Here is a 72089-nt window from a genome sequence, read left to right as displayed (position 1 = left end):
CTAGTCGTACCACTTTTAATACAGAGGTAATTCATTTTATAAAAGTTATATTTCCTAACGTTGTTTTATAAATGAGATTATTATTTGAGAGGATATCCTAAAAATATATGATTATTCTCCATTGACTACTCAAAAAAGATGACTTTTATCTTTTTTTCTGACCAGAAGAGGGCACTAGTGGATCTTCAGTTAGAAGCTCCTGGGTTGAAAGATGAGGGGAATTTAGAGAGGTTTTTTTTTTCTTTTTTTTTTTCTTTTTCATTTCTAGCAGTCTGGCTACTTTTATGTGAAACTTACTTGTATTACACATATAAATATCTTAACAAGAGAACTTGGCAGGAACTGGGAATCCATTAACAAGTACTTTTGTGTGACAATTATAAGGAAAACCTTTGCCTAACTTATTAAGAGCTCAGTCATCCACACATTTGGTAGAGTGGACTCAGGTTAGATCTCAGAGATGCCTTGAGGTTGGTCCTTGTTTTGGAGGGATTGAGAAAAGTGGCTGGGAAACCTTTCCTTAGCTGTTTTTTTTTAAAAAAATATATTTTATTGATTTTGTACAGAGAGGAAGGGAGAGAGATAGAGAGTTAGAAACATCCATGAGAGAGAGTCATCGATCAGCTGTCTCTTGCACACCCCCCACTGGGGATAAGCCCGCAACCAAGGTACATGCCCTTGACCAGAATTGAACCCGGGACCTTTCAGTCCCCAAGCCGACGCTCTATCCATTGAACCAAACCGGTTTCAGACCTTTCCTTAGCTGGACAAAATTACATAAAGCATCAGAATACTTTAGAATGAAAATAAATTGTAATTGCCTTAAGTATTATACAGGCTGAGTATTTACTAGTAACTATGGTAATTTTAAAAAACAATCTGTGTTTTTTTGAAATTATTGGTCTGGGTTCAGATAACCACTTCTTAGATGCTGCAGCAAACTTACTGGGTAAGAAGGAGCTGGAACTTAAAAAAAAAATCTTAAAATTTTTTGAGGTGACATTGGCTAATAAAATGATATAGTTTTCAGGTGTATAATTCTATCATACATCATCTCTATATTGTATCGTGTGTTCATCACCCAAAATCAGTCTTCTTCCATCACCAGTTATATCCTTTTCTTTTAAAATGCAACCCTTCGGTGTTTTAGATATTCCATTTATTGTTCAGCATCAGATTTCTAAATGGATGCCAAAATTAGAGTGTGCTTTATTTGACTACCATTATACACCAAGTGGGAAAACTTCCATCTCAGCCAATATGGAATTATTAGGGTCAACACAGAGCTTAGACACAGCAGGCAAATAGCCACATGGTGGAATTCATGAGGCTAAAATTACCCCAAAGTATTTCAAACAATAAGAAAAAAAATCTGAATTTCTCTCTCTTGTTAGAATTACCTCTTTGGGAAACTTTATCCAAAATAACTATTAAACTTTATCCAACATAACTATGTGAAAATGCAAATATTTGATTCAGGAGAAATGTATTAACAGTCTATTTAACCACAGAGCCTGACAAGTTTCAGAAGTAGTGATCTGTAACAGCTAATTTTTTTTTAATGTGGGGAAGGCATAAAGGAATGAGTTTAAAGCACAGAACACTTGGTGAACTCATAAGGTCTTGAAGGCTGAGTGGACTCATGGCTGTCTGATGTAATGGGAACACATTTGGTGTCTAGTAATAGATTTTGTCAGTGGTTGGGGAAGAAACTAAGATAATTTTTTTTAACCTCATAGTTGTCTTGGCCTTTATCCCAACAATTATCTGTAGAGGACCACCTCTTTGCTAGTATATAATGCCATTTTCATCTATCACATTTACTGCCTTTTCATTGTGATATGTTTGCAATTGGATTTAATTTTGCTATTTGTACCACATTTTAAATTTTGTTGCCTAAGTGGCATTTGTCTCAACTATCCTATCAATAGAACTTTCCATTGATGTTAGTTCTTTCCATTGATGTTAATTTGTGATGAGAAGAGGAAGTGGAGCTTCCGGGGGGGGGGGTGGGGGAGGTGAATGGGGGAAAAGGAGACATATGTTCTACTATTTCTAATACTTTAAACAATAAAAAGAATGATAACACCCATTAAAAAGTTTCCATATATTCTGCTTATTCTAACTTATTTAAATTTATGTATCCTAAAATACTTTACAAGTATTTGATGGGATAGATCCCTTGACAGATGTTTAGATGAAAGTAAAAATACTAAACTCAAACTTAGGTGATTATTTTTAACATTTAAACATTTAAATTATGCTGAGCCTTTTAGAATAAACAATTTGAGCATCTTCAGAGGCCAAGTCTAGATAAAATAAGGTACACTGATTAGCCAAAGAGCATGTACTACTCATAGCCTGTGGACACAGACAACAGTGTGATGAAAAGCCAGGGGAAAGGTAGGTGGGGGCAGGTTGGAGGTGGGCAAAGAGTGGGAAAAGGAAAACACCTGTAATAGTGTCAACAATAAAAATGTAAAATCTACAAATATGAATTTAAAAATTATTAAGGAAGCTTATTGACTCCCAAATCTTAAGACTATTTTCAGTCTCTCTCTTACATATCTCTAACCTGTAGATTTCATAGAAATTGCTTGATCAGCACAAATTACTATTATGACACTTTTCTCTGGAAATGATTTTAAGCTCAACTGGTCAATTCTAATTTTAACAGCACATTTTAATTTATTGAAATGTGAATAAATACCGAGCAAACTGTATTATCTAGACAGTAAGTGATCATTATAATCAGAACACTAAGTGCCTTGCTATATTATAAACTGTGCTATTATCATTTGTCATAAATGACAATGCCTGCCCTGCCTACTAAGATGTATCCATGAGGCCACATGAAAGAATGGGTATGAATGCACTGGCAAATAAAAAGCATGATATCATTAAAAGGACTGTTGTTTCTCTTCAGGCTTGAAATAGTCTGTCCATGAGTCAAAGACACAAATCGAAACCAAACTTAAGGGGGAAATATGACATACAAAGAATTTACTTTTGGATCCACAATTGTGTGATAGACACCTTTGAGACTATAGTTAGTAAGAACATAGCTTTGGATACCATTCTTACTGGATTTGGTTCTACAATATAGAAAACTATATCTATAACAACAAAATAATTTAGGAGGATATATATAACAAAGAAAGGATCACAGATATGGGAAAGGAAGGAGCTTTATACATTTAACTCTTTGTGAGAATTAACAAAGAACAGGTATATATGCATTGTAAGATTCTGTTTCCAAATTAGTTTCGACACTACCGTGTTTCCCTGAAAATAAGACCTACTTAGAGGTTTCCTTCTGAGTGAAATATAAGGCATCCCCCAAAAATAAGCCCCCCCCCCAGGCTAAACATGAGAGATTTGGTCCACTGATTCTGAAAGAAGTGGAGTCACAAGAAATTCACCAGGAAATTCAGGAATTGGATTGTTATGATGATGTTCCAGAAGATGATGACATGATTGTCATTGAATAAATGAGTAAATTCTTGATACTGTAGGATTCACAGTTTGTCTGGTTTGTGTTGACAACTACTGTACTACCGTACCATATACAGGTAATAAATTTCCTTTATTTTCATTTAACAATAAATGTGTACCGTATTCTTCTTCATGGAAAAATAAGATATCCCCTGAAAATAAGACCTAGCGCATCTTTGGGAGCAAACATTAATATAAGACACTGTCTTATTTTCGGGGAAACAGGGTAGTCTTTGGAAGTTTTCAGTCAGTGAGAAATATTATACACATCCTGGTGCAATAGAAGAGGGGCTATAATTACCCAATTCCAATACAGACTTCCTGATAACCTGAGGTTGCAGGAGTTTGTATGGACAATTTACAAATAATTATGTTAATACCTGTGTGCAATAGCCGTCTATGTACAGCCATTAATCACATCCATCAGCAGACCTCCTAGAGTGGTTTATAGCAGATTTTAATGTATATTTTGTTAATTGGAAGTTACAGTGTTTTTGTGAATTCCCAGATGAACAACTACTTTGGTTCTGAATGCCTGAGGACAAGTCCTCTAAAAAGTCCTATAGAAAGTCAGTTAAATTATGAAAAGTATATTATTATTTGCTTCTAAACCCTCCAAATTAAAGAATTAAATCTTCCATATTTTAATGCAAAGTAAGATGACCCAGAATGGTGTAAAATTATATTTTTATTTCTCTATACTCATATTAAAAATAGTGTGTGTCCTCCACTGAGAGCTGTTTTTTAATGCATTTCTGTGTATAGTTCCTTGACAGAAACCATTTTTCTTGTCTCTCAGGTGGCTCATGTAGAGAGATTTATGTCCATTATGCAAAATTACAAAATCTTTTGTAGTATAACAGAGGCATAATCAACAGAAAGTCTGAGAACTCACCAACCATAACACAAGAATCAAATCTGGACTTGGGCCATTTTTGTTACATTTCAAAAATCTTGCTTTCATTGAAATGCCTTTTTTGGCCCTGATTCACAAATCTACAAGGACAAATTATATTTTTAGAATGATGTCATTAAGGAATAGCACCTAGTATAAAGGAAATATTCTCAGACTATTAATGCCAGAATATTCATTATATTAATTCAGACCTTGTGAATAATGCATAAAGAATCACTCATGTTAAAATCAGAAGTTGGCAGTAACTTGAATAAAGAAACAACAACCTCTATTTTCTACATAGTAAATGGCGCTCTTACTATGGGGATTTGGACAATTCAGCCATCATTTAAGGGGAGATTTATCCAATAGCATTAATATTTACCCATCCCAAAGTGTTTGTGTTTCAGATTGCTATAAATTACTACCACCTTAGTAGACTTAATGTACCAAATAATTAACATGTAAAGATACAATTTATAATATTCATACTAACATATTGCAATGTGTTAATTTCAAAGATATCATTAATGAAATGTTTGGATTATTACACACATGATAATTTTAGATATATTTTAACACACTAACTTATTTTGCAGAGATTTAATCATTTACCAGAAACCAATATCTTTCTTAGCCCTTTATTTTCTATTTATTTTTCATTCTCTACTAGTGCATAAGATCACATACTTACATGCCAATTTGCTTAGGATCTTAATTAAAAATACTTGCTAAAGTTATGATTTAATTATCTCCCTAAAAATGATTGTGGATTGATATTGTAAGTTTTTTTTGCAATATTAAAATATGCATCCCCTATATGTGTCTTACTGGTTTAGCTGATATTCAAGATGGTTCAAGTGATGTTCAGTGATTTGTGAGTGAAGGTAATATCTACTTATCCTACTAACTTCAAATCTTAGGAAAAAGAGGCAGGTGATGTCATATCCTGTTTCCCCGAAAATAAGACAGTGTCTTATATTAATTTTTTCTCCCAAAGTTGCGCTAGGTCTTATTTTCAGGGGATGTCTTATCTTTCCATGTGCTAGGTCTTATTTTCGGGGAAACACGGTAATAATAAAATAATATAGATAATACAACTTGGTATCAAAATGGTAATAGTGTGTGATTAGTGTTTATAAGCTTTGAACTACTAATTCCTTTTGTAGGACTCTATTTAAAAACATTATCAGAAATATACTCATAACCCATTATTTTTAGAATAGAAAAGATCATAAACAACCAAAATATTAAGCAATAGGAAAATAAATAATTAAAACACATCAATATAACAAAACTATATATATATATATATATATATAGAGAGAGAGAGAGAGAGAGAGAGAGAGAGAGAGAGAGAAGAGAGAGAGTGAGTGACACATCAATATAACAAAACTATATATATATATATATATATATATATATATATATATAGAGAGAGAGAGAGAGAGAGAGAGAGAGAGAGAGAGAGAGAGAGAGAAGAGAGAGAGAGTGAGTGTCAGGGTAGTCAGGAACGGACGATCGAATAGGAGGCTTTGGGGGGCGACCAGGCTGACAGGGGTATCAGTGAGGGCGAACAAACAACTGGGCCCTAGGCCCTGGCTGGGGCTGGTGGTCAAAGGGAGCTCTGGGCCCTGGCTGGGATGTGGTGGAACTACAATGGGGGCATGCCCAGCCTTCAAACCCAGGGCCCAGAGTTCCCTGCAGAAAGTGCTTCTGTGTGTTTAGTTCATTGGTTTTAAATCAAATTACACTCCCACAAACGGGGTAAGAGAAAATTGTTCAACGCGCCTTCAGCAAATTGCAAACTCTTGCTGAACTTGAGTGAATCTTTCCTGGCTTAGCTGTCTTTATGCTTTTCAGAGTACTTTTGAAGGCAGGAAAGGGATCCAGTGTCCTTATGGCTCTCCCGCAGGAACAGAGCTGGGAAAGCAAAGTTTCCCAAGGACGTGGAAGCATAGTGGGGACCTTCCCAGGTGGGCGAGGGGGCACCCAGATGACCCCTGTGCTCCAGGGCTGGCGCAGAGCACACTGGGTGGGACATCAAGTGGTAAAGGTCCAGCAGATGCCCAGCCTACAGGCCTCCTGAAGAGGAGTGTCAGACATGTGAAGGAAAGGCTTAGCATCTCTGTCATCACTTTGGTTTTCAGAATTCCCTGCTCCCCATCTGTCAGCTCCCTCCCACTGAGGGGGACTGTCGTCATTGTCACATGGGTGCAACTGGAATATTTTATCTTGAGAGAATTGCCCCAATGTACGTATTCTTTTATCCGATGAAAAAAATCCCAAAGAACAAGAATGGAGACAGACTACTGTTCTTTAGGCTTAAAAAAACCCCAAAACCTTGGAAGTGCCCTGTGAAGAGCTGAGACTTGGTTCTGTCCACGCGCATCAGAGAGATTGGATGAGGAAATGGCCTGGTTTGGCCCTGACTTTACCCACTTATGTTACTCTTGAAGGTATCTTTGCCACAATGTGAATAAACTGCCACCTTTTGGAATCGGGGCTCATACGAAAATCTGCATTCCTAACTTTTCTTGATACAGATCTATGTTCTGCAGCTGTGGCCACAGTCCTGAGATCAGGTCCTGTTGACCAGATCCTGTCACTGGGAATCAGGGGGCACTGGAGTGGAGCCCCTTCCCCTTCCCCCTGTGCCCTTTTACATTGAGGGATTGAGCTGAACTCACTTTGTGTTGGGGGCTGACAAGGGTGACAGCTGTCACAGATGGAAGGATGGAGAATGGAGAGGCAGACACCATACTCGGTCCCTCCCTGGGTGGGGTCAGGCAGATGAAGGCCAGCCAGCCCTCGCCACAATTGGGTGAGATAGTGTCCTCTGTGTCCACCTCTCATCCCGTGGGCCCAACCACACCCCTAAGCTCCAGGCAGCCCTCTGTGTTCCATGACAGAGCACTCTGCCCTCACATGCTGCTCACCCTAAATGAGATGGAAAAGAGCAGTTGGCCCACAGACAACTACACAGAAAGATGGGGCTCACGGCTGGTGAGTGCAGTGGCGGTGGCAGGAGCCTCTCCTGCCTTCATAGCAGCACTAAGCAGCAGCAAGCCAAACTGTGAGGAACAGTGAGCAGGTGGGCAGTAAGGAGCAAGGGGTCCCGTACTGGGAGAGGGATTTCCAACTGCCCACTTAAGCCTGTGGGGAACAGGCCTAAGCTAGGAGGCAGACATCCCTGAGGGGTCCTGGACTGCAAGAGGGTGCAGACTAAGCTGAGGAACCTGCCCACCCCATCCCCAGTGCACGAATTTCATGCACCAGGCCTCTAGTTAAATTATAACATGATGATGTTACATATTTATAGATATAAAATATGCTCATAATCTTACTCTAAAAAGTTTATAAAACAGCCTATACAATATGATCTTACTTTTATAAAAATAGAAAAGACCATATATACATTTTTAATTAAACTCTCTCACATATACACTACTGGAAAGAAATCCTACAATGTTAATAACTTACATCTATGTATATGTGCTGGGATTACTGAGAATTTCAGGGAGGTTTTATCTATGCACCTTTCTTCATATTTTAAGTTCTCTATTCTAAACATATATTTTTACAATACTAGTAATCCAAAAAGGAATAACTTCAAAACAAATATATGAGATACAAAATTCACTTTATTCAGCACCAAGCTGTACTCACCAGAAGCTTCTACTATTATTTCTTTCTGTATTCAACTGCTACCAATTACAGTTGACCCTTGAACAACATGCGTTTGAACTGTGAAAAGTCTACTTATATGAGGTTTTTTTTTCAATACATGCGTGCAATAGTTACTATATTTGTCTTATGATTTTCTTAATATTTTTATTTTTCTAGTTTATTTTATTGTAAGAATATAGTATATAATACAAACAACATATAAAATAGGTGTTAATCAACTGTTTATGTTATCAATAAGAATGGCACTCAATAGTAGGCTTGGAGTAGATATGTTTTTGGGGAGTTAAAAGTTATACATAAAATTTTGACTGCATGTCAAGGCAGTGTCCTAACCTCTATGTTATTCAGGTCAACTGTATTTATCTTAATTGTAGGTTTTGAACTTAATCTTTTGGGAAAGGAGCCACATGCAGCCTACATATAGGAGTAGTTGTTAACTGCAGTATAACAATGAAGTTAGGCATTACGGCACAAAGTCAGATAATCTTTACTTTTAAGCCCCAATCTTCAGCAACTATTAGTAATATAGTCTAGAGAAAATTAATTTTCTTTTCTAAGCTTCAATTTTACCCATCTTTAGAATGTGGCTGTTATATCCATTAAGGTTGTTGTGAAATTAAATAGCATTATGTGGTAAAGCATTTAGCCTAGTGCTTAGGAAATAAGTTCTCAATCAATCAGCACTTATTATTAACTATATTTACTTGCTGGACTTTTTATTTTCCTATATCCCCACTGTAAACTAGCACAGTGTCTTTGAACATAGTAAATAAACATGGATCAATATTATATTTTAATCAACTATAAACAGGCAGTGCCAATGTTGAAATAACTAGCCTGAGAAACAAAATATGTGGATAGTCATCATCTTCATATTTTCAGTTTGGGATGTGATTCTAGACAAATTACTTCTCATCTGTGGACTTCAGTTTTATACTTTTCAGTTAGTGGTAAAGGTGGCAGATAACATCAACTGAGGTTTCCTTAGTTCCCTCCTTGCCAACCTTGACAGTTTATGACTCCTTGGCTTCTAACTTTCCCATCTGCTTTGACTGCTGAACTACTCTAGTCTTCACAGGCCTGATGCCTTCTGGCTATCTGTTGTTGACTCCTGACCTGCTCTCACACCAAGCATATATGTGTTACCTATTGCTTGTTTATCTACTTGGCTGCTGTCCTTGGGAATGTATTGATCATCCTAGGTGGACCCCTTTGCCTTTATTATTGACCTTCAATATGTCCATATCTGTTGCTAATAGATGAACAAAACATTGTGAAAGAAGCAATTTGTTCAGGGCACAGTCAGTGTTACATATTTCACAGAAAATTTCTTATGCTCAATTTATAAGTATTCAAGGAAGCTAGAATAATAAACAAAAATTTCTGCTCTTACCTTAGTTTTTAAAAAAATATATTTTTATTGATTTTAGAGATGAAGGGAGAGGAAGAGAGAGGCAAAACCACAATGATGAGAGAAATAATTGGTCAGCTGCCTTCTGCATGCCTCCAACTGGGGATTGAGCCCACAACCCAGGAATGTGCCCTTGATATCAAACCCCAGGGCCCTTCAGTCCACAAGTCAATGTTCTATCCACTTAGCCAAATTGGCAAGGGCTACCTTAGTTTTTATTAGACTAGTTTTCCTTGCTTCCCCAAAGTGTCCCATCATACTAATGGATTTCAACTACTAATGTTGCCAGAAAACTCTTTAGCATTATGGAAATAAAGCAAAATATCCATGGAAGCAGTCCCTTTTTCCTGAGCTGTGATCAACAGATACAAGCACTTTTATGAGTTACTTTCACTCCACTTCTAATGCGTCTAGTAAAGAACCCAAATCCCTTTTAATTCCCAAGTATTTCTTTTTTGTTATTGTTAATTCTCACTGGAGGATTATATATATTTTACAGAGTAGAAGGGATGGGGAGAGACACAGAGATAGAAATTTTTATGTGCTAGCAACACATCAATTTGTTGCCTTTCTCACACACCCCGACTGGGGCCAGGAATCAGCCTACAACTGAGGCACATGCCTTTGACTGGAATTGAACCCGGAACCCTTCAATCCATGGGCCGATGCTCTAACTAATGAGCAAAACCAATTAGGGACTGAGTATTTCTTTTTAAAAATATATTTTTATTGATTGTGTTTTTTTGTTTTGTTTTGTGTGTGTGTGTGTGTGTGTGTGTGTGTGTGTGTGTGTGTGTTTTAGAGAAAGAGGAAGGAAGAGGAAGAAGGAAGAGAAAGAAACATCTAGGTGATGTGAGAGCAGAACATTAATTGGCTGTTCCTGCATGCCCCCTGCTGGGGATTGAGCCTGCAAATGGGAATGTGCCCTGACTGGGAATCAAACCAGTGACCTCTTGTTTCATGGGTCAGTGCTCAACCACTGAGCAACACCGGCAGGGCCTGAGCATGTCTTTATAATTAGTTCCATAAGGAGGTTATTTACAATTGCCATTTTGTCTCTAAGTTGATTTATTTTTTTGTGAACTATTTTGAGAAAATCAACTTTCAAGTACAGGCCTCTATGTCTATCCTAATCCAATATTTTCTGTTGAGTTTTAGTTTAACCTCAAAGATTTATTTTGACAAGAGGCTTTTGTTTTGTTTCAGACTGGTGTTAATTATCTGAAGTAGAAAGAAATTGTATTGGTGAGGTAGGTATATGTTCCACAGCTTTACTTTTTAAAATCAATATTACCTTATGTAGAAAAAATGGGTTATGTCAGTTTTATAATGTCCTTTAGCAAACAATCAATTACATTTGGTACATGTTCAGCACAATTGTTTCTCATAAATTGGCAATGATCACTGGAATCAGATTTGCCATATGAAAATATAATTGGCATTTTAGTGAAAATCAACTAGAAGATAGTTGTTGCAGTTTAGCAGATAAAATTTGTGTTTGTGAAGCCAATAAGAAAATACGTCAGATTGCATGAAATCCTTTCTAATATCTAATCTGCCAGTTATAAATCAGCTTTTCTTTAATAAAATCTTACCAGATATCATGGAAGTTTTTGATAAAACACTTCTTTTATACATGTATTAAATTAAAACAAATTATATGCCTTTACTTGGACTTGTATGTATACAGTGGCAGAACTATTAAAAAGTTATACTGCAAGTTATTCAGAGGTGAGCCAACTATTCTCTCACATTTTTAAAAAAGTGTTCCATTTTTTATTCACTGATAAACTAAAAGTCCATTTCTAGATGTTTTTCATATGCTTTATTAGTAAGCAAAGCCCTATATAAGGCGCCTTCACCTAGTCCTCATATTCAGATCCATCTTCATATTGACTAATATGGAAGTAACAAAGTTTGTTTGTCTCCTTGTCAGATGCAACCACAGGAGACCAATCACAAAGACTATTCTTCTTAAGATATTTCTTAGTAAGGTATTTCAAATATCTTTTAAATATTTGTTTCTAAAAAACAACTGTGATTTTATTCTTGGAGTGTTTAATGTGAACAACATTCCCAAGATTTACGGTTTTCCCATAGACTTCAACCTTCTCCGATAGAAACTGTTCAAAATTTGCAGAATTAAAAATTCAATTTTCTACTGGATAAGTAAGGTCCAAATTAAACTCCCAGATGCTGATCAGAGCTATCTCATGTTTTTTTTTGCAATGTTTTTGCAATAGTCTCCAAAGCAAAACTTGGCTTGCTAGACTTGGCTTCTAATTTCTCTATCCCTACTGTAATCTAGCACAGTGTCTAGGTATCTATATCTATATCTATATCTATATCTATATCTATATCTATATCTATATCTATATCTATATCTATCTATAGATATGTAAATGTAAGAAAATATTGAAAAGTCAATGTTTCTTTAATAATTTATATTATTACACAGCTCATATGTATAAAGCATAGTGTATTTTAAAGTATGGAGTAACACAAAAAGAGCATACAACTGTCAATTTTATTGGAGGTTTTATGCTCTATAGTTATAGAAGAAGTTTTTCTAGAAGTTCTTGAATGATAGAATTTCAGCCATGAACAAGAAGCACAAAAAATTGGCCTTGAGTGATTTGAATTATTTTAGACCAGAGTGTTATAGTCAAAAAGTCCACAACAGTTGTTCTCAAACAATTTATTTTAAACAAATTACCACTGTTATTTCTAAAAAGTTTAGATTACCAGGCTTCAATGCCAGACAATCTGGCTGTTACTAAATCTTGAGTAAAAAAGACAAGATAAAAGTGGCCAAAAGAAAAAAAAAAAAGGTCATTATATGATTATTAAAAGGTCAATATATCAAGAGGATATACATTTTATAAATAATTTGCACTAAATATCAGAGTACCTGTATATACAAAACATGTATTAACAATAATAAAATAAATAGCAATTGGGGATTTTAATGCTTTTTTCTCAATAATCGAAAGAGCATCCTGGAAGATAATAAGGAGAGAGAAAATTTGAACAACACTATAATAAATGTAACTAAAATAAATTATAAATATTCCACCCAAGAATAGCACAGCACACCTTCTTCTGAAGGACACATGGGGTATTAATAGGATAGACTATATATTAGTCCACAAAAAAGTCTCAACAAATTCAGAAAGGTAGAAATTATAGCAAACATCTTTTCTGACCACAATGATATAAATCTAGAAATAAATAAAGGGGTAATATATTTTTTTAAAAAATATATATTTTATTGATTTTTTTACAGAGAGGAAGGTAGAGGGATAGAAGTTAGAAACATCGATGAGAGAGAGACATCGATCAGCTACCCCATGCACACCCCCACTGGGAATGTGGCTGCAACCAAGGTACATGCCCCTGACCGGAATCAAACCTGGGACCTTTCACTCCACAGGCCGACGCTCTATCCACTGAGCCAAACCAGTCTTGGCGAAAGGGGTAATATTTAAAAAAATTTTATACACATAGAAATTAAATAATAAATATGTAAGAAACAAATGAATCAAAGTAGAAATCAAAAGAGAAATACAAAATACAGTGACAATAAAAAAATAGAAAACAAACTTCTAAAATTATAAAAGGAAGTAAAATCAATGCTAAGAGAAAATACATATAGTGATAAATGTCTGCATTAAGAAAAAAAAAGAGTAACTCAGCATAAAAGAAATAGAAAAAAATCAAACAAAACCCAAGATGATCAGAAACAAGATAATAATAAAGATTGCATCAAAAGTAAAGAAAATGGAGAATAGGAAAATAATATAAAATATTAACAATATTAATAATTGAGTCTCTGAAAAGATAAAATTGACAAGAATTTGCCTCAACTAACTAAGCACAAATAGGGAAGACCCAAATAAGCAAAATTGTAACTGAAGCAGCATATAACACGTGCCACAGAAATACAAAGGATCACAAGAGAATAGTATGAATATCTATACTCCCCCAAATTGTACAAACTAAAAGAAGTGGGTAGATTCTTAGAAATATAATACCCACCCAGATGAAATAATAAAGAAATAGAAAATATAAACAAAGTTACTAGTATAAGTATGGATTCTGAATCAATAATGAAAAAAATCTTTTTATATTATACTATCAGAATAAAGGATAAAAATCATATCAATTGATGCAGAAAATCATTTGAGAAAATTTAGTATTCATTTATTATAAAAATTCTCAACAAGGTAGGTATAGAAGAAACATACCTTAACATTAGAAATGTACTATATCACAAGCACACAGCTAAGGTAATACTCAACAGTGAAAATAAACCACTTTTTCTTCAAATATCAGAAACAAGACAAGGATGCCCACTCTTCCTACTGTTATTCAACATAGTGCATAAAGTCCTAACCAGAGAAATTAGAAAAGTAAAATAAATATATAAATAAATAAATACATAAATACATAAATAATACATAAATAAATAAAGCCAGCCGGAAAGCTGCTCCTGTGGAGCCTGTGAGTGAGCCCCATCATCTCTCCCCTCCTGGGAGGGTGGATTGTCTTGAGAAGGCAAGATGGGAGGGGAACACTTGGCCTGTGGCAGGGGGCCAAAGATGCCAAACTTCTGTGCTGCCTCCAACTGCACATGGAAGAGTATGCTGTTGCACCTGCCTTCTTTAGGTTCCAATGGGGTCTGTCAGATGCCTGAAGTGAGTGGAAAATTGTAGGAAAGCAGACTTAGAAGATAAAACACCTTATCAACTAAATAAACATTATAGATTCTGTTCCAAACACTTTGAAACCTCTATGATCTGTAGAACTAGTGGTATAGAACAGTTCTTCAAGATAGTGCAATGCCAACAATATTTTATCTTATTAGTCATTAAAATAATCCACATAATAGACACAGAAAAATGAATAAAATAATTGCATGAAGATGAAACCAAAAAACTGAAATGAGAAATAATTTTGATGAATCTTCTGAACAGGAATAAAAACCTAAAGAAAAAATAGCAATGTTCTTTACCCCAGTGCAGGAGGGGGTGAAAAATAAAATGAAGACATTTACCTTTAACACTTGAAGAGAAGGAAACAAAAGAATACTTAAAGTCTGTATTTGATATTTTGATTCTTATGGGAAAATAAAGCTTACCTCTGGATGGACATGAAGCTGATGAAATCTCAGAAAACCTCTTTACTCCTGAAAACTTTCAAGCACTGCTGGAGTGCCAGATAAATTCTGGTGAAGAGGTTCTGAGAAAGCACTTTGAGACAACAGAAGGCAACACATTGTTCTATTAAAAAATGTAGCAGAAACAGATGCTAGAGATCTGTGAAAGCTGCATTCAGAAAGAAAGACTCAGGGAAGTGAAAGACTACCACTTCTTTTTCATTATCAGTGATGATGTATAGGACATAGCATGGAAAGAGCACGCAACCATGTTGGAGAAGTTTGTTCAAGAATCTCATAACCTGAGAGCGAAAATTGTGGACTTCCTGTCTCACGAAGTTGATGCTGAAATTTTGGCTATGAAATGTCACACTACAACAACTGAAATGTGAGGATTAAACATGTCATAGCCAGGCCTACATTTTGTCCAGAGAATTTTCTTCCAAAATGAAAGTTGCTGCTTCTAGACTTTTAGAGAAATATCACCAAGCTATATACATACTCTACTCTTCCTATGCCTTAAATATGTGGTTGGCAAAATTAATGCATGTTATTGGGGTGTCTGTTATATTAGGAACAATTGTGGAAGTTGGTTCTTTTTTCCATTAATCACCACAACTGCTTTTAGAGCTTGACAAAGTAATTTCTGTCTTCTTTCAGAACAATGAAGAAACGGGCAAAGAACTAAAGGGAATTTGCCATTCTCAGCGGACAGACAGGCATGATGCTTTTGAAATTTTAGTGGAACTCCTTTAAACAATTGTTTTATTATATGATATAGTGATACAAATATTAGGTAGAATAACTATATAGCTGGCTGAGCTTGTGTACTTTGTAGTGCAGTAACAGATTTTGATTTTATCATTACCATTGAAGTTCTTGAAAATGTTCTATCTTTTAGAAGACTTTTTGGGAAAAATCCCCAGAGGCAAATTTCTGATGTCTTCTTTGAAGCCAATAGCTTGACTGCAGTGATTCATTCACTAAGTGAAGTGATGGAAAATACTGGTTTATCATGAATTTTTATTTGAAGAAGCCACCAGTGACTACCAAACTTGAAGCTCCCTGGAAATTTCTACAGAGCTCAGCAAAGGAACCTGGCATCTCAGCTGACCTCTGAGAGATACTATAAAGAAGCTCTAAGTGTTCCAATAGTGGAACACAATATTCAGGAACTGAAAGATATGTTCTCAGATAAGCTCTTAAATGCTTATCTCTGGTACCCTCTGTAATGTGACAGCTCAAATTTAATGCATCACAGGAACATCATGCTAACATGTTTAGATGTGACTTAATCCTGACATGCACTCAGTTGAGCTTCATTATTGGAGAATCAAATGGAAATGCCAAGGGAAAGACATAGTGCTTCCACCCACCATTTATAAAGCCCTCCACCTGTCAGATATCAAGTTTTTTTCCTAATGTTTATGTATTATTGAAGGTTCTATGTATTCTTATTGAATGAAGATTGAGAATGAATGCTTTGAAAATGAGCAAAATCATCTGAGGAACACTTTGACATACCAAATTTCAACTTAGCTTTGCTTAACATAAATTTTGATATAAAATAGGATTTTAATTTATTGGTGTATACATATATTAAACTCTATACAACTAAGTAAGAGCTTCCTAAAGATAATTCTTTTTATTTGATACTAGAGGTACCTCAGCCTGACCTGTGCCCTCTCGCAGTCCGGGAGCCCTGGGGGGATGTCCAACTGATGGCTTAGGCCCACTAAGCCATCAGTTGGACATCCTTAGCATTGCCACTGAGGCAGGAGAGGCTCCCACCACTGCCGCTGTGCTCGCCAGCCATAAGCCAGGCTTCGGGCTGAGTGGTGCTCCTCCTATAGGAGCACACTGACCACCAGGGGGCAGCTCCTGCGTTGAGTGTCTGCCCCCTGGTGTTCAGCGTGCATCATAGTGACCCATCATTCCACCATTCGGTCATTTTCATATTAGCCTTTTATTATGTAGGATATGCTGTAGATGAGGCCCCCTAGGACCATAAGAAATGCAAAAAATTCACTGTTAACTCATTCTCCAATTGCCCCCACTTAAAATCAAATCCCTCTCCCCCCCTCGCAATATGGGGCATGTGCTGCACCTTGGGAACCACTGGACTTGACACTTTTCTTCTCTGAGCTTCATTTCTGAATACATACGCATATACCATGGTAATTGTAATCTCTTCTCCGCCTACCTCACTGGGTTGTCATGAGGAGGTTCTGATGGGGAGAGGCTGGGTATTCTCCTCATCTGGGCAAACCTAGAAATGTTTCATCAAGTAAGTGATGTCTAAACAGGAAGGGATTGTTATTTTTAAGCCCACGGGTACCCTCGCAGGTAGCAGGTGCTGATTAGGGGAGGAGGGCATGATTATTTCTTGGGACTGTAGTTATAGAAGCTTTGTGGAGGGTTCCACAGGCCTCGGAGAGGTGGGCTCTGGTCAGCAGCCCTGTAGTGGTGGTCATCTCTGCAGGCGCTGGCAGGGGGAGGGGCGTTAGGGGGCATTAGGGGAGTGCTAGGGGAACAGTGACACCAAATGGGGAGTAACTGTTAAACCTTCCCACTTGGTGCCTTTCTTTAAATTGCACATGGCTGTTCCTGCTCAGGGCAGGGCTCCAATCTCCTGGAGTCAGGTGGGGGCTGGGCCAGGGAAGAGCCAGGCGGGCTAGGAGGACGGGTTTAGCCGCGCCCCCAGCGAGGTTCAGCGAGCTTCAGCTGCAGAGACAGCACTGCTGCTATGTGTGGGGGGAAGGGTCTGACCCTGGGGGGTCACTCAGGTCTTTATCCACCCGGGTCTGGAGTTGTAAGGAGGAGAGGCTTGCCCAGCCCCAGTGGAGGGGGCCCAGAAGCGGCCAGCTGGCAGGCCGCAGGCTCGGGAGCCTCCGGGGCATTGACTGGTGGTCATTGGTGTGCTATTGTTGTGGGCACCCCTAGAGGTGGTGGCAGGAGAAGAAATGGGAGTCGGAGGGGCGGGCTGCAGCTACCCCCGAGGCTGGGTCTTCTCCCCATCTGGTCAGCCTCCCCATCCCCCTGGGGGTGCGGAGTCTGGGGTAGGGTGTCCATGCAGGGGGATTGGAAGAAATCCCCCTTTGCTGCTTCCTATTCCTTCTTTGCAGTCTGGGCTCATGTCAGGCACTCTCCTCAGACTCCCCTGGAACTCCCCTGGGAACTTGGCTCTGCCCCCCCCCCCCCTTGCTGTGCGTGCATCCTCCTGCTGGTCTATCAATATGCAAATTTGTCGTTACTGGGACACTGTAACGACAATTAGCATATTACCTCCTCATATATATAGATTTGAAAAAAATTGTAAGAAATTTGAAAACATCTTAGAGAAAAGCTGTAATGTGTATGCAGGCCACTTAATGGCTGAATATCTTGACACTTATTCCACCCATTGAGTACATTATCCATTGATAATCTGCCTGTTTAATTTACACTATTTGAACTCTTCTTTGTAGATCTAACTGTCCTTCCAGAAGATAGCATTGAAAATGCCATGTTACACTACTGCATAGTCTCTGATAATGACAGTTTGGATTTGTTTTAGTTGAATCGTTTTAAACATGACATCTATTAACACTGTATAGATCCTGGTGTTGGGTATTATGTTATCAGTTCTTTGAAATACATTTGTGGAGGTGTGGAAGGAAGGAATGAATGTATTTTATAAAATATTACAGTGAAGTTCACCACTAAACTCTGAATAGCAGGAGTTTTAATTATGCTGTTAAAAATCTGTTAAAAACAGTTTAGGGAATTACCAGACAGTAAAAGAAACATGTGAGCTTGTCAAATAAGGATTTCACTGTAGATTTTATTTTTTTCAGTGACATAAAAGCAGCAAGTCACAGTAAAACTGTGAGTGGAAGAACCTGTCATTATTTTTCCAAATCTGCTTGTTGCTGTTTGCATTCCTTTTTTTTGCAGCCTATATTTTACATGTATATATTGAACACTTCAGTTTCATGGTCAATACAGGATCAAAGGTCATGAATATGGACAGCTGATTTATGTTTTATTCCATTATTTTCTCCCCATGATTATATCTATTACATCATCTTGATTTATAAGCAAAAGCTGGAGAGCCTAAAAAAATGTGTTTTACAGTTTATCTGGGAATAATGAAGAAAATATTGCTGGTATTTCAGTAAGAAAAATAAATTATGTATGGTTTATTTCATCATAAATAAAAGGTGAATTTTTGTGTAAAGAAGAAAAGGAACCCAAAAATACCAACACCAAGACACATCATAATTAAATTGGCAAATGTCAACAACAAAGTAAGAATCTTAAAGGCTGCCAGAGAGAGACAGAAACCTACCTACAAGCGATCTCCCATTAGACTATCAACTGATTTCTCAATATAAACACATCAGGCCAGAAGGGAATGGAATGAAGTATACAAGGTGTTGCAAAGGAAGGAACTGAATCCAAAAATACGCTATCCAGCAAAGTTATCATTCAAAATTGAAGGTAAAATCAGGAGCTTCACAGACAAAAAAAAAAAAAAAAAAAAGGCTAAAGGAGTTTATTACCACCAAGCCAGCAATGAAAGAAATGCTGCAGGGACTGTCATAAAAAGAAGAAATAAAAAGGGAGGAAGGAACAGGCATAAAAAATAAAAATGGCAACAAACAAGTATGTATTTAAAATATATTTTATTGTTTTTTTTTACAGAGAGGAAGACAGAGAGATAGAGAGTTAGAAACATCAATGAGAGATAATCATTGATCAGCTGCCTCTTGCACACCCCCTACTGGGCATGTGCCCGCAACCAAGGTACATGCCCTTGACTGGAATCAAATCTGGGACCTTGCAGTCTGCAGGCTGACACTCTATCCACTGAGCCAAACTGGTTTCGGCACAAGTACATATTTAAACGTAAATGGAATAAATGTTCCAATCTATAAGATACTCACCTCAGAACAAAGGATTCACACAGACTGAAAGTGAAGGGATGAGAAAAATTTTTTTTCCGGGCAAGTGGAAATGAAAAAAAAAAAAAAAAAAAGGTGGGGGAGTAATAACTATATCTAAAAAAAATAGAACTCAAAGTGAAGGCCATACGAAGAGATAAGGAAGGACATTTTATAATACTAAAGGTATTGATACAACAAAAAGATATAACTCTGGCAAATATATATGCACCCAATATAAAAGCATTAAAATATATTACAAAAGACTTCTGGAAGATATAAAAGGAGAGATCCACAGCGATACAATCATTGTAGGGGACTTTAATACCTGAATGAATCACTGGATAAATCTTCTAGACAAAAAAAAAAAAATCAGCAATGAAATAGCAAGGGGCTTGTATGGACACATATGAGCCTCATCAATGGCCACAGATAACAGGGGGGTGGAGTATGAGTGGAAGGTAGGGGATAATGGGGGGATAAGAACACATATGTAAAATAATAATAATAATAATAATAATAATAATAATAATAATTTTTTAAAAGAAAGAGTGAGGTAACAAGAACACCTGAGAATGTCTTTACTGCCATGCTAGCAGTCATCAGCTGTATGGTAATATAACCTGGGGCTATTGAGTGAGTATTTCTGGACTTATGTTCCTGATTCTTCATGGGTGGAGCCCTTATGTGGGCTGATCTCCCGCCTAATGTAGTCACTGATGATACCAAACACCTTGGTCATTCAGGAGGACCATGGGTGGTATAAGGAAGTATAATTACATAGGGGTCACCACCCAGCTGCCCTTCTGTATGACACAAAATCAAACCACTGCTCCTTTGTGTGTAAAATTAAAGAGAGGTTTCTGGTTTGTGTGGACACCAAAGGAAGGGGCCATCGCTACTTCCTCCTGGGAGAGGTGCAGGAAATGTAACAAAGACCTTGTCTATACAAAAAGAAATTGACAGCCAGTTTGAAATGGAATTGCCATGGCCTAGACTTCAGTGTTTCCCAAACTTTTGACATATGTGTACCCCTTCTATAATTTTCGTAACGCTGAGTACCCCTCGTACTCATGAGAATGTAGAATTAGGTACAGCTAAGCACGGTGCAGTGCATATCCCCACCAAACTCTTCCTGTACCTCTGGGGGTACGAATACCACATTTTGGGAAACACTGGCCTAGAGCAAAGAACATCATTACATTATATTATTCTACAAGGTCATTATTTTTCCCAGATTTGGGTTATCCCCATTATCTATAATAGTACCTTGCCCCCTGGGTATCAATAAAAAATCATTTTTATTTATTTTTTGGTGCTTGCAGACAAAGGTAACACATCTCTAGATATTTTAGAATTACAACAGCATAATGTACAATTATCCCAAACAAACTTACAAACTAAATCTTTGAATGTCTGGTAGCAATTTAAAAATGACATGAAAGGATTTAATCCCTTCCACTGTGTAGAGGCCCCCCTGGAAGGCACCTGAGCATTCTATATTGGCCCGTCTTGTCCTTTTGGCCAAGAGTGACCATCTTCTCGTGATCCAGTTGCCCACAGCTGTTGCCTGAGCTTTCAGTTCATGCCGAGGTTGAAGCATCATGGTGGCTGGTACCATGGATCTGTTTCTCGCCCAGTGGGGTGAGCTGGGCCCTCCCTGGAGAAGAAACATGGGTCTCCCAAAATATGAGATCAGTGCCCGGGCCGCACCAGCTGGCGAGAGGATCCCAAGGGAGGTGCTGGGGTTGAAGGCCACGGGGGCATAGGCTACCAAGGAGACAGAACTGAACTTCACATCACCCTGCTTAGCCCCAGAGGATGGCTGGTTAGCTAGAGACGGGTAAGATTCCTCAGGGAAGGAACAACCTAAGACAGGCACAGTTGCAGAGGGGCCATCAGTCATAGGCATATATAGGAGAGTCTTTATTACAGACCAAGTAGTCATTGCTAACTAGGAGCCATCAGTCAACCCAATTAAGTCAATAAAAAATAATATGTCCCTTCCTGGACAGTGTGGCTCAGTTGTTAATTGGTTGGAGCATTGTCCCATACACTAAAAATTCAAGGGTTCAATATCCGGTTGGAGTACATACCTAGGTTATAGGTTTGGTGCTAGATTTTGGCACATATGAGAGGCGACTAGTCTCTCTCTCTCTCTCTCTCTCTCTCTAAAAAAAAAATACATCTCAATAATCTAATTTACACTAAGATGTTAACAGCTCAATGTATTTTTCCTTCCAGCCACGTTTTCATTTTTGATCTCTAACATCTTCATTGAATATACACTCTCCACATTCAACATGCTCTCCCCAGTGAAATTTCTCCCCAACTTGTCCTATCAGGTAGTGCCTGTTAATTCTTCAAGCAACCATATTTTTAGTTTTGAGAGTTTATCCTCTAATCTTCTCCCTCACTACTGATTTTAGAACATTACTTCTTCATTTTCTTTGCAATGCCTTAGCTTCATGGAGATTAATGAATTCAACTTCATGATACTTTAAAAAATGTTTTTTATTGTAGAGAAGAAGGGAGGGGGAGAGAAATATAGAAATATTAATTATGAGAGAGAATCATAGATTGGCTGCCTCAAGTATGCCCCAAACTGAGGATCAAGCCCGAAACTCTGGCATGTGCCCTGACCTGAATAAAACCATGACCTCTTGGTTTTTAAGTTGATACTCAACCACTGAGGCACACTGGCCAGGCGATTTTATCTTACTATTATCCATTCCTACTAGTTGTTGTTTTCCACTGATCTCTGGTCTCTTCCCCTTATTAACTGAAGACCTTAGTCACTTACTCACTGTCATACTTTTAGCCTTAAGTTCTGCAATTATTCTAGACTAGAGGCCCGGTGCACAAAATTTGTGGATAGGAGGCTGTGTGTCTCTCAGCCCAGCCTGCACCCTATTCAATCTGGGACTCCTTGAATGATATCTGACTTCCCAGTGGGATCAGGCCTAAACGGCCAGTTGGACATCCCTCTCACAATCCAGGACTGCTGGCTCCCAACTGCTTGCTCGCCTGCCTGCCTTCCTGATTATCACTAACTGCTTCTGCTGGCTAGCATGATCATCCCCTAACCAATCCCCTTCCAGCCTGATCAATGACTAACTGTTCCTCTGATGGCCCAATTGTCGCTAACTGCCCTCCACTGCTGGCCTGGTAACCTCTAACTACCCTCCCCTGCAGGCCTAGTCACTTTGAACCCTCCCCTGAAGGCCTGGTCAACCCTAACTGTCCTCCCCTGATGGCCCAGTAACCACTAACTGCCCTCCCTTATCAGCCTGGTTGTCCCCAACTGCCCTCCCCTGCTGGCCTGGTCACCCCTAACTTCCCTCCCTTGCCAGCCTGGTCACCCCTAACTGCCCTCCCCTGCCAGCCTGGTCACTTCTAACTGCCCTCTCTTGCTGGCCTGGTTGCCCCTAACTGCCCTCCCTTTTAGGCCTGGTCTCTCCTAACTGCCCTCCCCTACCATCCATCTTGTGTCAGCCATCTTGTGTGTCCACATGGGGTGACCATTTTTGACCACATGTGGATGGCCATCTTGTGTGTTGGAGTGATGGTCAATTTGCATATTACCTCTTTATTATATAGGATGATTTTAACAACCTTGAGAATAAAGTAGTCATTTTGGCCAAAAAATTTCATAATTTTCTCATTTTCATTCATCTCCACTATGACTCAAATATATTGTATTTGTATTTTCACATCCATATACCACACCTTGCTATTATCTGAAATTTAATTACAAATTTTCTTCAATGTCCCCTTTGTCATCATAACTTCCTATCTCTGAAACTCTCACATTATTTCCATATAATGAAAATCACTGAGAGTAATTACTGTGATTTTTTGTATCCTCTGATTCTCATGTTTTTTTTCAACAGGCTTGTCTTATCTTTATTTCATTCCACATCCAGTGTAATGGTTTCCTACTAGTGTTGTAATAAATTGACACAAACTTTGTAATTTAAAAAACACAAATTTAGTACCTTATATTTGTGAAAATTAGACATCCTAAGTTCAAGTTGTTAGCATTGCTAGCAGGGATGTTCCATCCAGTTACCCTGACAAATTATCTATTTGTCTTATTTGCTTTTAGAGACAGCTTACTTCCTTTGGCTTGTGTCAGCTTCTTCCATCTTCAAAATCTTGAAAGCTATATAACTTTTTAAAATCTCAATCTCTCTCTCAACTCTGCTTTCTTAATCAATCCTCTCTTCTAACCTGATAACAACCAGTCTATAACACACAGAATTTTTATATAGATTTTTCCCTAAATGTCAGTTAATTCCTGTACTGCTTTATGATTTCTTTGTGCCTAGGAACTATATGTTATTCAATTTATACTTCTCTAAACCCACTTTTAAACAACATTTAACATTCTAATTTTATTTCAAGCAATGATAAAATCACTAGTTTATATATTCATTATAGTTTGTCTTAGTAAATGAAATAGATAAGTTAATTCAACTAAAGAATTAAGTTATATACAAGCATAACTCATGTCACTTATCATGAATGATATGCAACTTCACTGTTTGGATATGACTTTTATGTACATTCTGTTTATTAATATCTCAACTATCTTGTCCCCTTTTCTTTCCAGCATTGTATCAATCTAATGACTTTTGTTTTTCTGGTAAGGATATTCTGGTTGCTAAGGATAATAGTATACATTAAAAAAAAAAACCTACACAGATGAATTCCTTAATAAAATTAGTTTTTAACTTCAAATTGATTCTTAGCAATATTAGACATTACGATTTCAAATTTACTGCCCTGTCTCATACTTTATTGAGAAAATTAAGCCAGTACACAAAAATTCCCTCAATTTAATTCTCTCTCTCTCTCTCTCTCTCTCTCTCTCTCTCTATCTCTCTCTCTCTCTCATTTCTTTTTGCCAACCCTCAGTGGAAGACATTTTTCCCATTGATTTTTAGAGAAAGGGAAGGGAGAGAGAGAGAGAGACAGAGAGAGAGACAGAGAGAGAGACAGAGAGACACACAGAGAGAAACATCCATCACCAATCAGCAATGTGAGAGAGACATATAGATTGGTTGCCTCTCGCATACACCTGGGGCACCTAGGATCAAACCTGCAACCTAGATTCATATCCTTAATGGGGAATCAAACTCACAATCCTTTTGTGTGTGAGCAAACACTCTAGCCACTAAGCCACAAGTGTGTGTGGTTCGATTCATCAATAGGGCTCCCTCAACTTTCCCTTTACACCCTGGGTTCTCTTTATCTATATCCACTGTTTTTCTTTTCTATTATCATAATGGAAGCAGTGTTGCTCTGCTTTATTAAGCTACCTGTGACATGGGTTTTTCTCTAAAAATTCCTTATATATCAGCACTCCCTAAGGTTTCATCATTGACCTCTCTTCTCTCCCCTTTCATCCCCACTGCTCCCCTTTTACCACATGTTCCCTTATCTCCTCAAATTAACTTTTCAAGCTTGACTTATCATTGTATGCTTTGTTAAATACTGTCAATCTGTATTCCTACCCCTACCTGTTAAGTCAGAATTTCTTGGACAGAACTTCACAAAATCTGCTTAGGTAAATTTAAATTGGAATCTTTTATCTCTTCTTTAAACTCACTATGAATGAACTCACTCACTATTATGGCTTTCCCCCCCCCACCAACATATTGGTTCTCTATATAGATCTGCATTTTCTGATCTTTATGTACTTATAGAAAATCATCACTAGATAGCTCCATTTGGAACTAAAACGTTCACGTTCAAAACTAAATTCCTCACCTTTTCTCAGTCCTCTAAAAATAAAAATAAAATCCTATATCTTTTCAAACTAAAGTATTCTTTTCTATCTTCATTCAAATTATTTTAGTTGAAGCATGATTACTTACCATCTTGTCTCCTCAGTGCTTTGCCTGCCGATATTCTTGCCCAGTTGGGTGTGGCTCAGTGGTTGAGCATCGACCTATGAACCAGAAGGTCACAGTTCAATTCCCGGCAAAAATAGAATATTTGAGATCAGCTATAATTGTAAGAAATGTTAATCATGGTCTGTTAATCATTATGGTTTTATTCTGATTAAAGAAAGCACATTCTAACCTGGCTGGGAATTGCATGCGGAATGTAGAAGCCTTCCTGGAAATGTGGCCTTCATCCAGGAGTTGCCTTTTATGGAAAAATGAAGAACCTTGTTGCAGAAACCAGAGGTGCAAGCCCTTTAGAAAAAACAAAAACCCAGCCCTTTGCATACCCAAAGGCTTTTTCAAACCCCCAATCTGCATTACCTGTAAACTTCCCATTTTGCATACCCATTCTTATCCCTTTTTTCCTACTTCCCCATATAATATTTGTCCTTCTACCCAATATATGGTGAGGGCAGAACAGATTTTTGTGGATGACCTGATACTCTCTCATATGGTGGCATTATTGCAACAAATGCTAATATATGTTTCAACCCTGTCTATGCTGAATTGGCTCAAGTAATGAGAGGCAGCCTGGGCTCCTTGATTGTCTAGTTACAAGGGCCCATGCCTGGGTTGCTGGCTCAATCCCCAGTAGGAGGCATACAGGAAGCAGTCGATCAATGATTCTCTCTCATCACTGATGTTTCTATCTCTCTCACACTCTCTCTTCTTCTCTGAAATTAATAAAATATATTTAAATATATATATAGCCACTCTTTAATTCACTCTTCACAATTCCGCTGGTATGCTCTTTCTCAAATGAAAATTTGCCCATGCCACTTACATGAATATAACCCATTGCCCTCAGAATAGCATGTTGTACCTGACCCTCAATAATCTAATCCTATCTCTTCTATCTTTGTCTCTTGTCATTCAAATCTCTTCTTTTATACTCTATTAGTTTTGAAATTCTTGATGGTTCATTCTTGCTTCTAGGCTTTTGCACTTGTTATTTCCAGTTCTTGAACTATGTCACCCCAATGCAATAATTTTTTTAATAAGTTTTTATTGTTCATATTATTACAAATGTTCCTTACCCCCCCCTCCAATGCTCTCCTCCACCAGGTTCCCACCCCACCCTCTGCCCTTTCCCCACCCCCATTGTCCTCATCCAAAGGTGCACAGTTTATGTTAAGTCTCTTCCCACGTCCCCCTCTCCCCTTTTTCCCAAGAATCGTCAGTTCACTCCCCTTCCGTACCTCTGATTCTATTATATTCAACAGTTAATATTGTTCATCAGATTTTTAAAAAAAATTCCTTGGTTTGTAGATTCACTTGTTGATAGTTATGTATTTGTTGTTCATAATTTTTATCTTTATTTACTTTCTCTTCTGAAAGAACCCCCTTCAGCAATTCATATAATTCTGGTTTGGTGGTGATGAACTCCTTTAGCTTTTTTTTTTATTTTTTATTAGTGAAGCTCTTTATCTGGCCTTCGATTCTGAGTGATAGCTTTGCTGGGTAGATTATCTTTGGCTGTAGGTTCTTACTATTCATCACCTTGAATATTTCTTGCCATTCCCATCTGGCCTGCATGGTTTCTGTTGAGAAATCAGCTGACAATCGTATAGGTGTTCCTTTATAGGTAACTACCTGGTTTGCTCTTGCTGCTTTTAATATCCTCTCTTTGTCTTTTGCTCTTGGAATTTTAATTATGATGTGTCTTGGTGTGGTCCTCTTTGGATTCCTTTTGTTTGGAGTTCTGTGCGCTTCCTGGACTTGTAAGTCTAATTCTCTCACCAGGTGGGGGAAGTTTTCTGTCACTATTTCTTTCAATATATGTTTTCGGTATCTTGCTCTCTCTCATCTTCTGGGACCCCCATAATTCTGATGTTGGTTTTCTTGAAGTTGTCCCAGAGGTTTCTTACATTATCTTCAATTTTCTGGATTCTCTTGCCTTCTAGCTTCTGTGGAGGAGTGTCTTCTGGCTCTTTATGTTCCAAATCTTTGACTTGATTCTTGCGATCTTCCATTTTGTTTTTAGGACTCTGTATAATATTTTTTATTTCAGACAATGTATTCTTTATTTCTTGTTGATCCCTTATCATTTCTTGTTGATTCCTTATTAATTCTAATTGATCCCTTTTCATATCCTCATAGGTCTTATCGACCTTTTCTAGGAAATTCTTGAAAAACCTTATAAGCGTAGATTTGAACTCTATATCCAGTTGCTTTTTGTCCTCCATTTCTTTCGTTTGTGATCTATTTTGTTGTCTCGGCATTTTCACGGCTTCCCTGATGGGGCGGGGTTTCAGGGTGGAGCCTACAGCCTTGGCTTCCGTCAGCCCCACTCTATGCAGTTCCTCAGTCTCAGTAATCCCCAGGGTCCTTCAGTACTTGTTGCAAGCACCTCTGAGAGAAAGGTGCCCTCGATTTTCGCCTGCTACCAAACAGTCTAGGCTCTCCCTCAATGAGCCCTGAACTGGGGTTCAGTTCAGTTGGAAGTGGAGTTGGAGGTGGCGTTCAGAGTAGTCCGGAGCTTTTGTCTCCTTCCCGCCAGGGCAATTCCGCAGCACAACCAACCGTCCCTTCTCTGCGTGCAATGTGCGTGCCTCTGGGACCTCCTTTCGCAGCTCCCCCGGGGTTCGCTTTACAGCCCAGCTCCCTATGGATGAGCCTAGGTCCCCGGGGTCTGGCTTAGAACTGGGGTTCAGAGCAGTCGGAACTGGGGCCCAGCACAGTCAGAGCTTTTATCTCCTTCCCGTTAGGGAACGCCAGCCAGGCACTCAGCTAACCCTCCTCTCCAGCTCTGTCCTCTCTGCGTGTGCTGCGTGTCTCCGTACCTCAGACTTTTACAGCTCCTCCACGCTTCCTTCTGGTTTTCTCCTTGCTTCTCATTGTAGAATTTCCAGTCAGTCGACTTTCCTGTAGTTCTGAGTAATGCCCATTTTATATTTTAGTTGTATTTTATTGAAATTGTTGTGTGCAGCTGTGGCTAGGTGTTTACCTGTGCAGCCATCTTGGATTCTCCAATAATTTTTTAATCTTAATCATGCCTCAGGACTTAATGGAAACTCCTTCAGATAGACGAGGTAAGCTTCCTCTTCCTTAGGGAAATAGTTCTTAGATAAGTCATTCTTAAAGTGTGTTAAAAAAAAGTAAATTTTTCTTGTTTCCAAGCTATTCAGTCTATGGCATTTTTTATATATAAGCTGAATGGACTAAGTCAGAGTTTTGATTTTAGGAAAATTATTCAAGCAACTAAGATTAGAAATTAGAGAAGTATGTTTAAACCAGATTCAATACTATGATATTTGATGTTCTAACAACTCTTTGAATATAAATGATCTATCTTAAGCTTTTACAAAGCTGGTAATTGAATTTGATGTTATATAATTCAAATATCTTGGGAAGATTGTAAGTAAAAATATTAGATATTATCGAAGTCTTTTTCTAGATAAGTATTTCTGTTTTATACTAGACATATTGGGAAATAGATTTTTATTCAATGTTCTTTAAAACAAGTAGAATGAGTCACACATATTCATTTTAATGACATCTGAAAGACCACCTTTTCTTTCCCTGTAAAATAATGCCAATTATGGACATACAAATGCGTTTTAATGACATAGATTATCCATAAAGATATTTTACTTATTGAAACCATCTGAAAAGTGGAATCCAAGATGTGGCAGAAAAATTACTCCTTAAAACATCATTGTAAACAGGAGATCTAAATTCATTGAATATTTATTATATGCATGAACAGTTCTTGGAACAATAGAAAACTATGCAGGCAAACACTGCTATGTAAAGCAGATGTTGGCCTTCTTACCACCCACTGTAAATGAAAAGCAAGTTTAGTTGCTTACATATGATAATTGCTTGTAGAATTAACCTGTCTAGAGGAAAAAAGGAGTAAAGAAATAACAATCATGCAGGTCCTGCAGTACTTTAGTTTCTGGTGTTATTTTTTATTGTAATCTGTAAACTAAGTATGAAAGAAATAATCGTTTGCAGTAATATTTTGTGGATGATAAGTTAAATTATAGCTTCAGAACAGTCTAAAAATAATCAAATAAATAAAATGTTAAACAAGGGAAATTGTGGATTGTTAAAATTTCCAGAGCTACATTCTAAGGGTAAATCCAGAAACCATGCCATTGTTAGAAACTAGATTACTTGATTCCCAGAAAATTAGCTCAGAATTCACTTCATTCTCCTCTTTTGTTTTCTTTCTAAATTGCCAGCAATGAATTTGGCCCACTAGGGCAAAAGGACTAAATCATATTCTGTGTCACTCTATGGCTGAGTTCCAAATCGCTTAGGCACATGGCAATAGGACTTGTGACAAGAAATCTTATTTTTGAGAAATTGAGTGTCACTCCCTTGCAGGAAAATTTAGTACACTACATGTGGAAATAATCAGTGGCAGACAAAGCAACCATAGACACCAAGGGAAAACAGCAGTAAGAATTAGGTCAAACTGGAAGTCTTTGCTAAAAACTTGGTATAAAAAAGTGGCGCTGTTGAAAATTATTCCTCTAAAACAATAAGGAGGGGCTTAGGGAAGTAGGTGGATGAGCTCCAGTTTCTGGTGCAAAAAAATTATGATGGAGTACCTGGAAATAGTTACAAGTACATTTCTTTTTGTTGCAGGGAAGTAAACTGAGGAAATTGTTTCAGTCTCTTTTCACATTGTATTAAGTATCTTGTAAACATGTTATTGCAGGCTCAGAGATTATAAGAGTAATTGATTAATTTACTTGTTCAACATTGTTAGTGGTTTTGCATGTCAATCAGCAATTAACAAAATATTAAGAGCCTACTTTGAGCATTGCATGCACCAAAGGATGAGGGAAATTTCAAGTGGTATATTATACTGTTTTTGCATTCAAGAACTGACCAAGTAATTAAAGACACAAAGGCAAATATAATATGTTTGCACAGAAAGGCTGCTGATTCTAAGTGGCACAAAAAATATAGATATTTGGTACAGAATTTCCATGTGGAAATAAAGTGGTCAGAAAAGTTTAAAAAAATGAAATTGGATGAAGATTATAACTGATAGGTGGTTTATATGTGAGAAGAAAAGATAAGTCAGATTAAGTGCAAAATGAAAAAGACACAGAAACTGATTATGGTGTTTAGACCACAAAAAGGAAATAATTCATTAATTCAGCAAATATGGAGTTATAACTTCTGGAAATTAAACTGAACAAAAGGGTAGGTTTAAAAATGTTGTCATGTAATTAAAATATTACTATATAAATATTATAATAATTTTTTATTATATAAATATTATTATATAAAATATGGCAAGGAGGAGACTGGTGGATATGGAGACAGACAGATGTATTGAAATTAGTACAATGGTCCAAGCATGTGATGGTATAAAGAATAATATAGGCCAGTGGAGTGGGAGGAAAGTTAGAAAAGGGACAAATAAAATAAATATTAGATAAGAAAGCACCTTATTTAATCAGAGAATACCGAATTTAGAGTCAATCAACCTGCGTTTTAATCCAAATTTATTGCAATTTATACAAACTTCATAACATATTTGAATTTCTGAGTCATTCTTTCTTCATTTAAAAAAATGAGGTTAATAGAATAATCTCTAAAATTTCTCTATAACTCTAGAATTCCATGATTCTAAGAGAATGTGGTAGTAGGATTGAGGAAGATGGTGGGAAAATATGATGTAACTTTAAACCAATTGTGAAATGTTGATGCTGAGAAATTTGTAAATTCGTTATACTATTAGGGAAATTCAGGATTCAGAGGTAGTTAATCTTTAGATGGCCCACACAAAATGCCATAAGACAGCCAGATTATTATATCCAGCAAGTAGTAGTAATTACAGGTTTCGAGTTTGAATAAGATGCCAGGAATAAAAATCCATAGATGCATTCTTTACTTTGCATGGCAGAGAGGACCATAAAAAGAACCATGCAATAGTAATAATAAATGAAGAAAATGCTCTTGTTCTATGACTTTTTTTTTTGTACTGAAATGGAATGATGTCAGCAAGATGATGAACAATGAAGCTTGGGAATTTTGTTGTTGTTGTTGTTTTTTTTTCAAGGTACTATTAAGTAAATAAGAAGAGATTGCATAAAAGGGTTTGTGGGAGCTTTAGAAATCAGTCAAGGGTCCTAACTGATTTGGCTCAGTGGATAGAGCATTGGACTGCAGACTGAAGGGTCTGGGGTTTGATTCTGGTCAAGAGCATGTACCTTGGTTGAGGGCACATCCCCAGTGGGGGGTGTGCAGGAGACAGCTGGTCGATGTTTCTCTCTCAGTGATGTTTCTAACGCTCTATTCCTCTCCCTTTCACTCTGTAAAAAAATCAACAAAATATTTTTTTTTAAAAAAGAAATCAGTCAAAGAACTGCAGAAAACAAAGCAAATCCTAAATCAATAAATGACAATGCTTAAAATAGTAGAAAAATTAGTAGAATTTCTTCTCTCTTTGGCTCACCCCTTCCTTGGCATGGTGAAGTAGGAGGAAGCTGCTCAATTCGTGATTTCTTCTTGGGGATGGAAGGAAACAAGTGGAACATTTTTTTTGGCAATATTTTGGACTATTTGGGAGCTTCTGTGGGACAGATTGAATCTCAAATGACACAGAGCTCAGATAAAAATAGCTTGACATAACTAAAATCTCAGGCTGGGAAAAGTCACTGAAAACTGTAGTGGGTACTGCAGCATGTGAAAGCTACAGGGGGAATACATATTATACAAGCAGAAGCTCGGGGATAATATATTACAAGCTGAGAAAGGAAAAAAAAATTTAAATCAAAAGAAAAAAGGCAGAAAAAAAGATCCTTAGTGAAATTATGACATTTAAAAGCAGTTCTGTATATGGGGATATTGGAGGAAACATATGCACACACAGGACCAGGAAGTGCATGTTTAGTAAAGACCTACAAAAGTTTGTATGCCACGCTAATTAGTGAAGCTCTTTTACTGCAAAATCAGTTAGCAAAGCCTGGAAGAGGTGGTTCTTTTTTCAAATTTACAGCTTTCAACAAATGACCATAAGGTAAACAAAGAAAAAAAATTAAAAAAAAAAAATCAAGGTCCAGAACATGACCCTAAATAAACACAGGCTTCTGAGTTACTAGACAAATACTTTAAAATAATGGATTCAACATGAAAAGCAAAAGGAAAATAGAGTCAGAGGACAAATAAAATCAGGGAAATGACATATGAACATAATGAGAATATTAACAAAGTCAGGATAGTTATTTAAACAATAAATTATGGAACTAAAAATACAGTAGCAAACAATTATTTGGAGGGATGTAAAAAGCAGACTAAAAGAGGAACAAAAATAAAAAGAAGAGTTAAAAGAATAAAAGAATGCAGAAAAATGAACAGAGTTAAAGAAACTTATGGAATACCATAAAGAGGAATGATACATCTATTTTGAGAGTCCAAGAAGAAGAAATAAAAAGAGAGCTTATTTGAAGAAAAAATAGCCCAAAATGTCCTAATTTTGGAAATGACATAGATCTACAAATAAAAGAAGGATGGATGATTCCAAAGAGATCCACATTCAGACAAGTTATAATCAAAACGGTATGAAGCCAAAGACAGAGAATGTTGAGAGGAGGAAAAAAAGCAACTAATTACATTCAAAGAATACTCAATACAATTAGCAGCAGATATCTCAGGAGAAACTTGATATGACAGAAGGCTGTGGGATAATATATTTAAAGTGAATAAAGGAAAAAAATGTCAACTGAGGATTATACAATATATGCGGCAAAATATCCTTTAAAACTAATTAAGAATTTAAGACTTCCCAGATAAAAATAAATTGAAAGAGTTCATTACAATTATACTTATCTACTATAGAAAAAAAGTTGTTAAAGACCCCGAATAGCCAAAGATATTCTGAGGGGAAAAAAAAGAATAAAGCTGGAGGTATCATACTACTTAACTTCAAATTATATTACAGAGCTAGGATAATCAAACAGCATGGTATTGGCAGAGAAATAGCATGATATAAGTAGACACACACACCAATGAAACAGAATAGAGAACCCAGCTACAAAATCACATGGATAAGTTCCTAGAATAATCTAATCTTCCTAGTCTAAATCATGAAGAATTAAAAAACCTAAATAGACAGATAATTTTCAACAAAGGAGCCAGAAACACACAATGGAGTAAAGATAATCTCTTCAATAAATGGTGCTGAGAAAACTGGAAATCCATATGCAAAAGAATAAAACTGGATTATAGTTTGTCCCTATGTACAAAATTTAATTTAAACTGGATAAAATATAATACCTGAATATAATATAATACCTGAATATAATACCTGAAACAAGAAGCTATATGAAAGAAAATATAGGTACCAAACTTATGGACCTTAGTCACAGAACATTTTATGAATTTGACCCCAAAAGCAAGGGAAATAAAGACAAAAAATTAAATGTTATTATATCAAACCAAAAAGCTCTGCACAGCAAAGGAAACTGACAATAAACCAAAAGGAACTGTTTGACATTGAAATTGGGACTCAGAAGAACTGTTGGCCCAAAAAGAAACTCACTATAAACTGATTCATTTGCCTCTCAGCATAACCATTATGGCTTGTCTCATTTTCAGTTCTTATAAGGGTATTACTAGTATCACATGATTTCACGCATCTAGGGGAAATAATGAACAACATAAATTGATTAATAAAAACAGAATATCCAGTCACTATAACATGCACTGCAGCGGCCAACTGGTCAGATCAGGGCCCCGGTTGTCCCCACTCACAACTTCCTGTGCCCCCTCCTCCCATCTTGCCCCACCCCTGCCCATGATTACCCACCCCAAATCCTGATCGGGGGCAGGGCCAGCCCGCCAACTTCCCACATCCCCTCCCCGCCAACACCTGTCCTGATTGGTTCCAATGGGGTGGGCTGGCCGGACCCCAACCATGTACAAATTCGAGCACTGAGTCTCTAGTTTTAAATATGAGTGGTGAGAATGGAATCCTTGTCTTGTTCCTGATCTTAGAGGAAAAACTTTCAGTTTTTCACCATTGAGTATATTAGTTGAGGGTTTGTCATACATGGCCTTTATTATGATGAGACACTTTCCTTCTATTACTATTTTTTTGAGTGTTTTAAACATAAATGTATGTTGTATCTTATCAAATGCTTTTTCTGCATTTACACATAATATTATATGATCTATAGCCTTTCTTTTGTTAATGTGGTGTATTATATCAATTGATTTGCATATTTTGAAATGTCCTTGTGCTACTGGAAAGAACCCACTTGATTGTGACATATTATCTTTTTTATGTACTCTTATATTCGATTTCCTAATATTTTATTTAGGATTTTTGCATTTGTATTACTCAGATACTGAGCTGTAATTTTCTTTCTTTGTGTTATCTTTGCCAGGTTTTGGTATGAGGGTTATATTTATTTTTTTGATCCATTTTACCTTTTGTTTTATGGTAGCTCTGTGTCTCCACTGGTTCTTTTTCTTTTTCTTTTTTTCTGTCTGTTGTTTTGATTTGGTGGTATTTCATATTTCTTTCTTCTCTTTTTTCCCCCTAAGCTATATGTCCTGGTTTGTGGATTTTGTGTGTAGTTACCATTAGATTTATGAAAAATAAAGTTGCATATATCTTTTAGCTTTTTAAAAATGCATCATACCTATATCTTCCTTTGCCAGTTCAGACCTTTACCTTCTCCCCTTTTATGTTTTTATTGTAATTAATTATAACTGCATATGCTGTAAGTTTTTAATATATATTTTATTGCTTTTTACAGAAAGGAAGAGAGAATGATAGTGAGTTAGAAATACCCATGAGAGAGAAACATTGATCAACTGCCTCCTGCACACCCCCTACTGGGAAGTGCCCACAACCAAGGTGCATGCCTTTGACCAGAATCAAACCTGGGACCCTTCAGTCTGCAGGATGATGCTCTATCCACTGAGCCAATCCAGTTAAGGCAATGCTGTAAGTTTTTTTGGTGATCTTAGTTGTAGTGTTGTGACCTTATGTTCTTTGCTTCAGGTAGAATAACTCCCAGGAGTATTCCTGCAATGGAGGTTTTTAGGTGATAAAAATCCCCTAGCTTCTATATGTGTGAGAATATCTTTATTTCTTCTTCATAATTAAAGAATAACTTTGTTAGATATATTATTTATGGCTGGTAGTTTATCTTATTTAGAGGTTTGAATATTTGGTTATACTCTCTTCTGGCTTGTAGAGTTTTTGCTGACATCTCAGATGAAATTCTGGTGGGTTTTCCTTTGTAAGTCACTTTTTTCTTTTCCCTGGGTGCTTTAAGAATTTTTTTCTTTGTCATTAATTTTTTAAACATTTTTATTGATTTCAGAGAGGATGGGAGGAGAGAGAGGTAGACACATCAATTATGAGAATCATTGATTGGCTGCCTCCCGCATTCTCCCTACTGAAGATCTAGTTGCAACCCAGGCATGTGCCCTGATCAAGAATCAAACCATGACCTTCTGGTTCTTAGGTTGACACTCAATCACCAATCTATGCTGGCTGGGCCTTGTAATTAGTTTTTGACAGCTTTAATACCTAGTGCCTTGGAGAGGGCCTCTTTGGATTGAGGTAACTCAATATTCTGTTTTCTTTTTGGATTCTTGCATATAACTATTTTCAGAGGTTTAAGAAATTCCCATCCACTATTTGTTTGGTTAGACTCTCCATTCTATGCTCCTTCTCCTCCTCCAGAATGCCTATAATTCTAATATTGATTTTTCTGATGGAGTCAGTTCTTGTAGAGCTCTTTTACTTTTTTAAAAAAATATATTTTATTGATATTTTACAGAGAGGAGGAAGGGAGAGAGATAGAGAGCTAGAAATGTCGATGAGAGAGAAACAGCGACCAGCTGCCTCTTGCACACCCCCTAACGGGGATGTGCCGCAACCAATGTACATGGCCCTGACCAGAATCGAACCTGGGACCTTTTATTAATTAATTAATTAATTAATTAATTAATTAATTAAATTTTTAATTCTTTTTTATTATTAAATTATTATCTGTGTACATATTTTAACATTGCTCCCCCTCCCATACATGCCCTCCCTCCCCAGAGTTTTGTGTCCATTGGTTGTACTTATATGCATGTATACAAGTCCTTTGGTTGATCTCTTATCTCCCCCAGATCTCCCTACCCTCCAGGCTGTAATTTGACAGTCTGCTTGTTGCTTTACTGTGTTTATATCTGACTTTTGGTTCATCAGTTTATAATGTTCTTTAATATCCATAAATGAGTGAGGTCACGAACCCGGGACCTTTTAGTCTGCAGACTGACGCTCTACCACTGAGCCAAACCGGTTTCGTCTTCACTTTTTTTTATGTTCAGATCTCTCTCTTCTTCCCTCTGCATCATTTCTAGATTCTAATCTTGATATCACTAATTTTTTCATCCATCTGGTTAGCTGATTTCTATGCTAAGTAGTTCACTCCTTTTTAAATATATATTTTTATTTATTTCAGAGAGGAAGAGAGAGAGAGATAGAAACATCAATGATAAGAAATAATCATTGATCAGCTTTCTACTGTATGCCCCACAGTAGGGATCAAGCTCTAAACTGGGCACATGCCTTGACTGAGAATTGAATCATTACTTCTTGGTCTTTAGGTCAATTTCAATTCCTGGGCAATGCCAGCTGGGCTGCAGTTCACTCTTAATCTTTTTAATTGCACGACTCATTTCCAGGTTTTCTGATTGTTTATTTTTTTAAAGTTTCAATCTCTTTGAGAAAGTACTCATTTTGTTCACTGATTTGTTTTATGAGTGAATTTTCTAACTGTATTTTCTCACAGCTAGTTGAGTATTTTCAGAACTGCAATCTTAAATCTGTCATTTATATCATATATTCCTGTGTGTTTCAGTTTGCTTTCTGGAAATTTTTATAAGAACAAGAATGAGACAAACAATAGTGGTTATGCTAAGAGTCAGATGTAAGCAGATCCAGTGAAAGGGATTAAATTATTGCATGTCCTTTTAAATTTGTTGCCAGGCATCTAAGGAACTAGTTTGTAAGTTTGCCTGGGATAACTAGACAATATGCTGTTGTAATTCTAAAATATCAAAGGTTGTGTTACCTTTACCCCAAACACCAAGAAGGTGATTTTTAAAAACTATATTTTATTGATTTTTTACAGAGAGGGAGAGAGAGGAATAGAGAGTTAGAAACATTGATGAGAGAGAATCATCAATCAGCTGCCTCTTGCACACCCCCGACTGGGGATGTGCCCTCAACCAAGGTACATGCCCTTGACCGGAATCGAACCCGGGACCCTTCAGTCCGCAGGCTGACGCTCTATCCACTGAGCCAAACCGGTTTTGGCGGTGATTTTTTTTATTTTATTGATTCCCAAAAGTATAAGGTACTCTTATAGGGAATGGGGTTAACACAAATCTGAGAAAAATTATATTGACACTGTAAGGACATTCTTTGCTCTAAACTATGAATTTTATAGCCCACCTATAGAACTGTAGATTTTAATGTCAATAATTTTATCTTATATTGGCTGTCAATTCTTTTTTGTATGGACAAGGTTGTAGTTACATTTTCCTTAACTTGCTGTACAAACTGAGAAGTTTGAACAGTTCTACTGTGGATGAAGCAGCAATTCCTACAGAAGTAAGTAACAGTACTAGAGCAAAGAGTCCTGCAATTAAAAGTCCAAAAAAATCTTTTTTTTGATTTAAGATTTTTACCAGTTCATGTAACAGTTAGTAGGTGTTATGAGATTCCCAAGGGTCAGTTAGGTTAGTAGAAACCCAAGCAAAAGCAGGTTGTTTTAAAATCATGAGGGAACTTTTTTAGAATGTAGAGTTAATACAATGGGAGAGTGTGCAGCCTGTGCATGACACCGCATACATATGGCTTTTTGCATTAAGGCACATCTGGATGGGGCCTGAAAGGAGTACAAAAAGATCAAATACACAAACGGTGGCAAATACTGTTTTGTTGGGCATTCCTCATAAGGTAATAATGGAGTTATTTAAGCTATAGTTAAAACTATACCATTTTATAGGTGCAAGTGCAGCAGCTAATTTCCATCATGTGTTTTGTAGGGACCAATTATCATGTAATTGGGATCCAACAAATCCTTCTCCATACCATGAGATGGAGTGATTAGCTTCAACATATAGTTAGAGTTAGGATGTGGTCCCCTTCCGCTTTAGAATGCAGTTACTACTATATGCAGACCCGTAGGTGCTCTAATCCACAAAGGAAAAACTGTCATTAAGTTTGCTGCTGGTGGGGTAGTCATTATAGCAGTCTTGCCAATTGATTTCTTCCTCTGAGGGTTGCCATTCATAAAACTTTTTACATAATGGCTTAGCGGGAGGATGACTTAGTAATGTTCCATTTTCTGTACCTTTCTTAGGAGCAATTATTGATAGTAGATGTATTTGGACTTTTGCTTCCCTCTCCTTTGGTGTCCTTGCTAACCAGAAACCTCTTTTTAATTCTACACACAAAGGAGCAGCAGTTAGATTCTGTGTCATACAAAAGGGAAGCTGGGTGGCAACACCCATGTAATTACATTTCACCCATATACTTCCTTGACCCACCTGTGGTGCCCTTGGATGACCAAGGTGCTTGGTATCATTGGTGACTATACTAGGCAGGGAATGAGCCTAAGCAAGGGTTCTCACTCATGGAGGGTCAGGAACATAATTCCAATATGCTTCCCCATTTGCCCCTAGAAGTATTACCGCATAACTGATGGTTGCTAGCATGGCAGGGAAAACATTTTTGGGTGTTCTTGGGGTTTTTGTCTCCTCACAAATTGGCTCAGATTTCTGGACTGACTTCTTCACCATCACCCAGGTCATCTCCAGACTGTTTGGCATCTGTCTCAGTCTCCTCCCATTCCATTTCTTCAGCGTGTTGCTTGGGGCTACTACTTTTTGGTGCTGGAGTAGCTGTCTGTCTGCAGGGTGAGGATCCAGCTGCAAGGCCCTCATTAGTCTGGTCAATTCCTCTTTCATATCCATGTTAAAGTTTAATGTTCCTTGCAGGAATCCACATGGACTTGGAGGAGTTTTCTGGAAACACACAAGCATATCCTCAACCAAATGTTAACAAACGGTCGGGAACTTGCCATAAACTAGACTCAGGATCTTTCCTTTAACCAAACCATTTTCCTTTGGTTTATTCCTACACCTTCTTCCATAGGTGTCTTGCCATCAGCTTTATAAGTGAAAAAATTTAAAGTAATTAAGGCTTCATGTAGTCTATCTACAGGAGATTTCTCTAACATCACTATTCCCCCTTTTTGTTTTTCAAGTTGGAATTTTAGCCACTGATGTTGGTGTTCTATAATAGCCTATCCTTGGGAATTGTATGGTATTCCTGTATGTGTTGAATTTTCCATTTTGTACAAAATTGCTGGAAATGACAGCTTCTATATGCAGGTCCATTATCAGTTTTAATAATTTTTGGAATTTCCATGATGGAAAAAGCAGCTAGGTAATGATTAATGACCTGTTTTTCAATTTCTCCTGTAGATTCTGTGGCTCATAGCACCCTTGAAAAGGTATCTACAGAGACATACAGTGCCTCAAGGCATCCAAAAGGAGTATAGTGTGTTACATTCGTTTGCCAGATATGGTCTTTTATCAACTTCAAGGGTTAATTCCTATATTAGGCCCTTGAGGCAGATGTAACAGGCAAGTGGGACATTCTTTGATAATCTATTTTTCCTGCTGTCCAGTGATTGCGAATTGTTTAGATAACATTTTGGCAGGCTGATGTAAAAGCTTATGAAATTCTGTGGCCTGTTTTAATAAAGCAGCCAATTGATCAGCATGTGCATTTCCTTTTGTTAAAGGACCAGGCAGGGTGGTATGAACCCTGATATGAGTAATATAAAAGGGATATTGTCTTTTCTGTACAATATACTGTACCTGTTTAAATAATATAGACTTTGTCACTGAGCCATTTTAATTGAGCAGTCTCAATTCTATTTACCAGGTCAGCAGCATAGAAAGAATCAGAAATAATATTAAGAGGCTCCTGAAAATCCTGTAGTGCAGCTTGAGAGCTTCTAATTCAATCCTTTGTATAGAAGTGTGACTAGTCTGGATGCCTAGGTCTGAATTTATTGTATGATAAGCAGCTTTGTTATTAGAGGAGCTATCAGTAAAAAACAAACAAACAAAAAACAGTTAAGGCTCCAAGAATAGGCTCCTGTGTAGTATTTTTTTTTTGGTATAAATAATAGGGGTGAAATATAAAAATTGTAGTGAATTGTTTTTTAGTAGGTGACAATAAAGTTTCTCAAAATATTCACTTCTTTCAATTTCCCAATTTAAATTGGTCTTGAAATAAGTTTTTTTAAAATCTATGTTTAAATTTTATTTCACATTATCTTGGACAAATCATTACTTTTATGAAAACATAACAGGTAGAGTGACTATCCAAGAATCAGTGTGTCTAGTGTCAATCACATTGCCTTCAGAGTTAAATTATATACTTACTAGTGTTTCCATTTTTCAAATGCCTTGCTGTGTTAGAAAGCATTCTTTTTTAATTTTACATATATATATATTATTAAATTATTATCTGTGTACATATTTTAACATTGCCCCCCCATATATACCCTCGCTCCCCAGAGTTTTGTGTCCATTGGTTGTACTTATATGCATGTATACAAGTCCTTCGGTTGACCTCTTATCTCCCCCAGATCTCCCTACCCTCCAGGCTGTAATTTGACACTCTGCTTGTTGCTTTACTGTCTCTAAATCTATCTTTTGGTTCATCAGTTTATAATGTTCTTTATTATCCATAAATGAGTGAGGTCATGTGGTATTTCTCTTTCATTGACTGGCTTATTTCACACAGCATGTTGTTCTCCAAATCTATCCAGGTTGCTGCAAATGATGAAAATTCCTTCTTTTTAATGGCAGCATAGTATTCCATTGTGTAGTGTAGATGTACCATAGTTTTTGGATCCAATCATCTGCTGACAGGCACCTAGGCTGTTTCCAAATTCTAGCTATTGTAGATTGTGCTGCTATGAACATAGGGGTGCATATATCCTTTCTGATTGGTGTTTTTATAGTTTCTTGGGACATATTCCTAGGAGTGGGATTACTGGCTCAAATGGGAGTTCCATTTTCAGTTTTTTGAGGAAACTCCATACTGTTCTCCACAGTCTGCATTCCCACCAGCAGTGCACAAGGGTTCCTTTTTCTCCACAACCTCACCAACACTTGTCGTTTGTTGATTTGTTGATGTTGGCTATTCTGACAAGTGTGTACCTCTTGGCCTTCCTTCTGTCTTCTATTACAAATATTCTATTTAGGTCCATTGCCCATTTTTTAACTGGATCATTCATTTTCCTTTTATTTAGTTGTATAAGCTGTCTATAGATGTTGGAGATTAAACTTTATCAGTGATAATAACATTTGCAAATATGTTCTCCCATACAGTGGGCTTTTTTATTGTTTTGTTGATGGTTTCTTTTGCTGTAAAAAAGCTTTTTATTTTGATATAGTCCCATTTGTTTATTTTCTCTTTGGCTTCCATTTCCCTAGGGGCAGTATCAGTGAAGAAGTTCTTTTGGCATATGTCTGAGATTTTGCTGCCTGTGGATGCCTCTAGTATTTTTATGGTTTCTCATCTTATGTTTAAGTCCTGAATCCATTTTAAGTTTATTTTTGTGTATGGTGTAAGTTGGTGATCTAGTTTCATTCTTTTGCATGTATCTGTCCAATTTCCCAACCCCATTTATTGAAGAGACTGTCTTGACTCCATTGTACATTTGTGCCTCCTCTGTGAAATATTAATTGAGCATAGTGATTTGGGTTGATATCTGGGTTCTCAATTCTATTCCATTGATCTATATGTCTGTTCTTGTGCCAATACCAGGCTGTTTTGAGAATAGTGGCTTTGTAATACAGCTTGAAGTCTGGTATTGAGATCCCTCCTACTTTACTCTTCTTTCTCAGGATTGCTGTGGCTATTTGAGGTCTTTTATTGTTCCAAATGAACTTTTGGAGAGTTCTTTCTAGGTCAGTGAAACATGCTGTTGGTATTTTAATGGGGAGTGCATTGAACCTATATATTGCTTTAGGAAGTATGGGCATTTTGATGATGTTGATTCTACCAATCCATGAACATGGTATGTTCTTCCATCTGTTTACATCTTCCTCTATCTCTTTTTTCAGTGTCGTGTAGTTTTCCGTGTACAGGTCCTTACTTCCTTAGTTAAGTTTATTCCTAGGTATCTTAATTTTTTTGGTGCAATGGTAAATGGAATTGCCTTTTTAGTCTCTGTTTCTGTAAGTTTACTGTTGGTGTATAGAAATGCCATAGATTTCTTGGCATTAATTTTGTATCCTGCTACATTGCCAAATTCATTTATTAAGTCAATTAGTTTTTTTAATGGAGTCTGTTGTTTTTTTAATGTACAATATCATATCATCTGCAAATAAGGATGATTTTACTTCTTTTCCAATTTGTATGCCTTTTATTTCCTCTTCTTGTCTAATTGCAATGGCTAGTATTTCCAGTACTATGTCAAACAGGAGTGGCGAGAGTAGGCATCCCTGTCTTGTTCCTGTTCTTAGAGGGAATGGTTTTAGTTTTTGCCCATTCAGTATGATGTTGGCTGTGGGTTTATCATATATAGCTTTTATTATGTTGAGGTATGACCCTTCTATTTCCACCTTGTTGAGAGTTTTTATCAGGAAAGGGTGTTGGATTTTATCAAATGCTTTTTCTACATCAATTGATATGATCATATGATTTTTATCTCTCAATTTGTTTATGTGATGTATCACATTTATTGATTTGCAGATATTGTACCATCCTTGCATTCCCAAAATAAATCCTACTTGATCAAGGTGTATGATCTTTCTGATGTTCTGCTGGAGCTGATTTGCTAGAATTTTGTTGAGGATTTTGGCATCTATGTTAATGAGGGATATTGGCCTGTAATTCTCTTTCATTGTGTTGTCTTTATCTGGTTTTAGTATTAGGGTGATGCTGGCTTCATAGAAGGAGTTTGGAAGTGTTCCTTCCTCTTGAATTTTTTGGAATAGTCTGAGGAGGATAGGTTTTAGTTCTTCCTTGAATGTTTGGTAAAATTCCTGCGAAACCATCTGGTCCTGGGCTTTTGTTTGCTGGAAGCTTTTTGATGACTGTTTCAATTTCTTCCCAAGACACTGGTCTATTGAGATTTTTAGATTCTTCCTGATTGAGTTTTGAAAGGTTGTATTTTTCTAGGAATATGTCCATTTCCTCCAGGTTGTTCCGTTTGTTGGAATAGAGTTGTTCATAGTATTTTGTTTGTTTATTTATTTATTTATTTATTAAATTTTCTAAATTAAATTATTATCTTTGTACATATACCATTGTGCCCCCCATACATGCCCTCCCTCCCCAGAGTTTTGTGTCCATTGTTGTATTTATATGCATATATACAAGTCCTTCGGTTGATCTCTTATCTACCCCAGATCTCCCTACCCTCCGCACTGACCTCAATCATTTTATGGATGATAAAGAACATTATAAACTGAAGAACCAAAAGGTACATATAGAGGCAATAAAGCAACAAGCAGAGTGTTCGTAGTATTTTGTAACAATCCTTTTTATTTTGGCGGGGTCTGTTGTTATTTCACCTCTTCCATTTCTGATTTTGTTTATTTGAGTCCTCTCTCTTTTTTTTCCTGGTTAGCCTGGCTAGAGGTTCATCTATCTTGTTTATCCTTTCAAAGAACCAGCTCTTGGTTTTGTTGATCTTATGTATTGTTTCTTTGGTCTCTATGTCATTTATCTGTGCTCTGATTTTTGTTATTTCCTTCCTTCTGCTTACACTGGGCTTTTCTTGTTGCTCTTTTTCTAACTCTTTGAGTTGTAGAGTTAGATAACTTGTTACCATTTTTTCTTGTTTTTTTGCAATAGGCTTGTAGGGATATGAACTTCCCTATCAAAACTGCTTTTGCTGTGTGACATAGATTTTGTATTGTTGTGTTTTCATTGTCATTTGTTTCCAGGATGTTTTTAATTTCCTCCTTGATTTCTCTGGTAACCCAGTCCTTGTTTAATAGCATGCTGTTTAGTCTCCATGTGTTTGATTTCTTTGGATTATTTTTATTGTAGTTAATTTCCAGTTTTATGCCACTATGATCTGAGAAGACCCTTGATATGATTTCTATCTTCTTGAATTTGAAGAGACTTTGCCTATGTCCCAAAATGTAGTCTATCTTTGAGAATGTCCCATGTGCACTTGAGAAGAATATATATTCTATGGCTTTGGTGTGGAATGTTTTGAATATGTCGATTAATTCCATCTGTTTTAGTGAGTCATTTAGGATTGATATTTCTTTGCTGATTTTTTGTTTAGATGATTTGTCCAAGGGTGACGGTTGGATATTAAAATCACCTACTATGGTTGTATTGCTATTAATCTCTCCCTTAATGTCCTCCAGCAGTTTTTATTTTATTTTATTTTATTTTTATTTTTATTTTTTTATGTATTTGGGGCTCCCGTATTGGGTGCATTTATATTTACCAGGGTTATTTCTTCTTGTTGGATTGCTCCCTTTAGTATTATGAAGTGGCCTTCATTATCTCTTGTTATGTCCTTCACTCTGAGATCTAATTTGTCAGATATAAGTATTGGTACCCCTGCTTTTTTTTTCATTTCCATTCTCCTGGAAAACCTTTTTCCATCCCTTCACCCTCAGTCTGTGTGCGTCTTTTTTTTCTGAAGTTGGTTTCTTGTAGACAACAGATGTATGGGTCTTGTTTTCTTATCCAATCTGTTACCCTATGTCTTTTGATTGGAGTATTTAATCCATTTACATTTAAAGTTATTATTGATAGGTAATCATTTGATGCCATTTTTATTCTATACCCCTTTGTTCCTTCTTCGCTTCCTATTTCTTTATTTTTACAGTAGACTCTTTAACATTCCTTGCATTGCTGGTTTGGTGGATATAAATTTCTTTAGTCTTTTTTTTGTCTGTGAAGCTCCTGATTTCCCCTTCAATTTTGATTGATAGCCTTGCTGGGTACAGTATTCTTGGATTCAGACCCTTCCTTTGCATGACTTTTATATTTCATCCCATTCCCTTATGGCCTGATGAGTTTCTGTTGAGAAATCAGTTGCTAGACTGATGGGGTTTTCTTTATATGTAACTTTCTGTTTCTCTCTGGCTGCTTTTAAGATTCTTACTTTGTCGTTGGTGTTTGCCAATTTAATTATAATGTGCCTTGGCATTGGTCTTCTGGGATTCATTTTGCTTGGGACTCTGCAGGCATCTTGTGTGGGTTTTTTTTCCCCTCTATCTCAGGAAAGTTTTCTGTCATTTTTTAAAATACGTTTTCCATGTCTTCCTCAGTTTCCTTTCTTTCTGGAACCCCTATTCTAATATTGTTTTGTTTTGTATTGTTCCAAAGTTCCCTTAGGCTCTTCTCCTGCTTTTTAATTTTTTCCCCCCAGAAGCTGCTCTAATTGGGTATTTTTTTCCATCTTGTCTTCTAGCTCACTGATGCGGTCCTCTGCTAGTTTACTCTTTTAAAAAAAATAAATATTTTATTGATTTTTTACAGAGAGGTAGGGAGAGAGATAGAGAGCTAGAAACGTCAATGAGAGAAAAACATCGACCAGCTGCCTTTTGCACGCCCCCTACTGGGGATGTGCCTGCAACCAATGTACATGCCCCAGACTGGAATCGAACCTGGGACCTTTCAGTCCACAGACCGACGCTCTACCACTGAGCCAAACCGGTTTCGGCTGCTAGTTTACTCTTGATGCTTTCTATTTAGTTCTTCATGTTAGCGATGCCATTTTTCATTTCTTCTTGTTTCATCTTCAGTTCCTCTTGGTTCTTCTTCATTTCTTCTTGGTTATTGTCAAATTTGTCTTCCATTCTTTTTAGCCATCTTATGATCATTACTCTGAATTCGTGCTCTGGTAGGTTGCTTGCCTCTAACTCGTTTACTTCCTTTTCTGGTGATGCCTGCTTTTCTTTCATGTGCGGACTATTTCTTTGTCTGCCCATGGTCTCTCTTTTCAGGATGTCTGGTTATGTGGTTTTCTTTCTCCTGTGTTGATTTAAAGGCACAAAACACAACACTACCAGGTACAACACCAAAAGCACTGAACAGGAATGTATTTATGATGTTAATTACCTCTAATAAAGGTGACCACTAGAGAAAGGCAAATTAGGGGGTAGGGGAAAAATAAGAAAGGTAAAAAAAAAGGAGAGATAAATAATGTGCTAGAAAGAAAAAAAGTATTGACAAAATGACATTGGGAAAGAGGATAAAGAGAGAGAGAGAGAGAGAGAGAGAGAGAGAGAGAGAGAGAGAGAGAGAGAAAGAGACTAGAAGCAGACTAAGAGAGAAAGGGGAAACAAACTATATATATACATATATATATACATATACATATATATATATATATATATATATATATATATATATATATATATGGAGAAAATTCCCATGGAACAACCACTAATTCACGCAAATGCCAGAAACAATTCTTGGAGATTAATACAAACTACAATATCCACTATTATTCAGCAAGGCTACGATAAACAGAAGTAAAAAATAAACAAAAACAAAGCAATTAAAAAATACTAAGCAACAATAACAACAAAAGAATAAGCATATCAATTTCACTAAAAAGCATATAAATTCAATATAATCAACATTCACACAAAGAATCAATAACAAAAGGATAGAGAGGAAAACAGTTTTTTTTTCTTTCTTTTTTTTAACTAGTTAATATAGTGAAGAGAGTCGTATTTATGCACTTGGAGCAGGGGGTTGAAAATTAGGTCTATAAGTATGGTGAGAATTTTAGCAGGGGGTATACAGAAAGAATAGGGAAAAATTAAAGCTGGAAAGGGATAAGATAAACAGGAGATAAAAAGGGTAAAGGTTAGTAAGAGAATGATGGGATAAAGGTCGAGTTGAGATAGGGTTGAATAATGCTATAATAAAATTAAAATAGAATGAAGACAATCCAAATGAAAAATAAAAAGAAATTAAAATGGTTCTAAAACAAAAGGGAAACAAAAAATGCAAAATAGCAGTAGTAATAATGATGATTGAAATTGAAAAATGTAATAATTGCAAAGGTAAAATCAACTGAGGAAAAAAGAAAAAAATTCGTTTCTTAAGTAAAAGATGTAAAAAATGAAAATAAACTAAAAGATGTAAAAGATGAAAATAAAATAAAACATAGAAAAATTAGCATAAAAATGTGCAGTAGTGGTCATTCACTTCCTCTGTTATTCTATTTGGCATACCTATTTCTGTGTCCAGACAGTATTGCAGTTCCCTGTGTTTCACTGCCCCTCAGTTTTGTAAGCTAGACCTTAATTTTAAGTAGGCTATTTCTTAGTTATTTGTGTTCATTTACTTTTGATTAATTAAAAGTAATAAAAAAAATAAATTAATTAAAATAACTTAAAAAAATTAAAAAAAGAAAGAAAGAAAAGTAAAAAAGGGAAAAGAATCAGTTTGTAATTCAGCCCCTAGGTGGCAGTGTTTCTGGTTTGAGTTCCCAGTCTTTTTGGCTGCTCTAGCCTTCTTTCTCCATGGCTCTATGTTTAGTCGAGGAAAGCTACCTGGGTGCCAGTTCCCAGATTGATTCGGTTCCCAAATTGTTTCTTCTCTCTCTGATCCCCTGTTTCCAGGAAGGCAATTTCCTCCTGCAGTCTCCCAGGATATGCCAAACTGGGCAGTCCTTCCCTAGTACTCAGAAGCAAGGGGGTGAAGAGGATCAGGTGCAGGATGGGTATGTGCCAAGGTGTCCAGATGTTCTGCTTTTGGTGGGACTGTCCCGATTCTTAAACAATTTGTCCTGCATCCCTTGGTGTTTTTAAAAAAGACCCGATTTTGGGGAAGATCACGCCAAACCCAGTGCGTGATTCCCTCTGCAGCTGCTATCTCTTTGGGTGTAGCTCTGGGCACGGGGTTGCCCAGGGGCTAGGGCTGCTCATGGCGCGGGGCTGCTGGGGCGTGGAGCCACTGGGGTGATCCACGGGTACAGTCGCTGCCTGCGCCGCGACCCAGAACCCTCATGTTTTCCCCGCAAACTCTGACCTTTCCATGGGTGATTGAAGAACTCCCTTGAATCCACGTGTTTGCGTTGATTGGGGCGTCACAGCTGCTCGATGGTCCCCTCTGTTGTGGGTTCTCCAGGCCTCAGAGAAGGTCCTCTTTTCTTGGTAAGATGGCACAGCCTTCCTTCTGAGCCCATAGCTCTGGGAGAGGTCTCCGCTGGCTGCTTGGTCAGGTAATCCTGTCCAGAGGATCCTTACCTTCTTTTAGAGTTCCGCCACCCCTTAGCTTGCCAATCTATACTCCCTGAGCGACTCTTAGAAGCTGATTCTATCTGTTCTGGGACCAGGCTCAGAACAAGTCCGTCTGATCAGTCGCCATCTTGTCTCCTTCCTGGTCTTGAAATAAGTTTTATTTTCTTAATTCATTTGTCCTTGGGTGTAGACAGTAAATGACATCAATTGGAGTTTCTGCTATCAGTCTTTTTGAGTATATTGACATAAGCTTTGTTTAAGGAGGCAAAATGAAAATTATTTACTCTTAAGTGTCCTTTGTTTAAGGAAGATAGGATTTACTAGATGGCTTCAAACCATTTGGCATTTTTTTTAGATGGCTACAAACTGCTGTTACTTACTGTATTTGCCATCTCATTGCTCGAGTGAGGCAAGCCACGAAATTAGAAAATGATTCTGTAGGTCCTTGCATATACTTAATAAAAACTTCCTTAGGATTCCCTAAGTATATTGAATACATTTTCATTTCTTCCATAGAGATTTTTAGATAATGTTTTAATCTTAATTAATGTTCTCTAATAACTTTTGAAAGTCATTTAAGGTTTTAAGGCAATCCTTTTGTATTTCTACATTTTAAGGCCTAATACATTGGTTTTTAATTACATTTCCTAGATATTTGAAGGACATTTCTTTCTGTACCTTATTCAGAGCAATCTTTAAGCCCCATTTAGGGATTTTATTTTCTAATTGGGTAAACATTTCTAAAGTTTGTTTTTACTGTGGGCATGCCATAAATTACTACAGTAAAGACTTTTGCTTTTTTTTAAAGCAGAACAACCAACTTGGTTGCCTTTCAGAAAAACAGGTAGGAGAGAAACATGCTGACAATACTCTAATTGCATACATATCAAGTAAATGTAACTTTCTTTTTACTTATGATGTCTCATTAATAGTGAAATTTTATGTTTGAATAATAACCTTTAGTTTAATTTATAAATAATAGTGGAAGATATTTTTAAATTTCTCCTTATTAAGCTTAATTTTACTTTTAAACAGTATTCCTTTGGCTAGTGCTCATTTGCATATGTATGATATTTTATTTTAGACTTTAGAACCAACTGCTCATAAAATATTGACTTCTCATATAAATGAGTTTATATGAGACCTTAATTATATCATGAAAAGCTTACTTATTAGGTAATTAAAGTATGCACCTTTATTGAAAAGGTAAAGTAAGCAGACATACATTTGATCCATGAAGTACAGAAGCCACCCCACCCCACAGCCAATCTGAAGATCAGGCTGGGTTTGAAGCATTATGTATGCTCCTGTCTTAAAATTCTGCTGCTGAATATTCTGGTGTAGCTTAAGAAGTATCCAGCAATCTTGTCCTGCCAGGATTGGACACTGAAACCTCATACTTTCTTGCTCAGAGTAAAATGGTCCTTTTACAATTCTTATAAATAGTTAATTTTACTTATTCATTTTATAATATATTTTTATTGATTTCAGAAAGGAAGGGAGAGAGATAGAAACATCAATGATGAGAGAGAATCATTGATTGGCTGCCTCTTGCATGACTGGTACTGGGAGAGGGGATCAAGCCTGCAACCCCCGCATGTGCCCTTGGCCAGAATCAAATCTGGGACCTTTTAGTCCATAGACTGATGCTGTATCCACTGAGCCAAACCAGCTAGGCTAAATAGTTCATTTGTAGCACTTCTTTCTTTCTTTCATTCAACATTTCTCTTTTCCTTCTTATCACATAGGCAACTTTCACAAATTTCACACTTTTAGATCAGCTTCAAACCTTCTTTCTATGTCCTTCAAAAATGCATAACCATGCCTTAGACCTTCTATTAAGTATTTCCATTCTAATATTCTTTCTTTCTGTCATCAAGTTGTATGTACCTTCAGCAACTTGCACAGACCTTTGATGTGCATGCCTTCTATTATTAAAAGCATACAGTATTTAAACCTTAATTTTCTAATGATAATTAAAGGTAAGCATCCAGCATTTCTTAGATTGACATTTATGAAAATTCTCAACTTTAAGAAATATATTTTTAGATTTTCTGTAATAAAAGGTGAAATTAAAACTTGTTGGAATATTTAGATGTTCATTATTTAATCCAGAAATATTCCAAAGCTTTTGAGTTGTCAAAACTTTGGAATATTATGTATAGGCATATATAATTACCACTGAAAAAGATTTATCAAATACTCTTCATTTTAGTTATATATATTTTGCCGTAATAACTTTGAGATGTTAAAGTCAATTATTATTACCCAAGGCATTTTCCTTGGTAAATTATGTAACAGAAATAATTTACTAACTTTCAGTGACTTTAATGTTGAAGTATTATTTCATTTTATTTTTCTTTGTAAAAACAAAACTGCCCTCAGGACCTGGGAGGCAACCTTGGAATGTGGTCTATTATTATTCAAGAACTTCCTTTTATCATGGAAACATTAATTTTGTTGCCCATACACAGCCTGTGTATTTTTCTTGTGTCATTTTCAACATCTTCCAAAGAAAAACAGTCTGGGGCCTATTCTATAGTATCTGTGAAGAGATGGGGTTTAGGCCAAGAGGTCACCCAAAATTGGGTGGGGTGCCTCCCCCTTGAACTAGCCTTTTTCTTTTCAAGGGTATAGAAGTCCCATAGAGGTCTCCAAACTGTGAGAAATGGATTATCTATTCAAATTCCAAGTAACTGAGAAACAAAAACATGGTGAAAATTAGACTTTTCATAACACTCCCGAGAGTGGGCATCCATTTTAAAGGATTACCATGAGACTTAGTAATTAATGAGCTGGGGCCTTTTTTAGTTACTTACCTTTGTCTAGGAAATTTTCCTAGGACCTGTGTTATTGGCCACGTGTACTGATCATATTCTTTCTCCCCCACCCCCACATTCTGTTTGCTCTGTGTAAATTTAATTTTGGACTTTAGTAGAACCAGTAATCTACTGATTAAAAATGTCCCCATACACTTATGGTCATGACTCCAAAGATGGCATGGGCTTTGTGTGCGGTGAACTTCCCACCTTTCCAGTGAATTTCCACTTTTCCTTTTTCACTTCATTTTCCACTCAAGCGAATCTTCTCCAATTCCTATTTAGGTGCCAGAATGCTATGACCATCACAGATGGGTTCAGGATCTGAAGGAGGGGCCAATGCACAAATGAAAACACTGGACAATATCAATTATTAAGAGGTAGGGGCCAGGTGGTATCTCTTTCCTAAAGAGCACACTGACCTCTGCCGGTTCACATGCATTTTATTCACTTGAATACACTTGAATACACATTTTCCCTTTAGCAATTCATACAGGCATATCAAAGGTAAAGTTTGGTAAAAGTGAAAGGATTATCAGGTTAGGGAATTTGCCTTGAGCCACCTCTATCTCAACAGATGAGGTGGATAGTGACAGCCTTGCTAAGGCCCAAGATCCACCAACCTTCCACATTCTTTGGTGAACTCTTATGATAGTATTGGCAGTGGGTGGCTTCTGCAGCCACTGTTCTCAAAACTGCCTGGTATTGGCACAAAAACAGACATATAGACCAATGGAATAGAATAGAGGACCCAGATATCAACCCAAACCACTATGCTCAATTAATATTTGACAAAGGAGGCAAGAGTAAACCATGGAGTCAAGAAAGTCTCTTCAATAAATGGTGTTGGGAAAATTGGACAGACACATGCAAATAAGTGAAACTAAACCATCAACTTACACCATACACAAAAATAAACTCAAAATGGATAAAGGACTTAAACATAAGAAGAGAAACCATAAAAATATTAGAGGAATTCACAGGCAGCAAAATCTCAAACATGTGCTGAAGCAATATCTTCACCAACACAGCTCTCAGGGCAATGGAAATTAAAGATAAAATAAACAAATGGAACTACATCAAATTAAAAAACTTCTGCAGCCAAGGCCGGTTTGGCTCAGTGGTAGAGCGTCAGTCTGCGGACTGAGGGGTCCCGGGTTCGATTCCGGTCAAGGGCATGTACCTTGGTTGCGGGCACATCCCCGGTGGGGGGTGTGCAAGAGGCAGCTGGTCGATGTTTCTCTCTCATCGACGTTTCTAGCTCTCTATCTCTCTCCCTTTCTCTCTGTTAAAAATCAATAAAATATATTAAAAAAAATAAAATAAAAAACTTCTGCACAGCAAAAGAAACCATCAACAAAACAATAAGAAAGCCCACTGCATGGGAGCATATACTTGCCAATATTATCTCTGATAAGGGTTTAATCTTCAACATTTATAGGGAACTCATGCAACTTAACAAAAGAAAGATAAACAACAATCAAAGAGTGGGCAATGGACCTAAATAGATACTTTTTGAAAGAGGACATAAGGAAGGCCAAGAGACTTTGAAAACATGCTCAAAGTCACTAATTATCAGAGAGATCCAAATCAAAACAATAATGAGATACCATCTCACACCTGACAGAATGGCTATCATACGCAAATCAACAAATGACTAGTGCTGGTGGGATGCAGAGAAAAAGGAACCCTCATGCAGACTGGTGCAGCCACTGTGAAGAACAGTATGGACTTTCCTCAAAAAACTAAAAATGGAACTCCCATTTGACTCAGTAATCCCACTTCTAGGAATATATTCCAAGAAATAGAAACACTGATAAGAAAGGACATATACACCCCTATGTTCATAGTAGTATAATTTACAATTCCTAAGATTTGTAAACAGCCTAAGTGCCCATCAGCAGATGAGTAGATTAAAAAATTGTGTTATACCTACACAATGAAATACTACACAGCTGTAAAAAGGAAGGATCTCCTACTATTTGCAACAGCATGGATGGAGTTGGAGAGCATTATGCTAAGCGAAATAAGTCAGTCATAAAAATCTAAATATCACATGTCTCACTCATTTGTGGATTGTAATGAACAACATAAGAATAAAACAGATCCAGAGACAGAAAAGCATCGATCAGATACTGAAACCTCCAGAGGGAAGTTAGGGGAGGGTGGCGGTTGGGGAGAGATCAACCAAAGGACTTGTATGCATGCATGTAAGCATAACCAATAGACACAGACACCAAGGAGTTGAGAGCATAAATGGGGGAGGGAGGAGAGGGGAGGCAAAGGGAGGACAAGAGCACATATGCAATACCTTAATCAATAAAGAAAGTGATATTAAAAACAACAACAGGAAAACCTTTTAATAGGTTATCTAAACCAAAACGCTAAAGAATTAGAGAGCAACAACAACAACAAAACCCCAGAGTAAATAGAAGGAAGCACATAATAAAGATCTGATTGGAAATAAATGACATAGAAACAACAACAAAAAAAACAAAAAGAAAAAAAGAAAACAATACAAAAATCAATAAAAGAGCTTGTGCTTTGAATGGATAAACAAGACCAAGAAATATAGAGAAAGAACCCAAATAAACAAAATCAGAAACAAAAGTGATGAAATAACAACTGACTGCACAGCGATACAAAGGATTATGAAAAAAACTATGAACAACTCTATACTAATAAACTGGAAACCTTTATCAAATGGACATATTCTTAGAAAAAATATAATCTTCCAAAAAATTAATCACCAAGAATTAGAAAACCTTAATAGACCAATATCTACTGATGAAATTGAAACAATAATAAAACAAGCAAACAAATGAGCAAACAAACAAAAACACCCAGCAAAAAAAGCCATGGTTTGAATGTCTTTCCAGGAGAGTTTTACCAAATATTCAAAGAAGAGCTAATACCTACCTTTTCACATTATTCCAAAAAAAGTTCAAGAGGAAGGAAAACTCCCAAGCTATTTCTATGAAACCAGCATTACCCTAAACCCCAAACCAAATAAAGACACTATAAAGAAAGAGAATTGCAGGCCAGTATCCCTGTGACCATAGATGCTAAAATCCTCAACAAATTTCTAGCAAACTGAATGTAGCAATATATTGAAAAGATCATACACTTTGACCAATTGGGATTTATTCCAGGGATAAAAGGGTAGAACAAAACCCCCGTATCAATAAATGTGATACATCACATAAACAAAGCGAAAAATAAAAGCCACATGATCATATCAATTGATGCAGAAAAAGCATTCAAGAAAATCCAACACCTTTTTCTGAAAAAAAAGTTAAGAAAAGTAGGATAGAGGGATCGTACCTCAACATAATGAAATCCTTATATGACAAATGACAGTTCAACATCATACTCAATGAGCAAAAATGCAAACCATTTCCCAGAAAAACAGAAACAAAAATGGGGTGCCCACTTTCACCACTCATTTTTGAAGGCATCTAAATTGAAAAGTTGGAAGTAAAACTGTCATCATCCACAGATTACATGATATTGTACATAGAAATCCCTAAAGATTCCATAAAAAAAACTATTATATTTAATAAATGAATTAGGCGATGTAGCAGGATATAAAATTAATACCCAGAAATCTGTGGCATTTTTATACACCAATAAGGAACTCTCAGAAAAGGAAACTAAACAAACTAATCCCATTTACCATTGCAACAAGAAAATTAAGATACTTAGGAATACTAGTAAACTTAAGCAAGGAGGTAAAAGACCTATACTCTGAAAACTACAAAATATTGATAAAAAGCAATAGAGGAAAATCTACATAAAGTGGAAGAATATATGGTGTTCAGGGATTGGTAGAATTAACATCATTAAAATGTCCTTACTACCCAAAACAATATATGGATTCAGTGTAATCCCTATTAAAATATCAATGGTATATTTCACAAACCTAGAGCAAATATTCCAAAAATATATATATGTAATAAAAAAGACCCTGAATAGCCACAGCAACCTTTAGAAAAAACAACAAACTTGGAGGAATCACAATATCAGATTTAAAGCTATAGTATAAAACCAATGTACTGAAACAGCCTGGTATTGGCACAAGATCAGGCATATAGATTGATGGAACAGAACAGAAAACCCAGACATTGATCCAAACCATTATGCTTAATTAACATTTGATAAATGAATCAAGAACATATAGTGGAGTATAGACAGTCTCTTCAATAAATGGTGTTGTTGGAAAATTGGACAGTTACATGTAAAAATGAAACTAGACCACCAACTTACACCACATAGAAGAATAAACTCAGAATGGATAAAATACTTAAATGTAAGCCATGACATAAAAATCCTGTGGAAAACTTAATTAGCAAATAATCAGACATTCCATATAGCAAAATTTTCACTGCTACAATGCCTATGGCAAGAGGAACTAAGGATAAAAAAATGGACTAGAAGAAAATAAACACTTCTGCACTCCAAAAGAAACCAGCCTCAAAATTAAAAGAGAATCCACTGTATGATATAACATATTTGCCAAGGATACATTTCATAAGATGTTTATTTCCAGATTATATAAAGTTTTCATACTACTCAAAAGGAAGACAAACATTCTAATAAAAACTGGGCATAGGACCTAACTAGATACTTTTCCACAGAAGACATACAAATGTTCAAGGGACATATGAAAAAAATGCTCAATGTCACTAATCATCAAAGAGATGCAAATTAAGCCATCATTGAGATTCCACCTCAGACCTGCCAGAATGGCTACCATTAAAAAATCAACAAACATATGCTGGAAAAAAGGGAGTCCAAGTACATTGTTGGTGGGTTTGCAGACTGGTACAACCACTATGGAAAACAGTGTGAAGTTTCCTCAAAGAATTAAAAATGGAACTGCTATTTGACCCAGTTTCAACTTGTGGGATTATATCCTAAAAAGGCTGAAACACCAATAAAAAAGAATGTATTCACCCCCTTATTCATAGCAGAATTATTTTCAGGTATTTGGATAAACGGAACAGAACAAAGATCTATTCCATTAAGATCTATTCCAATAGCTAAAATCTTGAAACAGCCCAACTGCCTGTGAGTAGGTGAATGGATAAAAATCTGTGTTACATTTACACTATGGAATATTATAATAGCAGAAGTAAAAAAGAAGGACCTCTTACCCTTTGAGACAGCATGGAGGGATCTGGAGAGTATTATTCTAAGTTACATAAGCTAGTCAGCGAAAGACTCAATCACTTATAAGTGAAATCGAAGCAAAAAATAATCTGACAAAATTGATCCAGATACTTGGTATCATGCCACAGATTGAGAATTCTCATCGTGAAGGGAGTGGGGATGGAAGAGATCAACCAAATAACTTATATTCATATATTTATAAGCGCGGTCACGTACAATAATGTGGTATAAGCCTAGGAAGAGTACAGGAGTGGAGAAGAGGAAGTCAATCGAAAAAAAGGGGGAACATCTGTAATACTTTAAAAAGTAAAGATAAGTTAAAAAATAATTTGAAAGATAACTGCTGAAATAGGGGATAATTGTTTTACCAGATAGAACTATTTGGGAATAATTATCTTCTGTTGATAACTTTGCGTAGTCAGCTTAACAAAGTATATTGTGGTGTTACTCCATTGCCTTTACCAAAGCTTTTTCTTGAGCAGATCACAGATTATATTTTTGCTTATACATAGCATTGCTTTCAAATTGCTTAAGGTCTAGCTAAATTAATGGCACTTGCACAGTTAAATAAAAAATGTTCAACATCGCCGAAACCGGTTTGGCTCAGTGGAGGGAGTGTCGGCCTGCGGACTGAAAGGTCTCGGGTTCGATTCCGGTCAGGGGCATGTACCTTGGTTGTGGGGGGATGTGCAAGAGGCAGCTGATCGATGATTCTCTCTCATCAATGTTTCTAACTCCCTGTCCCTCTCTCTTCCTCTCTGTAAAAAATCAATAAAATATATTTTAAAAAATGTTCAGCATCTAACAATGAAATATCCAGTTTTGAACGAATATTCCAAAAGATTTTGATACAGGTAATTAGCACCCACATTTGAAGAAAATCTACACTTGAAATATGGAATGTATCAATATTTAGTACTCACTAATTTTCACTCCCATCTTCCTTTTCTTGAATGATAATGTAGAAAACACAATAAAACTTTTAAAAATGCAGTCAATGTTTTTCTAATGTCTATTAATAAGGTTTCACTCTGTGTGGGCTTTCAGGGTTTCTATAAAAAGAACTATGCAGGTCTCTATGAACCTGACCTATCTACTGAATTATCCAACACTTCTTTGTCTCCAGTAATCCCAGGTTTTTGTTTTGTTTGTTTGTTTGTTTGTTTTGCAAAGGATGTGTCTACTTTATTTTTAATTCTTAACCATCATAAGGGTTGGATTCTTCAGGATAATAGTTAAAACTCTTTGGTGAGAGCTATCAATTTCACACATAGGGGCTATGTCAAAAATTCAAATTTTTAAATTTTGGCTCTCTGATAGTAATCCCAGTCATAAGGCCAATGTCTCAGACTATAAAATAATCCTTCTCACTGGGCTTTGGCACAATCAGCCTAACAAAAGGAGCAGAATAACCAAAGTGATTTGAGCACAGGATGATTTTAGGGGATTATTCATACTGTTAATATGTCACAACATTAAAGTACATGCTGTGCACTATCCATGGAACAAGAGGAAGCAGCCAAGAATAAATTTGATGCATTTCAATACAGAGCAGCAAAATTTTATAAAACACTTAACCCCTAACTGAACAACTAACTTATTTCCCAGATCCTCTGATTGCATTTAATTTCTTATTTATTTTCTTTATATGGGTCTACTTAAAATAATATTTGGATAGCATCGGCTCTCTAAGAGTATAAACAAGTAATTACATCAGATTTCAAATTCCTCTTAGAATTAATTCATTAAAACACACACACACACACACACACACACACACACACACACAAAATGCAGCTGTAAAAAAGAAGGAGCTCTTACCCTATACCCTTTGTGACTGCATAGATAAACTTGGAGACTATTAAACTAAGCGAAATATGCTAGTCAGAGAAAGTATCACATGGTCTTGTAACCAAGGGGTCCAGGATGTCTCACTACTTGAGTCAATTAAGCAGAGGCATGGTTGAATCATATATGCTGGCAGTATGGGAGAGCAGAAGGTCATCCACACAAATATGCTTTGCCTCTTCCCATAAGCCAGCTGCTTATATTGAGAAGAAGGGCAAAGATTCTGTAGGAAAGTAGGAATTACAGGCATGGGAAAGTAGGCACAGAATAATCATTACAGGTTACCAGTCATGAGGAATGCAGGGTGGTTGCAGAGGGTGGGTGCCTATGGGCACCCCAGGACTGGATTATAGGCAATAGGGGCTGGGAGCTGTAAAGGTTGGGTGCCTTGGGTACTAGAATGTTTCAGCCAAGAGGTTGTAAATCTTTCCATAATGATAGTCAGTTCTTGGGAAAGGAGGATGGTCTGCATTACGATGATAGCTCTCCTGTCTCAAGGCATACAACTCTCAGACAGATTAGAATATGCTTTCTCTAATCAGAACAGAACCAGTGTAGTTAATAGAGCATGATTAATATTTCTTACTAGAGGCCTAGTGCATGAAATTCATACACGGAGGGGGTGTTGTCCCTCAGCCCAGCCTGCACCCTCTTGGGGTATCCCTTGGGATGTGGGGCAACCTGGGCAAGGGGCCTGTGGTGGTTTGCAGGCTGGCCACACCCCCTGGTAACCCAAGCAGAGGCCCTGGTATCTGGGATTTATTTATCTTCTACAATTGAAACTTTGTAGCCTGGAGTGGAGCCAAGCCTCCTGCTTGCTCCATGGCGGCAGCCATTTCTGTTTTTGTTTACCTTCTATAATTTCATTTTTGTTTACCTTCTATAATTGAAAATTTACAGCCTGGAGTGGTAGCCAAGGCAGGCCAGGGCTTCAGAAGCTTGGCTTCCTCTATCACAGGGGCAACCCTAGCCTCCTTCTCTTTCCAGCTCTGTGGCTAACACCATTTCTGTTTGGATTTATTTATCTTCAATCATTAAAACTTTGTAGCCTTGAGTGGAGGCCTAGGCCAGTAAGGGCAGGTGGAAAACTTAGCTTCCTCCATTGCCGGGGAAACCCAAGCTTCCCTCCTGCTCTCTGTAGCTGTATCCATCTTGGTTAGGTTTATTTGCATATTTGCTCTTGATTGGCTGGTGGGCATGACTGGTGGGGCATGGCTTGTGGGTGTAGCAGAGGTACGGTCAATTTGCATATTACTCTTTTATTAGATAGTATAATTGTAGCTGGTCCCTAATGTTCTATTTCTGCCCCTAACAATCTCACTTTTATGTGAAATCTAATGAAGAAAATAAAGTGATGAACAATATGGGGTCAAAGGTATGGATACATGGAACAGAATAACAGATTCCAATGGGGTTGGGGTTTGGGAGAAGACAGAAAGTGATTAACCAAAGGACATATATGCATAACCCATGGGGGGAATACCTGTGGTGGAATGAAGGTTGGGTGGTGGAGAGGTGGCAGGGGTGAGGAGGGAGAAAATGGGCAACATCTGTAATACTGTCTACAATTTTAAAAAGGTAAAAATAAAAATAAATAAAAACACAAAAATGCACTAAGGAATAGGCACAACCATTTTTGTTTTATGTTTTGTATTAGAAGCTTATAAAAAATGAGTAATTGCAAGCTGAATTAGAAAAAAGAATCTGTTTTGCATAATTAATCCCAAATATTCCTCCTAAGCAGCACAAATGTGAAATGTTCTCATTGAGCATTTAAAATGAAAGTATATAATGGATGCTACTATTGTAAAAAGTAATCTATCAATAAATATTTTTGCTATCCTGGCAATGTTTGTTCAAAGAGTATATCTGTTCCTTAAGAAAATTTGGAACAAATTGATACATTCTGGACAAAGCAGAAGATACTGAGAAGGCCTACTTTCCTGGACAAGGTCAAAGTTTCCTTTACTTAATCAATGGTTTCTGTTCAGTGAGCATAGGTACACAGTAAGTTATATAGTATGTCATTAATACATATGACTATTTCTGAATCTCAAAGTATAGTTTCCTCTTGTTTGCACATATTTTTCTTTTTGTGTGTTTTTGGCACTGAACGCTATGTGCAATTTAGGATTAAAGAATTCCAGTTGGGTCAAAACATAACTGGCATCTTCTTAAAGTACATAAACACATTATTTACTCTCAGAGCACAAGCTCATATTCTTCAAGTGTAAAATGATAACATTTCACTATAGCTTTCAAAATGCTTTGTAATTTAGAAAGTAATTCAATATGCACTATCATTATTGATTCTTGCAACAAGTGTACAGAGTAGACAGCATAGATACCAGCATTCTATGTTACAAATTAAGATATCAAGTCTCATCAATTTATTTATTTTTATTTTAAATATATTTTATTGATTTTTTTATAGAGAGGAAGGGAGATGAATAGAGAGCTGGAAACATCTATGAGAAACATTGACCAGCTGCCTCCTGCACGCCCCCTACTGGGGATGTGCGCGCAACCAATGTACATGTCCTTGATCAGAATCGAACCTGGGAACTTCCAGTCCGCAGACTTACGCTCTATCCACTGAACCAAACAGGTTTCAGCAAGTCTCATCAATTTATGATATGCCTCAATTCATGCAATGATGATTACCACAGATGGGAATAAAGTTCAGTTTTTCTATTGCTTAATTCACAGTTGTCTCCTATCTATAATTCATGTTATGCCAAGAAGAAAGGAGTAATTATTGTCCCCATTATCATAAATAATTGATTAAAATTTAGTGAATCATAATTTCACTTTAAAACTTATTAAATTTTACTCTTCCCTAACCATTGTGGCTCATTAGTTAAGCATCAACCTATGAACCTGGAGGTCATGGTTCAATTCCTAGTCAGGGCAAATGCCTGGGCTGCAGGCTCTATACCTAGTGTGGGGTGTGCAAGAGGCAGCCAATCAATGATTCTCTCTCATAATTGATGTTTCTACCTCTCTCTCACTCTTCATTCTTCTCTGGAATCAATAAAAATATACAATTTTATTTATTTAATCTTTATTATTGTAAGTATTACATAAGTTCCCTTTCCCCACCATTGCCTTCTTCCAGCATTCTCTTACCCACCCCCAACCAGGCCCTCACCATCCCATTGTCTGTATCCATGGGATATGCATACATGCATACAAGTTCATTGGTTGATTTCTTCCCAACCACTCTCCCCTGCCTTCCCTCTGAGGTTCAACAGTCTGTTCCATGCTTCTATGGCTTTGGGTCTATTTTTGTTCACCAGTTTATTTTGTTCATTAGATTTCGCATATGAGTGAGACCATGTGATACTTACCTTTCTCTGACTGGCTTATTTTGCTAACCATAATACTACCCAATGTCCATCCATGCTGTTGCAAATGGTAAGAGTTCTTTCTTTTTACTCTTGTGTAGTATTCTATTGTGTAGATGGAACACATGTTTTATCCATTCATTGGCACTTCTGGTATATGAAACTATAGAATAGACTGTAGGGTCTACAAAGAATATGGAATTTGCATCCTTCACATTCAAAGAGATTTGTAAATTTATTTTTAATATGTTTTTATTAAGATTTGGAAATAGCTGAAATCAATAAAAATATATTGAATATTTTAAAAATTAAAAGAAATTTACAGACTATGAATATGAAAGATGTAGATTATATATTCTTTGTAGACCCTATAGTCTACTCTATAGTATCATATACCAGAGGTGTTCAATCACTTGAATTGAGTGTTGCTGATTAACTTATTAATATGTACTGGGCATAATGCAATGAGAACAGACCAGAGTCAATTCTAGAAGAAAGAAAAATAGTAACAGAGAACAGCTAAGTTAGCTTGTTTTTAATACTTTTCCCTGGAAAATGGAACCTAGTCTCAATCTCAGAGAGTAGATATTTTTATCCTGAATATTATTTTGTGCCCTGGGTATTGAGACAGACAGCCACATGATTGTTCCTAAATAAAATTTCGTGTTGTTTCAATTCTACAATTTTTAAAGATATATTTTCACCAATATAGACATGAGAGCTCAAATTGTAGTACAAGTCTCTTAGAATCTATTGAAAAAAATTCTATTTAATTCAACAAGCTAAAAAGTTAAATATTTTTATTAAAGTCCCTTAGATTTTATACCTGTAGAAGTATGCATTGCTAATTTGTCTTAAATTGTAGAAGTATGCATTGCTAATTTGTCTTAACTACAATTAGTTTATTTCATTTGAAGCAAAATGTCCTTAAAACCTTTACTTAGAAAATGTGTAAAACAGGCAAAAACATAACACTTAATCTCTATTAATCTAAAATATAGATATATTCCTATATATGGGGAGCCTGGGAAGTATCAAATAAAACATTTAGTTTCTATCTACGGTGAATAGTTCAATCTCTTCTGTGAAAGCTTAATTATATTAAAACTTTTTTTATTTTGTAAGAATTTATTTTTCTCCAGAGGAAAATAAATAATTTACATTGTCATATTTTAACATTCACTTAATAAAATAGGCTATCTCACAGCTCCACCAGGTTTTTTAAAAATATATTTTACTGATTTTTTTTTTTTTTTTTTTTTTTTAAAGAGAGGAAGGGAGAGGGATAAAGAGTTAGAAACATTGATGATAAAGAAACATCTATCAGCTGCCTCCTGCACACCCCCGACTGGGGATGTGCTCGCAACCAAGGTGCATGCCCTTGACTGGAATACAACCTGGGACCCTTCAGTCCGCAGGCCGACGCTCTATCCACTGAGCCAAACCGGTTTCGGCTCCACCAGATTTTGTTGTTATTACGTACTAGAGGCCTGATGCATGTTTGTTTTTTTTAAAATATATTTTATTGATTTTTTTACAGAGAGAAAGGAAGAGGGATATAGAGCTAGAAACATTGATGAGAGAGAAACATCGACCAGCTGCCTCCTGCACCCCCCCCACCAGGGATGTTCCCCCAAACCAAGGCACATGCCCCTTACCAGAATCGAACCCGGGACCTTTCAGGCCACAGACCGACTCTCTATCCACTGAGCCAAACCGGTTTCGGCCTGATGAATGGTTTTCATGCAAGAGGAGACCTTCCTTCCCCAGCTGCTGGCACTGGCTTCCCTCTGGCACCCTGATCTGGGCTTCTCTTGCAGCCCCAGCTTAGTAGGGAAGGATATCTGGTCTAATTAGCATATTATGCTTTTATTATTATAGATTGATGATAATAGAGAATCCCCTCTAAAGGAACTTATAGGTTGTCACTTCAATATATGGTTTGAAGCATCACCAAGAATACTGATAGTGAAGATGACTGCTAAATGTTGGAATTGAAAGAAGTACCCATAATTTGAATTAATTATGGATTTTCAAACCTTTTGAAAAATTGTAGAAGTATGCATTGCTAATTTGTCTTAACTACAATTAGTTTATTTCATTTGAAGTAAAATGTCCTTAAAACCTTTACTTAGAAAATGTGTAAAACAGGCAAAAACATAACACTTAATCTCTATTAATCTAAAATATAGATATATTCCTATATATGGGGAGCCTGGGAAGTATCAAATAAAACATTTAGTTTCTATCTACGGTGAATAGTTCAAACTCCATCATTGTGCCAGTTGTGATTAAGAGTGATATAGTACATCATCATTGTCAACACTTTTCAGCCAATGTAAACCTTAGTTAGAAATTTACTTGTCAGAGAAAAATACGCCTTTGATTTCTATCACACTTTCACAGTAATTGCTGTCATCAGTGGCAGGTTATTATTATAGTTGAATAGAGTTTCAGCAATTACTTTCGCACAGATTCTAACAGCTTTTAGATTGAAGGATATTCTGACAGTTTGAATACTCCTGACAACAATTACCTTTTTTTCTAGTCAACACTGATTCAGGAAAATTAAAAATTAAATCTGTTCAGAGGAAACACTTATCTATGTCACTAGTAAGTAGGTTGATACAAAAATGTATAAATTTCAGAATGACTTAAAGTTTTTTAGAGTTATTTTTTTACCTATGTGTTTTTGAAAGTCAGCATTAAAGGACATATAAACCATACTGGTTAGATTAATAGTAAATGATAAGGAATGATTGAGGCAGTTCTCATTCTAATTAGTAACAAACTATTGTACTGGTGTGATGTAAAAAAAATGTGTGCATGAGAAAAGTGTAGATGTGATAATTTATATGTGAATGCCTTTATTTATCTATGCATATGATTGTTAAGTATGTTAATTAAATGAAGACCAAAGTACATGGACATGCTTACATTTTTCACATTAAAACTGTCTGTTTATGCATAGTGAAAAGGAGAATTGAAGTAATTAATCAGAACATATAGGACCATTTATTTTGGCATGAGTTTTTGAAAAACCTAGATAACTGATACCGGAGAGTTTTTTTTTTAATGTAAGGCATTCAGGTAATCACTTAAATACATTCTTTATTGAGTTTTGTGGCACACACTTAAAAAATAACCAAAGTACAGAATCATATTGAAATCTTTACATATTAACTAAAACAATTAACCATCACTTTGGAAAGATATTTATAAATGAAAGCAAAATACATAAAGTTAAATAAAGAATCCACATAAGGCTTTTAAATATATCTAATTAAAATGCAGGTTTCAGGTTCAAGAATAAGGAAGACATAGAAAGCACCAATATCAAAAATTATATTTGCATAATATGTAATATAAATTCTTCCAATGAATAAAAGCCTATTATAACAAATTATTGGGGAGGGGGGTGATAAAGGCCAAAGACCAAATATGAGAACAAGTACTGTAAGTTATTTTCCATGTTGTAAAAATAATTCCATTAAGTTTTTGGAAAACTAAATGTTCTCCCCAAAATAATAGTATAGGAAAAACTAAAAACTAAAATTAAATGCCATAAAATTCCATGTGCTACAAAATGCTAAAAAGCTACATTTCACCCATTAAGGTTAATATATTTGTGGAAGCAAGTTATGCATATGATACTGATTTAATTTTGTTTTGTTATAAAGTGAATGAAGAAATCAGTCAACCTGAATTGAAGAATTCAGTAGAAATTATTTTGAGTATTTTTAAAATATTAATTAAGGTTTTTCAATAGCATATCAGGTCAACAAAATTTATCACATCCAATTAAACCTATATAATAAAGAGCTAATATGCTAATTAGACTGAACAGCAGAACAGCCATTCAGATGACCTTCTAGACAACCATCTGGATGACCTGGACAAAGCTGGAGCTGTGAGAGCTGGCCAGGGCTGCAAGGGGCTGCAAGGGCTGAACCCCTTGGACGAATTTCATGCATCAGGCCTCTCGTAATGCTAATAAGCAAATTCTCCCATTTATTCGATACTAGTATAGCAAACACTAATAGATTCCTAAAAGCTTTAAATATTTTACATATACAAAATATCTTTACTTTACATTTCTCCATAACTATCTCATTCAGTACTAATTGTCTGCTTATCAACTAAAGAAATATTTACACAAATATTTACCAGCTTATTCTTACTGCAGTGCTGTAAGAAAGTTTATCTGAATATGCAACTCATCAGTATGGTGATGTAAAATTTGAGCAATTTACTCTAAATGACTTATCATAAATCATTTAAGAATTTATTCTATAGCAAGGCTTATAGGTAGGATAATTTTGGATCTGTACTGACATATGTGGTACACTGGACTGATGAATACTTTGGAATAAGCCAACTGGTATATATATTTGACCTGCAGGTTTTCCAAGGCTTGGAGGTGGGCAGACAACTATAAGAGAATTGACATTGGGCTGTTATTTGGTTAAATACAGTCTATTCTAAAATCAAAGCAACTAGAGGAGCCAAGATGGCTATGAAGTTCTTCGAAGCTATACTCATCTCTTCCTAGCACCAAATTTACAACTAAATTATAGATCAATTAACCCGGATAACCAAATGAAGACTAGATGAACAAAAGTTTTAAAACCAAGGATTACAGAAAAAGCCACATAGAAACTGGAAAGATGGGCAGAGAAACATAAAGGTCTGCTCCCAGATCCCCCCCCCCCCACACACACACATGAGGCTAATAATTTAGAAGTATATCTGAATTGTAAAGGTTCCCCCTGAAGAACCTGGGGTTTCAATCTCACACTGGGCTCCCCAGCCCAGAGCAACAGAGTATAAAAAAAGAACCCACATAACATCTGACTGTGAAAATCAGCTGGGATAGGAGTCTGCTAGAAACCCAAGTGCTCTCTTTAAGGGCTAGAACACAAACTATAATTTTCAGGCTCTCACCTAGGGCTCTGGTGTAGAGAAGGCAACTCAGAGAAAACCAGAGTCACGAAAGAAGAACTGGGTACATGACCATGAGGAGAGAAATGAAGGGTTAGCTGCCAAGATCCCTGTGCTGAGTCCCAGTCCCACATTGCCCACAGACACCATCTTACCTGTGTCAAACACTCCCATCCATAGAGCAACAGCCTGGGGGGATGCTAAAACAGTTCTCCAACTCCTAATGGCCCCACCCTACCAAACTTGTGACCAGCAGAAATGTTTGCTATAGCTTGGGTGCAGTGCACAATGCCTTGAGGAACAATTGAGTGATTCAGGAGAACCTAGGAGTCATCAAAGATTTAGTCAGTAATTAAGTTGTGTGGCTCTGGAGCAAGGACACCTGTGCACATTACCTGAGCCTGTCCCATACACCAGGCCTCTATCCTATCTAATAGAGTAATATGCAGATTGACCATCACTCCAACAGACAAGATGGCTGCCCCCATCTGGTCAAAGATCCTGCCCCCATGTGGACACAAGATGGCCACCACAAGATGGCCAGCAGGGGAGGGCAATTGGGAGGCACCAGGCCTACAAGGGAGGGCAGTTGGGGGCAATCAAGCCTGCAGGGGAGGGCAGTTATGGGTGACCAGGACAGCAGAGGAGGGAAGTTGGGGGTGACCGGGCCTGCAGGAGAGGACAGTTAGGGGTGACCAGGTCTGAAGGGGATGACAGTTAGGGCCAAACAGGCTGTCAGGGGAGCAGTTAGGCATCAATCAGGCTGTCAGGGGAAGTGGTTAGGGAGTGATCAGGCTGGCAGGCAGAAGCGGTTAGTGGCAATCAGGAAGGCAGGCAGTTGGGAGCCAGCAGTCCTGAATTGTGAGAGGATTGTCCAATTGCCCGTCTGACATCCCTTGAGGGGTCCCAGATTGGAGATGGTGCAGGCTGGGCTGAGGGACAACCCCCTCCTTGCACGAATTTCGTGCACTGGGCCTGTAGTCATTTATAACAACATTGTTAAATTCAACATAAAAACATCATAAGCATCTTTAATATCATAATGTTCTTACATTAAAACATTTATACTCACTTTTACTTGGCTTTCTGGTGAATTCTTTCTTTTTCATTAGTTAATATAAAAGTGAAACTCATGGACACAGACAACTGTATGGTGGTTCACAGATGATAATGGGCTTTGGGAGTAGTAAAGGAGCCAAATATATTGTGATGGAAGATGATTTGACTTTGGGTGGTGGCAAACAGATCATGTATCATGGAAATGTACACTTGAAACCTACATGATTTTATTAAGCAATGTAACTCCAATAACTTTAATACATAATAAAATTTTAGTGTGTTTTTAATAGCACATGAATAAAAGCAACCTAAATATGTGATAGTGAGAAACAGGTTAAATAAAGATACATCTATATCAGTGCTATGCAATAAAAAATGGAATAAAATAACATATATAATTTTAGATTATCTAGGAATCACCTTAAAACAAAGATAAAGAAAAACTGAAATAAAATTTAATAACATAATTTATTGACCAAATATATTCAAAATATTGTTTCAACAGATAATCATCATAAAATACTGATATATTTTTACTAACTTTTCATATAATTATTTGATATCTGGTATATTTTATTTTATTTTCAATAATTCATCTTTTAAAATATTAATGATGTCCCCATTTTCCCACCCACTCCCCAGGCTTTCAGTGCACTATTATCTGTGTCTATGTGTTAGGTACATCTTATCTAATAAAATGCAAATTGACCATCACTCCAAGACACAAGATGGCTGCCCCTAAGTAGTCAAAGATGGCTGTTCCCAAGTGGCCACAAGATGGCCATCACAAGATGGCTGGCCAGGGAGGGCAGTTGTGAGCAGTTGGGGGTGACCAGGCCTGCAGAGGAGGGCAGTTGGAGGGACAAGGACTGCAGGGGAGGGCAGTTGGGGGGTACCAGGCCTGCAAGAAAGCACAGTTGTGGGTGATCAGGCAAGCAGGGATGGCAGAGGAGGGCAGTTGGGGGAGACCAGGGCAGCAGGGGAGGGCAGTTTGGGGAAATAGGACCGCAGGGGAGGGCAGCAGGGGGGCGGGTAAGGCTTGCAGAGGAGAGCAGTTGAGGGTGACCAGGCCTGCAGGGGAGGTCAGTTGGGGGGGAACCAGGCCTGCAGTGGAGGACAGTTTGGGAGGACTCAGGCCTTCAGGGGAGGGCAGTTGTGGGTGAACAGACCAGCAGAGGAGGGCAGTTGGGGGAGACCAGGTCTGCAGAGGAGGGCAGTTGTGGGCAATTAGGCCAGCAGGGAGGGCAGTTAGAGGTGACCAGGCCAGCAGAAGAGGGCAGTTGTCGATGATCAGGCAAGAAGGCAGGGAAGTTAGGGATGAAGAGGCCAGCAGAAGAGGGCAGTTGGGGGAGACCAGGCCAGCAGTAGAGGACAGTTGGGGGAGACCAGGCCAGCAGTAGAGGGAAGTTGGGGGAGACCAGGTCAGCAGGGAAGGCAGTTGTGGGGGGACCATACCTACAGGGGAGGGCAGTTGGGGAGGTAGGCCTGCAGGGGAATGCAGTTAGGGGTGACCAAGTCAGCATGGGAGGGCAATTGGGAGTGACCAGGCCTACAGAGGAGGACAGTTAGGGGTGATCAGACTGGTAGGGAAGGGCAGTTAGGGGTGACCAAGCTGGCAGAGGAGGGCAGATAGGGGCAATCATGCTGGCCTGGAAGCAGTTAGGCGTCAATCAGGCTGGCAGTGGAGTGATTAGTGGGTGATTAGACTGGCAAGCAGAAGTGGTTAGGGGCAATCAGGCAGAGACAGGTGAGCAGTTGGGAGCCAGAAATCCTGGATTTTGAGAGGGATGTCCAACTGGCAGTTGGACATACCTCAAGTGGTCCCAAATTGGAGAGGGTGCAAGCTGGGCTGAGAAACTCCCCTCCATGCACGAATTTCATATACTGGGCCTCTAGTGTGCATGTAAGTTCATTGGCGAATCTCTTCCCCTCTTCCATACTCTCTGAAATATAGCAGTCTGACCCTTGCTTCAATGTATCTATACTTATTTTATTCATCCATTTATTTGGTTTAATTGATTCCACATATAAGTGAGATCATGTGATGCTTATCTTTCTCTGGCTTATTTAGCACAATACTCTCCAGGTCCCTCCAATCTGTCTCAAAGCGTAGATTATCTTTCTTTTATACAGATGCATAGTGTTCCATTGTGTAAATTTACCATGTGGTTTTTATTCACTCATCCACTGATGGGCACTTGGGCTTTTTCCAGATCTTAGCTATTGTAAATAATGCTGCTATGAACATAGGAGCACATATACTCTTTCTGATCACTATTACAGGCTTTCTAAAATATTTTCCTAGAAGTGGGATTACTAAGTGAAAAGTCAGTTCTATTTTTAATTTTTTGAGGAAACTCCACATTATTTCCATAATGGTTTCACCAGTCAGTATTCCCACCAGCAGTGTATGAGGTTTACTTTATCTCCACATCTTTGATAGCACTTGTTTGTTGATTTGTTGATGGTAGCCATTCTGGCTGGTGCGAGGTGGTACATCATTGTCATTTTAATTTGCATCTCTCTGATGATTAGTGATATTGAGCATTTATTCATATGTATCTTGGCCTTTGTATGTCCTTTTTAGAGAAGGTTCTATGTAGGTCCTTTGCTTATCTTACTTTTTGTTGAATTGTATGAGTAACTTACCTATTTTGGAAATTAACCTCTCATCAGATGTATCTTTGGCAAATATGTTTGCCCACACAGTGGTTTTCCTTTTCATTTTGATGCTGGCTTCTTTTCATGTGCAGAAGATTTTCAGTTTGATGTAGTGTCATTTGTTTGTTTTTCCATTGTTACTCTTGCCTGAGGCAATGTATGTGTGAAAATTCTCCTATGTGAGATGTCTAACATTTTGCTGCTTATGTTTTCTACTGAAATTTGTATGGTTTCATGACTGAAATTTAAGTATTTATACATTTTGAGTTTATTCTTGTGTATAGTGTGACTTAGTAGTCTAGATTCATTTTTTTTGCATGTACCTGTCCAATTTTTCCAATACCTTTTATTGAAGATGCTATCTTTACTCCATCGTATAGTCATGCCTACTTTGTCAAATATTAATTGACCATAATGGCCTGATGGCCTGGCCTGGGTTGATTCCTGGGTTCTCTGTTCTATTCCACTGATATTCTATATAATAAAATGCTAATATGCAAATTGTCCCCATGGGCAGGAGTTCAATCAACTGGTAGTTAGACGTGATCTGACCATCAAGGGGTGGCACAGAACAAGGTGGGCAGCAGTGATGCGGTGCTGGTAGTGGGTGGCAGTGCAGGCTTTGAGAGCAGGACCACGGCAGAATGGTGGAGCAGGTGAGTGGTCAGCGCCAGGCCAAGGCAGGTACCAAGGGAGGCCCTGGCCAGCAGTGGCAGGAGGCAGCCAATGGAAGGGATGTCCTGGACAGAAGCCAGCAGCCAGCAGCCAGCAGCCACTAGAGGACCCTACCCATGTACGAATTTTATGCACTGGACCCCTAGTGTGTGTGTGTGTGTGTGTGTGTGTGTGTGTGTGTGTGTATGTGTGTGTAGTATGGTTCTTGTGCTAGTACCAGGCTGTTTTGATAATAGTGGCTTTGTAGTATAACTTGATATTTGGTATTGTGATCCTCCCAACTTTGTTTTTCTTTCTCAAAATTTCTGTGGCTATACAAGCTCTTTTTTGGAGTGTTTGTTTTTGATCTTTGAAATATGCTGTTGTTATTTTAATAGGCATTGATATGAATCTGTAGATTGTTTTGGAAAATATGGAAATTTTAAAGATGTGGATTCTACCAATCCATGAACACAGTATATTCCTCCACATGTTTATATCTTCATCTATCTCTTCAATACCGTGGGGCAAGGTGTTTTCCAATAGGGTGGATCAACTGTCTTCCCCTCTATTCAAAGCTGGCTGAATAGAAAATGTCTGTATGTGAAACATGACCTCTGAAATGTGAGGGACTGACTCAGCACAGGAAACCGGGGTGTCTGCCTTCTGAGCTCTAACCCCAGAGCCCACGATCCTGGCTTCTGCTTACATAGCTGCAGTCCTTTGCCCTGCCTATCCTGGAGCACATGGTGTATGGCTCACAAGGAATTTTGTATTTTGGCTCTTTAACAGGGTTCCTGTTTTCCCCCCATC

At 37.1% G+C, this 72089-nt stretch overlaps 1 long non-coding RNA gene and 1 pseudogene across 1 annotated transcript; one reads left to right on the top strand and one right to left on the bottom strand.

Annotated features, from left to right (window-relative positions):
- Window positions 1-14165: 14165 nt before the first annotated feature.
- On the top strand, window positions 14166-16292 carry LOC118720218 (annotated as a pseudogene).
- Window positions 16293-38187: 21895 nt separating this feature from the next.
- Window positions 38188-49812, bottom strand: LOC118720016. Its single transcript, XR_004988336.1, has 3 exons — window positions 49801-49812; window positions 49242-49244; window positions 38188-38297 (listed from the first exon to the last, which is right to left on the bottom strand). It is a non-coding gene; the product is annotated as an uncharacterized LOC118720016 (long non-coding RNA).
- Window positions 49813-72089: the final 22277 nt, after the last annotated feature.

Source organism: Pipistrellus kuhlii, unplaced genomic scaffold (genome assembly GCF_014108245.1).
Source record: "Pipistrellus kuhlii isolate mPipKuh1 unplaced genomic scaffold, mPipKuh1.p scaffold_m20_p_16, whole genome shotgun sequence".
Taxonomy (NCBI): Eukaryota; Metazoa; Chordata; class Mammalia; order Chiroptera; family Vespertilionidae; genus Pipistrellus; species Pipistrellus kuhlii.
Note: the sequence above shows the minus strand (reverse complement) of the source record. Positions and strands in the feature narration are given on the sequence as shown.